The following is a 60948-nucleotide window of genomic DNA, read 5'->3' as shown; positions in this document are numbered from 1 at the left end:
TATGTCTGCTGAAAATGTATATTTTGTTCGGATCATTAGTTGCTTTGGTTGTTTATGAGTCCCATTTAGATGACTGCCGGACCCCAATTTGTGTTGGGCAGACTCCCACAAAAAAACAATTATTACAAGTGTGCCATTGGTTTCAAAAAATCTTTAAAAAAAACAATTATTACAAGTATGCCATTGGTCCCCAAAAAATTGAATTCGAAACCCCAAACTTAAACGACCCGGCTAGGTCGTTTGGACTAAGTCCCAAACGACTTGACCACACCGTTTGGGACTTAGTCCAAACGACCCGGCCACACCGGTTAAGAGCCCAAAAAACAGAACTTTATATTTTTTCAAAGTTCAAATCCCAAATGACATGGCCACATCGTTTTGGACTAAGTCCAAATGGTGTGGCCATATCGTTGGAGACTTAGTCCAAACGGTGTGGCCATATCGTTGGGGATTTTTCTAAGTCCCAAACGGTGTGGCCCATTTTTTCTAAGTCAAATCCCAAACAACATGGCCACATCGTTTTGGACTCGATCAGACGGTATGGCCATGTCGTTTGGGATTTGAACTTTGAAAAAATTTAAAGTTCTGCTTTTGTTTTGGGTTCGTTTGGACTAACAACGGGTGTGCCAAATCGTTTGGGACTTTTGGACTAAGTCTAAAAGGTGTGGCCAAGTCGTTTGTACTAAGTCCCAAAGCGACCCTAGCCGGGGTCGTTTGTTTAAGTTCAAGCGACTTGGGGGTTTTTCTAATTCAACTTTTGGGGACCAATGGCATACGACCTGCGGGTCGTTTAAGTTTTTTTTTAGAATTTTTTGGGAGACCAATGGCAGATTTTTTGAGAATAATACACTTGTAATAATAGTTTTTTGTGGGAGTCTGCCCAACACAAATTGGGGTCCAAATAGTAACAAATACTTTAGATTTTTAGAATGTGGGGACAAGAGTGATGATCCATTTTGTCCATGTTCTTTGAAAATGTCAATTTTGTTAAGGATAATTTCATGAGGATTACATTACTCATTAGGTGCTTTGGTTTTTATGACTATGTAATTATTGGGAGATACTCATGACTTAATGAAGTTAGAATTTATTTTGGATTTGGTACTTCTTGTTGTTATGTTCTCTCTGAAAAGACCTCAAAGAAACCATCTAAAAGTTTTCTCTAACTCTCTCACAAAGGAAAGAAAATGTCATATCTAACTCTCTCTCTCTCTCTCTCTCTCTCTCTCTCTCTCTCTCTTAAATTAGATGCCATTACATGAGATTTCATTGCTTCTCTTTTTCGGATTCCACTCTTTTCTTCGAATTTCCTAAGAATCATATGAAACGAAAATTTGAACCAACTAACAAAATCCATATTCAACCAAATACTATATTTTGGAATTATTTATAGTTATTTATAAGTTCTGAAGTTACACACTTATCCGAAAAGCTAGGTGCCTAAGTATCATCCAAAATAGATCATCATATTTATCCATCATTATCCAAAATGCTATTGTGTTAGCTATTGTATTGGACTCCACCCTACTAGAAAATTTTCCTAACTTTCGTACCATTCATTGTGGCGTGCAACATTCATTCCTCCAAGGCTCCAAAGGAGCCACAAAATCTCAAAACTCACAAAGCATTATCGTAGTAAAGTATGTGATTAAAATTCACTAAAAATTAGTATAGACAAATGTATATATATCATTCTGTTTGACATACATGATAGTATGTCATCGAATAGTCATCAAGAAAGTATGTCATAAGTAACACCTTCGAAGGTACTATGTTTCATAACGTTATATGTGATTATAAAGAACATACAAGTATAGTATGTCATGAAAAATATCTAGCGTGCACCGTCATACATAACAAACTACATACCCAACGAATGCGAATGTATTATGTAAAAATAATTAATGGGCGATAATTAAGAGGATAATTAATTGTTAGATCTTAATTGTTTGTAGTTTATATGGGCTTATAAATAAGAGTAATACTTCGTCACACTCGAACTATGATCAATCATTTGTTCATAGTCAATTGTGATATGAACAAAGAATGTTCATAGCTCATAATATGATTAACTCAAAATGATTAACTCTTAATATCACTGTTCATAGTCCAATTGTGGTAACTCTTAATATGATTAACTCAAAACCAAAACTGAAAACTCTAATCTGGACTACCGGCCTTTTATATAGGTGAAATACCACGATTACCACAAAACTTGAAAATTTTCAAAAATGGAAAGTTTTGGGATAACCACATATTAAGAAACTACTAATCAAAATATAACTAACACGGTGGCCAAATAAAAAGCGGACTCTCCTATCAAAGATATAGCAAAAACAAAACTTTCCTAAAAGCGGCAAAAGCGTGATTTTGAATGCCTAAGCGATGGATTTAAGGCCGAGAGGGTGGTGCCCCGGCAAAGCGATGGGTTATGCTTATTTTGGCGTTTACGATCAAATATGGCGGCGTCCATGTCTTTTCGACTTTGTTGCCCGCTTTTCGGTTTTCAAGTTCATTGACATATGCATTGGCAACTTTATCTTTGCATCACATATGCCAAGTTCAATGACATATGCATTGGCTAATGCATCATCAATGGTTGTTCACATGAACAATGAGTGTTCATAAGTCATGTTAAGATATGAACAATGAGTGTTCATAGCTCATATTGGGGTTTGAGCGGTGATTGTTCATACCCCAAATAGGTATGAACAACCACGGCATAATCACTTTCATATATCAAGTAGAGGTTGAGGAAAAATACCAAAATGCACAAAGCATGTGCACCCTTCTAACATATCATAGATTATGTATTAACCTACAAACCAAGCAACCTAGCAACCAAAAATACTTACATTTCACAAATTACGTCTTATTTTTCTCTTGGACAATTTCTCGAGTCTTATTTTCCACAGTTTCTACACATTCTTCCTGGATTGTTTAGGGCTATTCCTCTGGGGGATTTCCATCTCTCTTCTTTCTTCTTCCACCCTTTTGTTTGAGAAATGTTAGGATTCAAAATCAATATCTGAAATAAAGATTTGGAAGTCAAAATATATATTATATATATATTTTTATCAAATTAAACATTATAATAAATCAAATAACATTAAACACTAAACCTATATCAAATTAAACATTAATATCACAATCATAACCTGTGAGGTATCAAAGAAAGACTCTTTAACTTCATTATCTTCGTCTCCTTCGTTCGAAGCTATATTCAACGTTGAGACATGCTTAGCCATTTCATCCATCTTTTCTATAAAATATGAATAAGCCTCAACACTACTCCCCGCATCGTAAGCCACTTGAGAAGCAACCTTGATACAATGAGCCACTCTCAAAAGTTCATGGTTTTCATGGCGGCCACTAATCGATTATGAAACTCCGCTCTATCGTGTTTGCCTTTTGCATCCACCGCTTCAAAAGAAAATGCCTTGGAATCTCTTCGATTTAGTAGCTTGCTGAAAAATCTTTAACATGTGACCACAAAGTAACCCCATAAACTGAAAATACTTACATTCCACAGTCTCCCTCTAAGGTTCCTCTATTGAAACTCACTTTCCAAAGCGGACTTCTTCGCGGGTCTCTGAATTTCACCATGTAGCTTCCGGTTCCATTGTTGACAATCTCGTCCCCATCAATTTTGTACTCCATCTTTGCCTTCTCTAATTGCTCCTTAAATATATTGAATGCATTAATCATTATAGACCCGCGGCATGCATAAGGAGGAAAGCATCTTTAGCCACAATTCGTGAAATATGCTCAGTGCGGTAATCAGCATCTCTTTCATTCCTAGCAATCAAAGCCAAATATCTCTCATTACCATGTACAAACTCCATCAGCATAGTGCTCGAATTTATGAATTGGTGGTAACGAGAATTCATCGATTCCTCCTCCCATCGTATGCATACCGAGCAAAAATGTGTCGAGATAACAAGGAACCCATTTCTCCCGCATATTATACATTTTTGTCAACCAAGGATTTGCAGACAACTCATTCTTCTCTATTATTGTACACCATCTTCTTTCAAAACCAGCCATCTTATACAAGGAGAGACCCTAGCAAAAGGCCAGAAGCAATGGTGGGAGAATAGACCCAATTTTGTTTATAGGTTAGAGAATCAACACTCTACTTATTTCAGATTTATTTCTTAAAAATTTAGGAAATGTATGTTGGAGTGGTCTACCTAGGGCCCTCACAAAATGTATACTGTTTTTTCTTTGCTATCTAATGCAATTACCCTTTAGCAAAAAAAAAATACGAGGAGAGAAATAGTGTTATTCAGGTCAGTTACCAGTGTCTCAATTTTAGTAAAGGATAGCTTCTCTTGAAATTTCTGCATAATATGCCAAAGGCGATGCGATGGCGAGTATCGGGGAACACTTTTTGCAATGGCTGCGATCATCGCTCTATCACGGTAAGTGATGATTGCGGTTGGTGCACGACCACCCATGGCTGCAAGCCGGGCCTTAAACAACCATATGAATGTATCTTTGTCTCATCAAGTAACAGTAGCGCAACCAAATAACTGAATCGATTTGCATCTTTGATTGACTCCGATAAAAAGGGCAAAAGGCATAGAGTTTGCATTAAATGCGTTATGTGGTATCAAAGAGACAACATCCCGAAATACTCATACTTTTCGAGACCTCCCATCAACCCGAGGAAAAAGTTCTTTGCATTCCCATTTTGATCTAGATCAATAAGCGTAGTAAAAGCGGGGATTCTCGGCACTCTTCTGCATAAAATATTTAAGCCGCGACGGTTGCATCACCTTCTTTAGGCATCTTTCTAGTCAAACCATAATGATGGTTCCAGCAATCCTTATTTGTAATGCTAACCCAACTTCTTCCCCACTAAAAACAGCAACAACTTACCCGGGTAAACCGTGTTCACCAAAAATCCTAGCTCATACGTAGTAAAAGTATGTCATTAAAAGCGCTTCACTAAAATTAGTATAAACAAATAATTGTCTATATCATTATGTTGATGATAGTATGTCATCGAATAGTCCATAGCCAAGAAAGTATGTCATAAGTAACACCTTACGAAGGTACTATGTAAAAATAACGATGTATGTGATTATAAATAACATACATAGTATAGTATGTCATGGAAAATATCATAGCATACCGTCATACATAACAAAGTACATACCAACGCTTGATGCGAATGTATTATGTAAAAATAATTGTAAATCTGCTTTTAATTAACATACATAGTATAGTATGTTATGCAAAATTTCATAGAGTACAGAGTACGTGGTCTACTACCCGGTACATAAGAATTAAGGATAGTTTTATAAACAGAAAGTATATCATACTTTATGCCAAATATATGCAACTAGAAATGGCATTGTGGAAGCATGCGACATATGCAGTGAGATGTCAACGATTGGTGTTTTTACCTTGCGAAAGTATGTCACTTAAAGTAAGTGATATACCGACCTGTTAGTTTTGTAAGAAGTGACATAACATATAAGTATGACAATTATAGTGTCATATCTACTCGCAGAGCTTATATACGACATTATATGGACGACACTGAATAAGCTATGCACAACACTATATAACAAAGAAAGTTTATATCACGACAATGTATAAGCTGTCCAACAAGAGTATGAACATTCGTTGTTCATAGTCCGACAAGAGTATGAACATTCATTGTTCATAGTCCAACAAGAGTATGAACATTCATTGTTCATAATTCAATGGTATGAACACTGAATGTTCATAGTCCAACAAGAGTATGAACATTAGGTGTTCATAGTCCACTAGAGTATGAACACTGAATGTTCATGGGTCAATTGAGATACCCCCTGTTTGAGCCACTAGGAGTATGAACACTTAAAGTCCACTATGTAGTATGGAGGACAATAGAGTAGCATTGAAGATAAGATAAGAGAGTGAAAATAAGATAAGGGTATAAAATATATTTCGACCGGTTATAAAATTTTGGCGAGACCAACAAATTCTAAGAACATTCAACTAGTATCTTGCATGGCAATGGGGAGTGGTGGACTCTTGGGGAGAGAGAGAGTTGGGTGAAGGAGAAAGGGTATTGGGGGCAAGAAAAAAATGAGAGAAGTTGAGGGCGAGGCGAGAAACCAACCAACTTGGTTTTGTCCGCATACCCTTACGCCAAGATCGTTAAGCTCCTCTCACTTTCGACAAGCATGAAAAATGTCATAACTAAATCAAAATGAAAGAGAGATGAACTTACTCTAAGCCTACGATGGTTGGCAATGAAATTTCTAGTGGAGGAGTTGTCAACAATGGGAATTGGTGGCGCCGTTACATTTTCTTTTAAGGGTTTGGGTGCTTGATCTTCCTCGTGTTAGGTGGAGGCATGTTTAAAATGCGATTTAGAACATTGATAGTTAGGGTTTAATGATAATTGTAATCTCCATGAAGTCATTGCTACATATGATATCCCAAACTTTATAAAAATGTTATAAGAGAATGTTTGAAAAACAAAAGTTTGTGCAAAAGCGTGATTAAGAAACATTTGTCGGAGATTAAAATGTGTATTGGACTCACGGGTTGCTTTCGTTCCATTGCCAATTCACTAAATTAATGCAAGTTCAAACAAGTGCCAAAATTAGCTATAAAAACAGGATTCAGAGTACAACTGCAGAGCATCATAAACATACTCGACTTATGTTTACAAGAGAAAAAAATCTCTTTGCATTTCTTGTATGGCGGGAATATCCTTGCTAGTTAGCCGGATCTGAATTCTTATTACAATTAAGATAGCTTGTTTTAGAACCCATCAGTCCCTCGTTCACTTTGTCTTTGTAAAAGGCGGTGGTGTTCTTTTGTCACAACACAAGTGATAAAGCTCACTTTGAAGCTCGATCGCCTTTGGTTCCTACCTTAAACCAACAAAGCACTTACCATATTCTTGCATTTTAATGCTATTTACTGAGCACTTAACAAAAACTAGTTAATACCATTTTCGACATATTCTAATACATTCGCAATTTATGACGGTATATACACATACACAAAATAGATATTAAAGCCAAAAACCCTCGGTACAAGGATAGTTACGAAAGGTCTAAATCCATAACATTTTTGGAACCCTTTTATACCACTTCCACGATCCTTGGTTCCATTATAGTTGCCCAATCCCAAGCTTACGTCCATGCAAATGACTCCCACCCCTGGAGCAAGTGGCGGAATAGGACTATCATCTTCAAAGCACGAGTTTCACAAAATGTGTGCCTCCTCAATGTGGCCTATTGCGCTATCACGGACACGAGTTGGATCGGGGGGCGATCCACAAAGGAAAGTATGACATACATTCTTTCTCTCCAATGGCGACAAGGACACACTTTGAAAAGTATTAGCGGCTAAAAATCCCATTGAAGGAAGTTCAAACCATTCTTTGGGGTTCATCGTATATGGGCGTACATCGTAGATTTGTCTTGATAAAGCTTCTTTTTCGTTCTTCTCCACCCATCATTGAAGTATAATCTGCCTCATGGGAAATCAACTCTGTCAACATAAGAGCCCTCACGGTAATCCATGAATCACCTCCATTAGACCCGAAGCATCGTGCAATCGGCGCTAAATCCACAATGTCCATTCGGTTCAACATCTTGCCAATCCACAATGAAGTCTCAGTATCAATGGATTTAAGTCCGTAGCCCATCATCCCAATTAGACCCAATTTCAGGTAAATCTACAAACACTTGAATATGAGTTCTTCTTGGTTTTCTTTTGCATGGTACCAACTTCTTGGCTTTACTATTCTTGCTTTCTTGAGTTACAATTTGTTCCTCAATTTGTTTTTGTGCATACTTTCGAAAGCTGAAGGCTCTCTCTTTGTGTCCCTTTTATCTTTACAAGTCTTCACACCAATTTTTATTCGGTGGCCTACCCCTCACATTGGTGTTGACCGAGGCTCTCGCCTGAAAGTTGCCTTTGGATCACCTAGTTCTACACACTTTTTCAGCATCAAAACCTTTTGTTCATCGAGGCGGTGAAACTTCTTCGAATCTGTGCAAGCTCGGGCTGAATATCAAAGGACCCATTAGGAAGATCAATGAGTGCTACTAAAAGTTGTCTCCACCTAGGGTGTATCAAAGATAAGGGGATGCTTCCCTACCAATTAGAACAATTTCACATAACTCATGCGCAAGGGAAGCCCATACATACTCTTGTAAACACTGGCGACAACGAATTTCATCTATCCCAACTCTAACGGACCTTATTAGCTCTTTTGCTATCAAATCCAATGCATCTCTAGAAATGTACCCTCTAAGTTGCACATATGTGTTTTGTTTGTAACGATGATCCCGGAGATTCAAGCTCTATTAAAAGAACTTTCAATTTCTATCACTTGGTTTGTTAGGAGATTATTAATCAAATTAAAGTTTATTGTGAAGTTACCATTATTGCTAGAGCATAAATGCCTCTTCAAAGAGGAGTGCATACTTTCAATTAGGTTCTTGCTCGAAGTACCAAAATGCATATGGAGATCTATCAAGCCGAGACAAACCTTTCTTTGTACTTGAAAGCCACCGGTCTTCTATGTATTCCACAACACCATAATGATCTCCGTACTCAAGTTTAAAACAACGTAGGTGTTCCAAGTACTCAACTTGATGATTTTTGTTATCACTTTGTTTGAACATAAACATAAATTGTTCATACTCAACAAATTTCTCAAATGTTTTTTGGCCTTTGTCTCGATGTTCCTCGATGTGAACTCGACACAAGAAGTGTGCAGCTTCAGGAAACACTATAGCTATCGCATTCATAAGTGCCAACTCACAATCAGTCGTAATTATCTTTACAGAAGTAGCTTTGTAGTCCAGAATATCACGCAACCTCTTCAAAACCCATAGGTAAGAACCTTCTTTCTCAATCTCCAAATACCCAAAAGCAATACAGAATGTCTTCATCGTGGATGTGAACCCAACAACTTCAAACAATGGCATCTTGAAGACATTCGTCTTGTACGTGCAATCCATGACAATGACCTCGGGAAAACACTTTGCCAAATGAATTGATTGGGGATGTGCAAACAACAAATCTCTACATTCACCTGTTACTGGATTATCCCTATGAAACTCTGTGTACCCAAATTCTTCTAAATTTATTAGAAATTCTTGCATTTGGTTTCTTCCACTCAACCGAACCAACTGATTCTTGTGACGATAATTGTATAAAGTGCTTTTGTTTGACAAATTATTGTCATCTCTGTTTCAAGAGGGGTAAAATTTCGCAGCGGTTTAACACCACTCAAAGACAAATCTGAACAATCAATTTTTCTTGACTTTTAACCTTCAGACCGAATGCCGCGACCTATAAGATGCTCCCCAATAGTATGATTATGAGTTCCACACATAACACTTTCGGTATCCATCCACCTTCGTTTAAGTAATTCCCCTTTCAATACAAATGGGCGACCACATTTCTTGAATTGGATTGCCTATATTCTTTGGTTTTTGTTCAATATTTTCGGCTTTTACGGATGGTCTAAATTTTCTACTCCTTTCGCTGACTCAAGAAAACTCTAGGTCTTCGTCCAAGTCGAATTATCGGACCTTGATATCACAACCACGACTCAACAAATCATACCCGGTTGTCGAACACTATCGGATCAACGAGTGGCGATCTTGAAGACCTGCGTAAACCCTTGATCTTAGATACTATTGGCGAAAATTGTTTTTGCTAAGTTATTGATAAAATAAATAAAAATACAAGCTTTCAAATTACATTATTACCTCAATTGTTGTAAATGATTCGGTCATATCGGGATAGCTAATTTCAACATTGTTGTAAAGTTCATCATCGAAATAATAATTTGATTGCGGTAGTGTTAAAGTGACTCCATGTCACTTTTAACACTAATCAAAGTTATCATTTTGATTTTGGTGGGAGAATTTATCTTGAAGCGTTGCTTCCAAAGACATGAGTCCATTCTTAAAGTGAAAATTTGGTGGGAATAACAACAATTTTGTGGGTAACTCAAGACTAACCTAAGAGAACAACAAAGGGAGGGGAGAAATTTGGAGAGCATGAGTGGTAGGAGTGTTAGGTGGAGTAGTAAGCACGGTGAAGAGCTTCGTTTGAATTACAATGGGGTGTGGAGAGTTGAGAGTTATTTAAGGTTATAATGGTCATATTAACAAAAATGGGGTGTGGAGAGAAAGCGACACCAGTTTTTTTGGAATAAATTTGTGGTGTGTAGAGAGACAATCGGGGGTGTGGCGAGTATTACTCATAAGTTAATATTTCATAGAGTACTGAGTCGTGACCTACTACCCGGTATTGCATTGTAAAAGCATAGATATATGTTATAAAAAATGTCATATAAGATGTAGTATATCATACTTTATGGTATATCGTACTCATGTTCTATAAACAGAAAGTATATCATACTTTATGGATGGTACAATAAAACAATTGTTTAAGAGGATAGTATGTCAATAAGAGTTTTATACGTTTGGTAGTAATATGTCATAAGCGCTACAATCACGGATATATATGACTATATGTCATACTCAAATGTTATGTCACTTTTTATAAGCTATGTCAATAAGAGTTTTATACGTTGGGTCTCATAAGCGTAGCAATCACAATTAGATATATGTCATACTCGAATATTATGTTACTTTTTATAATATATGCTAGTATGAGTTTTATCTGATTATTGGTAGTATGTCATAAGTCATAAAATTTACAATCAATCGATATATATAATAATATATGTCATACTCAAATGTTATGTGAATCGTTAATAGATATGACACTATATATGTCATACTTTCGAATTGTATGTCACTTTTATAACATATGTCAATAAAATCGTTGGGTAGTATAAGAATCATCGATAGATATGACACTATATATGTCATACTCAAATGTTATGTCACTTTTATAATATATGTCAATTAGAGTTTTTTTTATACGTTCGGTACCACCAACAATCACAGATAGATATGACACTATATATGTCTTCTTCGAATGTTATCTCACTTTTTATACGATGATAATGTTATCTCATATATGACACTATATATGTCATATTAGCACTCGAATCACTGATAGATATGACTCTATATATATCATACTCGAATGTTATGTACTTTTTGTTACTTTTTGGTTGGATTAATTTGTTGACCCAGAATAGTAGTTTATGTGACTTTTTTGTTGCATTGACTTGTTCACCCGGTTTGTTCCAGTTCTACCCTCGCAAATGTGTGGCTAGAAAACGCGCGCACCATTAGTTTCAGTACATCTCACGCACGGTAGATTTAGCCTTCATTGTTTTATAAAATCTGGGAGTGAAAGATAAATGACTGGAAAATTTTCACTGTGCATGCAGTAAGTTACGTTTATTCGTTACCCCAAATCAAATCAAAGAAAGAAAAAGTATTCGCGTGTAATTGCATATATAAAATGAAATTACAAGAAAACCCATAAAAAAGGCTCATCTCGTGAGTCCTGACACAGACTACACCACAGACGAATATTCATTCCCCTTAGGAGATGGTAAAGGGCGAATGGGCAGAGTAAAAGTGGAACACAAAGCCTACTTTTGGAAAGACAAGCGTATCAACTAGACTTTACTCACTGCCAGTGTAAATAATATTCACTGAACAATTCAACAAAAAATACACAAATAAGGCAAATCAATAAGATGTATCTGTTATCTATTCTCCTTGCCATCCTAATTGGCGGGCACGTCGCTCCCAAGCGGAAGTCACTTTCCTCTCCTTGGTTAGTAATGCCTCAGCACGCTCTCTTGCCCCTTCGCAAGTCTCTGTGGCTGCATTGCACTTCTCAGCCTCCTTCTGGTACTGGGAAGCCACCCTTCTTGCTTCTGCGTAAGTGATGTTGATGTGATGGGTGTGTTCTTCAGCAACTGCCTCTTGCAGCTTCAACTCCTCAGTCAAAAGGTCCACAAATTGCTTCTCCATCTCCTTATTTAGATCAGGATCATTTTTACCACAATCTGTGCCATGATCATAAAAAGTCATTACACTGTATCAGAATTCAACCAAGGAAAGTTCATGATAAATTGAAGTACACAAGGGTCAAGAGCATAGCCAGTATTGGAAAGAGAACAATGACATATGCAGGAACATTATAATGGAAATGCATCTCCAACAGTTCCATAATAAAGGACTTTCAACTCTGAACTGCTGAACCAAATTAGAGATAAGTATGCTCTGAAGTTTAAAAGAGTTGAGTTAATTACCCAAGGGAGTAGAATTTATAATTCTTGATATTCTACTATTCTAGCAATATAGCCTCCTTATAGCAATTTTGTATCAAGGTGTGCTGTCGACCTGATGCACTACCATCTATTCAATATGGGAGGTGGTTTGTGCTCTAAAAAGATAACCTTCTAGTAAGATCGACAAGCCATAGTTTCAAAAAGTTTGTGTTGGATATGCCATGGACATTTTTAAGGATATACACCTCCTGTTTTGGTATTTTGCCGTGTTGGATACCAAATTACCTATAAATGCACAGGTGTCAATGTCACTTTCATTATCATCTATACCATATGGAAAGTTGTTTGTGCTCTAAATAGATAACTCGCGACAGTGAGCAATCCTTTCAATAGATGAGTGGTGGCTGAGCTTTGCTTCTCCCACTAACATGCAAAGCAACATCATATGTGCAATAGGATCACGAAAAGAAGAGCTAAATTCTGGTGAAGTTGTGTTGCCTGTGAGGTAGAGGGGAGTTTCTGATTCTTATTATTCATTTTCTTTTTTTGTTGCTCAAAAGCATACATGCCAAAACTTACCCAAGTCAAAACAAATTAAAATGGGATGGTAGCAAAGCTCCCTACGGGATGTTTAAAAAGAGAATAACTTCTTTGAAATAAGAAAGACGTGTGTACAACTTGGGTTGCGAAAATGAGAGTTTCGAAGCCACGTGGAGTGAATTTTGACACCTCCTATTGGACTAAACAGATGACGATGTAGAACCAATTCCTTATGACAAAATCATAAGCCCAGGCATTACAAGGTAAGGACAGGTAAACTTAAGTATCGACACATCAATTTCTTTCATTACTGAAAACTGACTAATCATTATAAACGAATATGATCATAAAAATGTAATGAATTCTAAAGTTGTTTACCCGTAAAGAGAACTTTTGTTTGAACACATACCTGTTACAGAGAGATTGACGAGGCCTGCAAGGAGTAAGAAAAATGACCATATTAGTATCAGAGTCCTCATCTTATTGCGTACTAGCTGGACTATGGTACGAACAAAAAAGCTGAACTACACACACACAACATACAGTGATATATTCAAATTTATAACAGAGGAAGTAGAATGGCCCATTGCAATTCATGTACATAGTCTTTCAAAGTTTAGGAGATAAGGAGTTGAGTCAAAGTATACTCAATGGGCGGAAATAAGAAAGTTGAAGGTAATAATAAAAGTACCAGGAGAAATGTTGAGGAGGGACAAAGGAGGTGGGCAATCACAGAGGCAAGGCGAGCAGGAAGAAGAATTAACATCTTCTCCAATTTCCAAATCTAGTCCCTGCTTGAATCTCCAATATAAAGCAGGCCCACAAACAAAGAGAGCAGAAGTAATTGCAAATACTACCAGACAACCCTTCCACATCTCTCTCTCTCTCTCTCTCTCTCTATTTATTTAATTTTTTTTTCTTCGTCTCTTTACTTGTTCATCAGATCTGTGATACTGGAGTGGACTCTATATTCTTCTTTCATTTATTATTATTATTATTTAACACCGACTTGTCACATTTTACAAGCTTTCACTTTCCTCTGTTTTACTTTTACAGTCTAATAAGTTCTTTCTTTGATGGTGAATTGGTGACAATGACAAGTTAATTTAATTGAAATCTTCCTATCAAAAAATAATAATAATAATAAATAAATTATTGAAATCTCACGATAAGTTGGAAATGATCTGGACCGTTGATAAATTAATTAATTACGATGTCATCAGTAGACAGACAATTATTACGTCATCAAAGACGTTATTGGGCATGGTGTATCAAAGATTTTAAAATAAATGCAGGTGTTTGGATCTGCCTATTTATTTTTAAAAAGTGTTTATTAAAAAAAGCGAAAAAATAAATTTGGGTTTTTATTTAAAAAAAAAAATAAAACAAAAACTTTTAAACCTTGTTTTATGATAATTTACTAAAAACTATTTTTTCTCCAAAATTCCTGGGAAACTTTTTAGTGATTTAGCCAAAATTTTCCCAGTTTTGATAAAATATATCTGTAGATTTGAAAAATTTTTTTCTACTTTTTACTTTTTTAAGAAAAAAACTTTTTGAAAAACTGAAAAACAAATAAACAGTTAAATACTAGCCACAGAATCATACTTACCAAAAACAAAACAAAAACTTTATCTCTTTAACTGGTATATTACTCCCACTCTTTTCTTTTCTCCCAACTCTCTTTCCTCCTTTAGTTACCTCCTTCCGTGAATTATATATGTTTTTTCTTCTTCTTTTATACTTCGAACTCAAACAGGTTTCATAGTAGAAGGGTGAACTGAAAGTGGATTGTTGGAAGTTGAATAGGTTGTCAATGTTGGATTTTCGTGCAATATCTTTAATTAGGTTTTAAATGTTGGATTTTGCTAGTAGAAATAAAAGCTTGTGTACTGTGCGTCCGCACCACCTGTATAATCGAATGTGTAAAATTAAAATTGTGGTGGAATATGATTGCAGAGTTCGTTTAGATGTCAAACATGTGCCTAAATGAGGTCTTGGTTCCATCATTTATATAACCACACTTGGTAATTTTGTTGTGATCTTCCTCCATGTTCCATCTGGAAATATTTTGAGGAGTGTTTGTTGATCTCAGCTACAAGTTCTCTGTTATATATGCTTAGTTCTTATATCTTCCCATGACAGTAATACTTACTGAAGCCCCATATTTCTAAAATTTGTGGAGTTCATTTCACTGACATGATGCATCTTATTACCCATAATAGGCTCCTGACTACCAGAACATGGAGCCAAAGACAGACCCATGCGTGGCTGACTCATAGGATTTTAACTGCCCTAAATTTAGACTAATTAAACCCTAATTGTAATAACCGCAAGTGCACAGCTATCGTTGAAAATAGTTATGGCAAACGGGTTGATCCCACAAGGATAATTTCTTAGGACAATTGATTTTTAAAATACTACTTAACCTAATCCGAACAATATTGTTTTATGAATATTTGAATTGACTATTACTAATCATAATTAATTTAACTACGAAAGCAATTAACTAAAGAATCGGGTACTATCAATTGGAGAGAATTCTAGGGCTGTCGAATCCACTTTAAACCTTCGTTTATATTTTGAGTCAAATTCAATGTTCCAGATTTTATACGAGTAATATTATTGATGAGAATCAATTGCTTTCTCGATGATTTGATCGTGATAATTCTTATCAAACATGTATCTTCTAAAGGCTCAACACTATGATCAAATTCAAATAATTACTAGTCTTCTTATAGCACGAATAATAAACAAACCTAACATCAATAGTTTAAACAGGCTTAATTAATAACAACAACTATCGAACTATATCGCATGCACCACATACAATATGAAAGATAAGATTTTGCTATTAAAATACAAACTTAGAAGAATATATTAAACATAAAGCTCACTGGAAATCATTGATATCAATCCCAAAACACAAACATCGGTTTAAGACTTTATCTGCCCTAGACTTAGAGTTTAGTTACACATAACAATGAGGAACGGAAAAACAAAATTAGAAGAAGAATTAATCATTGCAAAACCATAGTCTAACAGTAGTGTCATCTTATCCAATTCGTGTGTTCCACTCCGTGTGATAGCTCCAACAGTTGTGCTTCTCTCTGCCTCCAAGGATCTAACTTGAGCTCTTCGGATATGACCCCCATTTCTCTTGGACTCCCCTGTTTATATATCCTCCCCTTAGGTTTTGTGAGTGTTGAAATCCCTTTTGGAAAGTTATGTGCGGTGGGGAGTCTTAACCTAGTAATTCGGCTTGAAATCTGATCACAAAAAGAACTTATTGTTCGCGTATTAAGAATTGAAGGGGCAAAATAGAGGGCGCGTGCCCTCTAACTTTGACTGCAGAACTTTAGACTTTTACAGTAGCTTTAGGATATCTTTCATATGCTATTTGCATATTCGTATCGAGCATTCTTTCTGTAATCAAACCACGAGGATTTTACAATCATTTTAAAAGCTCAGGTCTCAACCAGTTTTGTTGCATTCATATTGATTTCTGTAAAACCAATGAAACAAACTTTTCAAAGGAATATATATCAATTAATTTGACAACTTAATATAAATGTGGGCATAAATATGTAGCATTTATGTGCTTATCAAATACCCCCAAACTTACATTTTACTAGTCTTCGAGCAAAACTAAATCTAAACTAATAACAAAAATCTTAACTCACTTTTGTAGGAATCACAATTACACTTAGCATGTTTAACAAGCCTTTTAAACCCCATAGGTTTACCTTAGTGGATGAGTTTAGTCTCGTGAGAGTTTCCAGAGAAGGTACTCACAAACTTTATCTATACTATGACGGCTAAGAAATAAAAACAATGTTTCCTTCATTTAGTCTCAGATATCTATACATCTCACTAGCAAGGAATAAAGAATAATTATTTGCAAAACCTAAGTTAATATATGCATATATAATAATCAAATCATCTAAAAATAAAGATGCATACAATGAAATGTAGTGACAAGTCCGTTTATGAAACTTTTGGAATAGTGTTCTTAAGTAGGTTCTCACAATGAATGTGTCAAGACACAAATCACTCTGATTTTTCCACTCAAGTTCCGCTCACTCCAGTGTGTAGTGTGTATACTTTTCCTTGCAATATCAATGGCGTCCAAAGGAGCCGAGGTTGATTAAACACAACTACCACTTACTATCACGTACACCAACATATTCCTAATTGAGCTAGATGTCTTTATTAGGTGTTATGTAAGGCTTAGGTGATAGTTTAAGAATAAATGGAATGGATAAACAAAATAGACAAGTCTGAGAAAATAGAGTCTTCAAATTACATTACTAGAGAAAACATTTGTTCTTGCTTTGCTTCTGTACTTTTGTTCCATACTTAACCCTTTTGTTTTGGCTTTTGACTCATTTTGATTATATTTTTGGAGTTCTAACTTCGATTTTCTTATTTTGGAAATTTTCTTTTCTTTTCTATTTCTTTTGAAGCAACTAACTAATATTTGTTTCTGCACAAGTTTTTCTCCACTTCATCTTATTTCTCAAACTTATCAGATAGGTAGGTTATTTTTTTTTTTTTTTTGGTTTTATAGAGGGTAAGGAATTTGTGGTTTATGAAAAGGCTAATGAAAGGTGATAAGCACCCAAAACTACAATATAAAAAAACCCTGTAGAGATATGACATTTTGGTTAATTATGTGTGTAATAATAACGAATTAATTGTATTTTCGTGCTTTTACAGGTTTTTGTAGTAAAACATAAAAATGAGGATAAAGCTAGTATGTAAGCACAGAATAGTGTCTACATGAAGTATTCTGAGTTAGCCCATGTGAAGCTCCACGAAGCCTGACCAAAGCTCGCGACTCAAACAAGACATTTCTAGGTTAGAATAGGGTTAATGTGCCAAAACGCATCAAACTTCCGACAAACATATCTTCTGAACTTGGACTCCAATTTCGACAAGTGAACCATCAAAACGTTCAGTGCGACGAGCTCTAGCCAATGCCAGATTTTGCAGAAAATCAACTGTTAGACTCGCCACCGGTCAAAGTACATGGGCCCATTATGCAGCCCACAGAATTTGGTTATTCAAGCTCACACGTCAAGCTTCATTATTGATTTAGCACAAGTCAAGTTGCATTAAGATGATCGATGAAGGACTTTTGTGCACACTTTTGCATAAAAGTTTTGATTAGGTGGCAAGTAAAAGTTTTTATCAAGAAAACCAAATGGAGCATTTAATCATGTAAAGTCTTGATCAAGAAAATCAAAATTGAAAAATTAATGAGATGGTTGGTTTAATAGAGAGTTGATTCACGTGGGTGGAGGAAGAAAATGAAACATTCCCTTATGCTTAAAAAGGGAGAGCCTTCAAGGCACTCACACTACCTTCTAGTTAGTTTTGTTTTCCTTTACTCTATTAGACAATTTTTCACTTTCTTTCCTAGTTCTATGTTCTAGTTTTTTTTATTTGTAATAAAACTTTGTACTAGTTTTCATACTAGCAATCCAAATAAAATCTTTTTGTGAAAGCAGGATTTTTCTCATTCTTCTCTTCTATCTCTACTCTTATAATTATAATTAAAATTCACAAAATTAGGAACATGAGCTAAAATCCTCCCTGGTGGAGGGTTAATAACGCTCATGTGAAGATCAGGCTCTGTTTTAGGAGGCCTGAATCATTACTTAGGAACATATGTTATATTTTACATATTGTCACAAAATGACAGTGATCGACAAAGTTTGGAGTTTGGAGCTCTAGAGAAGGTCCCATGCACGACCCAGGTGACACTGGGGATAGTTGCGCGCGCGACCCTCTGGCAAAACCAAGCTTTGAAAATTGAGTGACTGTTGTAGAATGGAACCAGAAATTGAAATGGTATTTCAAAGATGAAATATCAGTTCAATTTCTCATGCATGCTAGCAAGGTGGGCTTAGAGATAGGTGCATGTTGTTAGGGATTGACGCTCTAATCCGTTTTGGGTTTGTCTATGAACCCAAAACAGGTTAGAGACAACATGATGCAGTCTTCTTAACTATGGAACTAGTTTAACATAAATAGATTTAACTCTCCACCCTTCTTTCTCTCTATCTCTCTTGTATTAAGTTAATTTCATTTTTGTTAAGTTTTAGTAACTTGAACTTCAAGCAACGTAGTAGGGTAGTAAAAATAATCACAAATCAAATCCTTCCATAAGTACCCTAGTGTCGTAATTCTAGTGAAGTTCACAAGGGTTCTAGTCTTTAGGTTTGGGACAATTCCCTTGCTCGAGGTGTATTACAACGTGCACGTGAGCGAGGTAACTTGAATTAGCTGTGTTTGTGTGTGTGTGTGTGTGAATGAAATCATATATATACGCAAAGAATCACAATCAAAAGGCTCAATGGGGCGACTAGTAGAAAATATTCATTAGGTTGGAATTTCTAGCTATATCGATCCAAAGAGGGCCTAAATTCTCGCTCAGGATATTGTGTGGTGATCAAGCAAGTGGATGTGTGATTTCTCTATTGGGATTTGACTACTCCTTTGTGTCATCACTCAGACATTTCACTCAAATGAGGCTTTTGGCTAGATTCTCATAGGATATGTAAAATTAAATAGTCTAACCTAGGTCTCAGAAAAATATTACCAAATATAATCATGATGTTCATGCAAGACATTTATGTATGAAAAGATGCAATGACTATTACCTACATATTAACCTAAGTTCCTAAAAACATTTAGGAGACATTTTTTCTTTACAAACATTAATGGGGACTAATTGTGGGAGAATGGGAGTAACTTAGGGTAATCTATTTTGTTGATCCTGTGCACCCAAAGTTTACCTTTAGTAGTAATTGTTAGTAGGTAGATAAATCTTATCTACAGGTTTTTACCTTTTTTAGTATCTTTTATCCCGAAAGAGCGCTCAACTGGTGAAGCTGGAACTCGATATCTTGTTAGCTTATCTTCTCTTTTCTTTTCTTTTTTATCTCTCTGGTAAAATCCTCTAGTCGGAGTTCAGAGAGAAAGTAGTTGCCTTTCCTATCTGGTAAAATCCTACACTGAGAAACAGTGTGAGTTCAGTTAAGGTAGCTCAACACTCATGTTTCCATTCTTATCGAGTAAAATCCTTCACTGATAATAGTGAGTGTTCTAATAAGGGTACAAACATGGATCTTTATGAGTTTGAGAATCCCAGTAACTCGTATACTGAGCCCCAACCACATACCGCTCAAACTACCACCAATGAAAGCAGTGCTGAAGAACCAACGCAAACTGGCAATCCAGGACCAAGTTCTAGCATTCCAACCCAGGATAGTGCTCGTGTTAACTCGTGGAGTTCTCTGTTTAGTAGAACCGGAGCCCATTCTCCCCCATAACCGTTGATGGAGTAGCGCAAGTTCCTGTTGAACTAGTTGAACAAGGGATTAAGTACTGGGATGAGCATCTGGTGGGGTATTTTATGGATAAAAGGTTGTCTTTCCTCACGGTAAAGGATGTACTGGAGAAACGGTGGAAATTGAAAGGGTCGGTGGATATTACTACAGATAAAGATCTGTTTTACATGAGTTATACGAGCTCTGAAGACCGACAAATGGTCTTGGAAAGTGGACCATTGTTCATCACGGGTAGGGTGTTTGTAATAAAGCCATGGTCAGTGGAGGTTGATAACTATAGAAAAGAGGTAGCCACTATTCCGGTGTGGGTTAAGCCGGTTGGACGTACCAAAGGAAATGTGGACCTTTGAAGGACTATCGTATCTAGCAAGTTTGATTGGAGGAACTCCAAAGTTCATGGATGAAGCGACAGCAAAATGCAAACGATTATCATTTGCTCGATTTTGTATCGAATTCCCTATAAACCACAGTTACAAAAAAAGTATTAAGATAAAAGCGGGAGCTCGAGAGATTGTCATTCCGCTAGAGTACCCTTGGAAGCCGATATCCTATGAAAAGTGTAACTGCTTTGGGCATGTAACAAATCAGTGTGGAGTAAGGACCACTAGGGTGTGGGCATGAAGGCAAAATGGGCAAAATAATGGCACACAGAGGGACATAGTGAGAAGAGAAACAGGGCGGCAAGTAGTAGGAAACACAAGTATACAAGGGGCAGATGTAGGAGAGCTACAGATTGTCACTGTGGTAGGTAGTAGTAACCAACCAGTAGGCAACAGTGCTCAGTACGGGACATCTCAGAGAAATAGGGCTGAGATAACAAGTACAGTGAACTCAGGGAACCAAAATGAGAATGTTACAGCTGAAGAACAAGAAGTCCATGAGGTCCAGGAGGAAGGGGCAGGATCGATGGCGCTAGTTGGGGCAAACCCTAAGCTACCTTTGAGTATAAGGACTGGAAACACAAATGTGCTGGTGGTCTTTAATGTGGAAGAAAACACAACAGCAAGCAGTATGAGTTTAGTATCCCCGGGAAGAGTCGAATGTACCTATGATGTGCAAGACATGTCAGAACAGCCAATAGCAGTAATGCAAACACCTCTGCAGCAAGTGCACCCTGGTGTAGAGATGTTTTGTGCAGAAAGAAACATTTTCGAGGAATTAGCGGAACTGGAACTGGATCAGATGCTGAGCTAGAATTGTTTGGAGATAAGAATGGTACGCCTAGCCTGTCACAAGTAGCTGTAGAAAGTACCCCAGTACAAACAAGGGCCCAAAAGAACAAGACAACACATCAATAACAGCAGTCTCAAACTGGGAAGAGAGGGAGGGGGAGACCAAAAGGGAGTGGAAAGAAGAAAGGTCGTAATCATATAAATGATTAAGATTAGTAGCTGGAATGTTAGGGGGTTGAATGATTATATAAAAGCTAAGAAGATGAACAAGTTTCTAACGGAGAATAGGATAAAATGTATAGGGTTACTAGAAACTAAGGTACGTATGGAACGCTTTCTCACTATTAAGAATATGGTATGTCCATTGTGGGTAACAGTACATAACTACTCTAGTGATGAGTATGGGAGGATATGGCTCAGTTGGGACCAAAGTGTTATAGAAATAGAAAAGGAAGTGGAAGGGGATCAGTTTTTGCACTCTAAGGCAACAATTTTGTAGAATGGAATTAGATTCACTCTTACTATGATTTATGCCAGTAATAATGTTCGGAAGAGACAGATTTTATGGGAAGAATTAGAAGCACTTAGTGTCGGCATCCAGGGGCCATGGTGTGTAATGGGAGACTTTAACAATGTGTTATACTCCCATGAAAGGATTGGAGATAGGGCTGTGCACCCAAAAGAAACCCAACCGTTTGCAAGATGTTTGAATGAAGCAGGGCTGCATCAGGGAGTTTCTTCACTTGGAATAGTTGCGGAGATAATATCAGGAAGTGGTCGAAGATTGACCGGTGTCTTGTCAACGCTGGCTGGTCTACTCTATCATTGGCAACAAAGGTGGAAGTGTTACCTCAAGGTGTATCCGATCACTGCCCTTTGGTTATTACTTTCCTTGATTCCTTCAGGAGTCAGCCACCGTTCAGGTTCTGTAATGCCTGGCTACTACATAATGATTTTGAGAATACACTTAAAGAGTGTTGGGATGTAGCAGACTATGGAAGCCCATCTTTTATGTTGGCAAAAAAGTTGAAGAATTTAAAGGGAGTGCTGAAAGGGTAGACCAAACCTTTTTGCAATGACATACAAAGAGTGGTAGCAGTAACAAGACAACAACTCCTGACAACTCAAGAAATGCTACATCAGAACCCTTTGGACAGTTTCCTTAGTGCCCAAGAGTTTGAGTTGAGAGATAAGCTATGTAGCTTGCTAAAAATGGAGGAAGCAGACTTGTTTCAAAAAACAGATATTGACTGGATGCGTTTTGGAGACAAATGTAGTGCATAGTTCTTTAATGTACTGAAGGAGAAGAAGACAAGGAATTATGTATGGGAAATCAATGATGCTCAAGGAACTAAAAGGGAAAGGAAGGAACTTGTAGCTAATGTGTTTCTACAGTTTTACATTGACCTTCTAGGTGTCCATTCAGAGGCTTACTGTGATCCTGGGATACTAAGCAATATTCAGGTGATGGAAATAGATTCAGTTACTAGCTGTTTTCTTGTATCCCTTGTTTCTGACGAGGAAATCAAGGACGCCTTATTTGATATGGAGGATAATAAGGCACCTGGGCCCGATGGTTTCAATGCTTGTTTTTTCAAGAAAAGTTGGGCTACTATTGGAGATGATTTTATCAGAGCTATCAAGTACACATTTCTCCACAAAAAATTGGCCAGAGGTACAAATTCCACGTTTCTTTGTCTCATCCCAAAATGAGAAATGCTTCTTCTGTTACTTCTTTTAAACCTATTGCTTGTTGTAATATCATCTATAAATGTGTGTCTAAAGTACTAACCAACAGAATGAAGTCTTGTATCTCTTCCTTGATATCCTGCTCCCAATCAGCTTTTATTCGGGGGAGGTCTATCCAAGACAATCTGCTTATGGCTCATGAGTTACTAAGGGGTTACTCAAGAAAGCATGGTCAGAAAAGATGTGCCATAAAGCTGGATATAAAGAAGGCCTATGATTCTATTTCTTGGCAGGCTATGGAGACTATATTGCACAGGTTCAAGTTCCCTCTTCTATTCATTGAATGGCTCCAAATGTGATATGCCTCTCCTCTATACTCAGTGATGGTTAACGGGACACCAGAAGGTTATTTCGAAGGTAAAAGAGGACTCAGGCAGGGTGATGCAGTCTCCCCTTACTTGTTTGTTTTTGTCATGGAAGTTCTGAGTGCTTTCCTCTATCGAGATCTCCAGGCGAATAGAATAAATGCTCACTCAAAGTGCAGGAAGCTGGCAATATCCCATTTATGTTTTGCAGATGATGTGTTACTTTTTTGCGAAGGTAATATTGACTCTATGATGGCAATAAAGGATACTCTGCACACCTTCTCCCAGGTAACAGGGCTCCATTTTAGCAATGAAAAAACTACCCTCCTTACGAGTAGTATGACTGAAGTGGAAGGGCAAGAACTAGCTGCAGTACTTAATATATCCATTGTTACTCCACCGGTGACCTACCTCAGTCTACCCCTAACTGCATCAAGAGTAGGAATTCGAGAAAGCCTGCCGCTTATTGAACAGATTACTACGAAGATCTCAAACTGGAAGAACAAAGACCTTAACAGAGCAGGAAGAGTGCAACTGGTTAAGTAGGTGTTGTCATCTTTCCAAACTTATTAGGCTCGAACTTTTGTCTTGCCTAAGACAGTGATTGACAAGGTGGGAAAACTGTGCAATAAATTCATATGGGCAGGGACAAAAATGGAAAAGAAGATGCATCACGCAAGCCATGCCACCCTTAGACTGGATAAAGAACAAGGTGGGTTTGGTATTATTGATCCTAGAACCTGGAATCAAGCGGCCTACTGTGGCTTGGTTTTTAAGCTTACTCAGAGATCAAATAGCCTGTGTGTCAAATGGTCATGGTAACACCAAATAAAGCAGAAGCATTTATGGACAATGAAGGCTCTGAAAGACTGTTCATGGGTGTGGAGAGGCATATTGAAACATAGAGAAATCTCATGGAGGTTTACAAGGCATTGTATTGCAAATGGGAAACGTACGAGCTTCTGGCATGACCCTTGGTGCTCGAGACCCCTAATCTTAAATGGTCACGCCAGGGAGCTACTAGCTCATGTTGTTCCAGAGGATGCAAAAGTTTCAGAAGTAATAACCGATAGGCAGCTGGTCAAGAAGCATCAGGGACTTACAAGAAAGTGAGATCAAGAAATGGATTTTAGGAACTGAAATAAATTCCTATATTCGGAGGATCAGGTAACATGGACACCGAGCAGTTCAGGAGTGTTTTCTACAGCGTCGGCCTATGCCGTCTTAAAAAATGTGAGAAGCAAAGTAAAGTGGTACAAGATAGTGTGGGGGAAGTTAGCTGTTTTGAAGCACTCATTTACCAGATGGTAGCTATTCTCGGGTTGTTTACCAACACAAAACCAGCTGATGCAAAAGAAAGTGATAGGTCAATCCAAATGTTGTTTATGCGACAATCATGAGGAGAGTTCTGCACACCTGTTTTTTTATTGTTCCTACTCCAAAATCATATGGCAAGATTTTAAGAAGGCTTTGGGACTACCAGAAATGGTCAGAGACTCCCATCGTGAGTGGTACTACCTGATGCGACTGTGCATGCATAACACATCGAGTTCTGAGATATTTCGAGCTTTCATATGTGCAGCAGTCCAAGCCATTTGGACTGAAAGGAACTGGAGATTAAAGAAGCAGAGGTTTAGAACAATAGATGTTGTCAGCCAAAAGGTAATCAATAGCATGAAAGTGTACATGGGTAAATCGATAGATTCGGTGAAAGTGGATGTGGCAACAAAACTGTAGCTGGCTAAATTGGGTATCGGGGTAACATTCAAGCAGAAAGAAGAACAGTGGATCAACTGGAACAAACCGAAAATAGGTACAATTGCTTTAAATTATGATGGTTCAGTACAGAATGGAAATGCTTCTTATGGGGTGCGCTAAGGGACTGGAAATGTGATGTGTTGATGGCGTATTGTGGCAGTTCTCTTAAACTGTCCGTGTTGTATCAGGAGCTCTTGGGAATTCAAAAGGGGCTAGTAGGTGCGATAGAAATGAACATAAGAAAGGTCCAAGTGCAATCGAATTCTCTACAGGGAGTCCAAATTTTAAATAGGAAGGAGAAACCACCATGGCATTGCAGGAACATAGTAGCTCACATTCACGATGAAATGTTGAAGTTTGAGGTAGTAACAGTTAAACATGTATTAAGGGAGAGTAATGTAGTGGCAGATTATCTGTCAAGAGTGAGTAGTGAACTATGTAATGGTATTTTGTACTTTATTCCCCCATTGGATCACAAACTTAATGATATGATCAAGGGGGATAAAGAAGGAAAAATGTACCTTAGAACTTGCTTTAAATAAAAGGTTGGGGCAGCCTGAACCCCTAGTTATTTCAAAAAAAAAAAAAAAAAAAAAAAACTAATCTTATTTATAATGTTAAAGTGAGACTTCTAGACTATTATCATCACAGAAAAGGAAACAACACCATTATCACTAAGTGCACAATATAAATTAATTTTATTTTTCGCTAACCAAAACATTTTGTTCCCACCCCCAAACTTATCATAGACATTGTCCTCAATGTTGACATATATCCGCAAATGAAAAAGAAAACAACATTGACAAGTAAAGAATAAGGAAAAAGGTTATCAATAGCTCTATGAACGAAAAATAAAAGCTCGATTGAGTCACCTATAGAAATTAGTACCATACAAAAGATATAAGAGTAACAATTAATATATACAAGGAACCAAATTACTACAACGACTAAAATGTGTCATGTATCTCATTCATAAAGTTACACGTCTCCAAAAAGGTGGAGAAAATGTGCTAGAGTGGAATGCATGAGATATGTGCACAAAAGACTCAACAAAAACAAAAACATTGGTTGCCTCCCATAAGCACTACAATTAACGTCTCTAGCAGATGAATGCTTCTCACACCCAATCCTTGTATTAGCGTTATGTCTAGCCAATGTAGACTAGGGACTGGAATAGAATATATGGGAACAATGCAGAGCAACTCTAGAAAAAGAAAAATCAAAACCTAAAAAGAAACAAAAAACAAAACATAAACTACTAAAGTATAACAAACATACTCAATCATGATAAACATGTTCAGTAAAATCCACTTCCTCCACAACCTTATCAGCAAAACCTTCAAGTTATGGTTTCAAGCGATGACCATTGACCTTAAACACACGATCATCCTTAGGATCTTCTATCTCAACAACACCATGAGGAAAGACAATTTTAACAATTAAAGGACCAGTCCACCTAAAACGAAACTTACCAAGAAAAACACACAAACGAGAATTAAATAACAAGATTTTTACGATCTTCAGATTTTTACGGTCTGAAAAACACACAAACGAGAATTAAACAATAAGAATTAATAGATTTGTCATGAAAAATCCTAGTATGCTCTTTGTAAATCTTAACATTCTCATATGCCTCATTCTTTAACTTAGCTAACTCATTCAACTAAAATTTACGGTCTGAACCTACCATTTGCATATCAAAGTTAAAAATTTTAATGGCCCAAAAGGCACACAATGTTCCAATTCCACAAGCAAATGACATGCCTTCCCAAACACAAGCCTATAAGGAGACATACCGATGGGAGTCTTATAAGCAGTTCTATAAGCCCAAAGAGAATCATTAAGACGTTGAGACCAATCCTTACGGTTAAATCGTATCGTCTTTTTTTAAATCTGCTTAATTTCGCTATTATAAACTTCAACTTTGCCACTCGTTTGGGGATGGTAAGGGGTAGCAAGTTTATACGTGATAGAATATTTTTTTCCATTAAAGTCTCACATGCTCGATGTGTAAAATGAGTACCATTATCACTTATAATTACATGAGGAGTACCAAAACGAGAAAATATATTATATTTCAAAAAGTTAACGACAACCTTATAATCATTCAATTCATTTTACATGGCACCGCCTAAACCCACTTGGAAACATAACCCAACCGCGACAAAGATATAAAGATAATCCAAAGGAAGGTGGAAAAGAACCCATGAAGTCTATACCCCACACATCAAAAAGCTCAACAACCAAAATAGGGGAAATAGACATCATGTTCCTATGGGAAATATTACCTGTACGTTGGCATCTATCACAATTCAAACAAAACTCATGTGAATCCTTAAAGAGAGTAAGACAATAGAAACCACACTGCAAAACCTTTGCAGCTGTCTTCTTAGGACCAAAGTGACCACCACATACATAGTCATGGCAAAAAAAAAATAATACTACGAAACTCACTCTCAGGAACACATCTCCTAACAATTTGATCAAGGTATGACTTAAACACGTATGGATCATCCCAGGAAAAATTCCTAACCTCAGCAAGAAAGTTAGATTTATCCTGTTGTCTCCAATGAGAAGGAAACTAACCAGTAACATAAGATAATTAACAATATCCGCATAACAAGGCAATTGGGAGACAACAAAGAGTTATTCATCAGGGAAAAACTCATTCAATTCAAAGGCAAAAAATCAGTAGAAGACTCTATTACAAGCCTAGACAAGTGGTCAGCTACCACGTTCTCCTTGCCCTTCTTATCTCTAATCTCAATATCAAACTCTTGCAACAAGAGGACCCAACGAATAAGATGTGCCTTAGCATCCTTTTTAGAAAGAAGATACTTTAAAGTTGAATGATCAGTAAACACAACAACCTTAGACCCTATGAGATAATACCTAAACTTGTCTAAAGCAAACACAATAGCTAATAACTCTTTCTTGGTTGTAGTGTAATTCATCTGTGCATCATTAAGAGTTCAACTAGCATAATAAATCACATGGGGCAACTTATCAAACCGTTGACCTAAAACAGCCCCAATTGCATAGTCAGACGCAACACACATTAACTCAAAAGGTACACTCCAATTAGGTGGTTGTATGATAGTAGCGGAAGTCAACAAATGCTTAAGTTTCTCAAAATCTTTCAAACAATCATCATCAAAGACAAAAGCAACATCCTTAGCAAGTAAATTGGATAGGGGACGAGAAATCTTACTAAAATCTTTAATGAATCGCCTATAAAATCCAGCATGACCTAGAAATGACCTAACATCTTTCACAGTCTTAGGTGGGGGAAGACTAGAAATTACATCAATCTTGGCCTTATCAACCTCGATGCCTTTACTAGAAACGATATGACCAAGAACAATACCCTGTTGAACCATAAAATGACACTTCTCCCAATTCAACACAAGATTCTTCTCTTTGCACCTAATTAACATTAATTGCAAATGGTGCAAACCCTCATTAAAAGAATCACTAAATACGGAAAAGTCATCTATAAACACCTCAAGAAGCCTCTCTACCATATCAGAAAAAATGCTAAGCATGCATCTCTGGAAGGTACCAGGTGCATTACATAACTCAAATGGCATACGACGGTAGATAAAAGTTCCAAAAAGGTAAGTAAAGGTAATCTTTTTTTTATCCTTCGGTGTAATGCATATTTAGTAATAACCGGAATAGCTATCGAGAAAATAATTGTAATAATACAGAACTTTCTCAAGGACATTTCGGTAATATCGCCATGTCATGTAATTTATATGGTGTAATGATTAGTATTTACTGTTTAATTTATTTGGTTAGTTACACAAATACTTTAGGCTATATTACTGTTTGAATTATGTACCACCTGTTACGTTAGTGGGCCTATTTAATTGTTTAATTTGGGTATGTTATATATATTAGGCTTGTTATTTATATTGGGTATGTTAGTTGTTTGGGCCTGTTTAATTAATACTTGCTGGACACTTAGGATTCTTTGGAAAAAGGAGATGTCTTTGTTTTAGCTTTGGTACGAGAGGGAGCAACACCTCCTACTGAGAGTATGGGATGGCATGGAGGTACAAAGGGGAAGCTGACGATTTTTGGAAAAAAAAAAAGAAAAAGAAAGGGGAGAGACGAAAATAAATGGGAGGCTTGGCGAGTCATTAAAGATATAGGGGGGATTCACATGATATTGATTGGGCGATTCTACTGGAAGTGTAGTTTGGTAGATTTCTTATATAGTAATTGAATAATTAGAGTTGAATTACTTGATTGTATTATCTTGTCATGGAACAAAGAAATGGAAAGAAAGAGGTATGGTCACTATTTACTTTCCTTGATTGTCTCTTTTTCTTATTTTATCTTTTATTTACTTTATGTGTTTCATTAATGTACTTGTACAAGTGCTCTTTGTTTTAACTGTTGATATTGACATTTATGAGAAGGTCGGTGTAAAGGCTCGATATGGTGTGAATCTTTACAGGCCTTGATTGGAAAGGGAATGTGTGTAGTATTTGATTTTCGGTTAGATGCGAACTGCCTACGTATCAAGTTCTTCAGCCAAACTTGAATCACGTCAGACGTAGTTTCTTTTCTCTTTATATAGGCAAGATGCCCATGCTTCATCCTCTCTCGCGTCAGGTCAAGTTCGGGACTTGATGTCATTTAATGAGCCGTGATGGCGAGTCGTGGTGAAGTAATGGCATGCGCATTTGAAGCTCCGGTCTTGATGACGCCAGCTGGGGCATACATTACTATCCGTTGAAGTATGAGCTAGTGTGGACCATCTGGAGGTTGTTGCCTGATAATGGTAAAATAAATAGTTTACCTACGAAATGAACGATGAACTCAAAACGTAAGTAAACTAAACTATTCTTATGATGCTCATATTTATCAAAGTTTCTACTCTCAAGTCTATGAGATATAGTGGAGTAGAGTGATTCGTTCCACTCTTAGTCCTTCCACATTCTATGTTCTCACGTGTTCGTACTATCTACTTAAAGTCTAATAAGAGATTTACGAAAAAGGCAACTAGACTACGATGCAACTACCCACGAAATGCAACTAGTCGACGATGGAAATAACTAAGGGAATGCTATGTTGATTCTATGATAAGGAGTTAGAGGGGGATTGATTCCACCTTAACTTGACCTAATCCTATTAACGACGAATAATTTAATAATCGAAATGAATTGCCCGTGAGAACAATTGGTTCTTCCTAATCCCTAATTACACATGGCATTCCTACCAATTCATAACTAGCATGTGAGCGATTAAACCCATTCTCATGGTGAACTAATCGTTTTCTAGAGTGGAAAGGAAATTACGACGATTCTAACGATATTCGAATCAAGCTTTCATCAAGGCTTCTCAACCCCCTCTAATGGAGGTTTAGCCGAGAATCATTACTTAATCATTTCGATTACATTTAAACTAAACATGATATAAAGAATTGAAATTTACTTAATTAAACAATAATGAAATCTAATTTAATGACTAAAATGAAATAAGGACAGGAATTAAAATTAGATCTAGAAATGGAAATGACAAAATCGAAATTGATAAAAATACTACTTTATTGATCTAATCAAAATGAAGAACAAGATTCAAAGGTTTAATCTAATACAATAATTGAAATGGAACTAAACTTAATTAATCTACATGAAAAACTAGATCTAGAATTCATTAATGGAGGCTAACTAATCTAATTCTAATCTAGGTCTAACTATCTACCATTAACAATCTACTAAGCTTTTGTTTTTATACTTTCAGATCCAAAAATCGTGCATGGGCTTGGAGCTATGTTTTGGGCCTGATTCTCCCAAAACCCAATTCTTTCAGTCCAAAAAGGCCTATTCAGCTGCAGTTGGCTTCCACAGACTTTTCGTCCACTTTTGATCCTCTTATTGGGTCAAGGCTTAGACCATTGGAAAGCTCTTTCCGAGCCGGTCGTTTTGACATAAGGTAGGCCCCATTCCGAGGTCTGAGTCCAAAGATATGTCCTTTGGAAGTTCTGCTAACTTTGTCTTTGTGCCGCCCGTCGACTTTTTGACTTTTGACGGGCTTTTAGAAAGGCTTTGTCTTCTCGAAACTTGGCCTTTAATCACGGAACTCCTTAGTAACCGACCTTTGCTCCTTTATCTCGCTAAAGTGGCACATTTCTGCACATAATGGACTTTGAAGCCTGAAATGCATAAAAACACGTAATCAGTGTTAACCCTTAATTATTACTCACATAATTGGTCTAAAAGTATGACTATTAAAGGGTTAAAACTACAGTTTTGGGCTCTTATCAAACCACCCCCAAACAGCATTTTGCTTGTCCTCAAGCAAAGATGAGAAATTAACATAAGTGACCAAAAATAGAGTTCTATCTACTTCTCGTTTCGCCGAGTGCGATTGCATTGACCATATGCAACAAGGCCTTAAACCACTAGGAATTCCCTAGTGGGACGAGTTATACCTCGTGAGAGTTTTCGATGAAGGTACTCACAAACTTCATCTATACTACCACGACTAAGAAATAAAACTATTGTTTCCTTATTCATGCTCCAAACTATCTATACATCTCACTAGATATGAACAAGAATAACCAAGTCAAAAACCTAAACTAATATATGCATAATAATCAATCATCTATAATAAACATATATACAATGAGTAATACTATGAAATGTCTAGCAGGTCCGTTTCTGAAACTCAGAATAGCGTCCTTAAGTAGGTTCTCACAATAGTAGTCAAGATACAACACTCTGATTTTTCCACTCAAGTTTAGCTACTCTAGTCTTGTGATGGGCACACTTTACCTTACAATCTCATTGACAACAAGGAAGCCGAGTCGATCAAACACATCCGCCACTTACTATCACACTAGCCTATTCCTAATTGAGCTAGAGGTCTTTATTAGGTGTTCTTGGGGATTAGGAGATGGTTTAAGAAGGAAGGAAATGGATATTCAAAAAGGACAAGTCTAAGATAATAGAGTCTTCATATTATGTAACTAGAGAAAACCTTGTTATTTACTTTTGCTTTTACACTTTGTTTCCATCCTTAGCCATATTTTTTTTTTTCCTTTTCTTTTTTTTTTTCTTTGGCTTTTGACTCCCTTTTATTTTATTTTTTGGAGTTTTTATTTTATTTCTATTTTTATTTTTCTTTTCCTTGGATGGAAACTTCTTTTCTTTATTTTCCGAAACAATTAACTAACTTTTTTTGTTTACAATGGGTTTTCTCTTCTTCTTTCTTCCTCATTCTATTCTCGGACTTATTCTAAATTGGGTAGGTTGATTTATATATATATATATATATATATATATATATATATATATATATATATATATATTTTTTATTTTGTTTTAGTTTTTGTAACGGGGGTAAAGGATTTGTGGTTTATGGATGGCTAAAGAAAGGCTCAGAGGGGCGACTAGCGGAAAATAATTCATAGGTTTGAATTTCTGGCTATATCGATCCAAAGAGGGCCTAAATTCTCGCTTAGGATATGGTTTAGTGATCAAGCAAGTGGACGTGTGATATCTCTATCCGGATTTTTACTTCTCCCTTGTGTCATTTCTCAAATGTTTAGCTTCATATAAGGCTTTAGGCTATATTCTCACAGGATTTGTAGAATAAGTACTCTAGCCTAGATTTCAAAACTTATCTGCTAACAATCATAGATACTCATGTAATATATTTATAGATAGATGCAAAGATTATTACCTATATATTAACCTAAATTTCTAACAATTATTCGATGCAAAAGCTAGGTGAGACTTCTAGATTGTTAAGAGCAGAGAAAGAAAACAATACCAATATTCCTAAGTGTATAGCATAACTTATTTATTTATATTTTTGAATTTTTTTTAAAATTTTAACTAGAAAACAAATGCATATTATATCTATCTAATCCTAACAGATGCCTTAATTACACGTGTTTCTATGCCCCCAAACAAAAGCATGCTTTGTCCTCAAAGCATTTAAATAAAGAGGGTAGGAAAAATACCATTGAAGCGCGTGAAATTCAGAAACATCTGTAAAACAAGGTTAGAACGTACTAATATAGGAAATAAAAACTAACACAACTCTTATATGAGTTCTACCCATTATGGGGTTAACAAAAATGAAATTGCTTGGGACATAAGCAGACACTAACTAGAATGAAAACTTACCTTATCCCCCCGCATTACTCATCATCTTACTCATCCTCTTCTTCCATAAAGAAGTGAGGTTCCTTCGCGTCCTGCCATGCCATGATAATTTGCCAGGCTTTCCGCCATTTATCATCTATGATTGCTAACCTATTAAGAGCCACTTGGTCTGACGGGGTGTAAGGTGCAACCAGATGAGGTTGTATCCTCCACCCTTGCCAAGTCATTGCACGGAAAGATCGAATAATACTATTGGTGGGGTCGTGCGACAAAGGTCGGCCGTAATCCAATCCGTGAAGCGTGTACAAAAAAGAGAAAGAAACATAGCATAATACGAGAAACTAGAATGGGCATAAGAAGGTACTTATGCCTCATGCTATGGGATCGAGCTAAACTAGACATCAAGGTTCGGGAAAGTCATGACACATACGTCCCCGTGGCTAAAGCAAGGAAGACGCCGCAAGTGGCATCATTCACGTAAGAAAACGCCATTCCCCCTAAAATGTTTAGCATGATCCAAAACATAATAGTTCCTATGTTCATGGACAGGCTACCAAAGGCGACGTTATATTCCCCTTGGTCCTCAATACGGAAAATGCCCGCGCCATACGACTCATGCAAAAACTCGTAAGTGTAGACATACATATTATCGACCCAATAGCACCATGAGTCTTGTATTTCAGCGGGCATAGCAAGTCCAAGAACAAATGCTAGCAAGTCTTGTAATTTCCATTGGTTCATTATCACTGTTGATGGAGAACACTTGTTCTCCATCTAGTCTTTAAAAGAAAATGCAGTTATCGTAAAAATAAGATGCTAGTGTTGGGGAATAAAGTGCATCCGGTCTTACCATAAGCGGCCCCCTACCGAATAATGTGATCGCCATAGAAAACCAAGCACCATAAGTAGTGCTTTGGAACAAATCTTCGAAAGACTGTTCGGTATCAATGTTGGAGATGTCATCTCAAAATTACGCTTTGGAATAGCTGCGAATGATCCGGATACTACGTGAAAACCGGAAATTTTCTGGTCTCACGGAAGTCGGCGCCGAAAGCGCTCGATAGAAGGCTGTGATCGCTCGAAGAAATTGAAATTTCCAGTGTTTGAGCTGGTCACACTTCAGCTTGCGGGCCTCGACAAAAACTCAGAAAAAATATACAGATGAAAGAAAAGGCCTCAGAGGGCGCGAAAGTCTTTTCGAGTTGCGTAAACTTCGAAAATGAGCGAAACGAGGGAATCGCGGGAGTGAAAAGGTGAGTGATGGAGTTTAGGTGTAGTGTGAGTTGTGAGGATAGATTGTATCAAGTTTATATAAGTTTAAAGTTGCTAAAATGGATCGGGAATTTGCCAAAACTAATTACGGCAGTTTCCGAAAATCCTAAAATTTCCAAACCCGAAAACGGAAACAACTCATATCCTTGATTCTAATTCAAACCCAGTATCTTTTAGGTTGATTTTATGATAGAATGTATCTATTTAATCTAGATTTCATCCTACAATGATACTCAATCATAGATATGCCTAAACGGCCATATTTTCACCTTGACTCCGCAATAAATTCTAACACGAGGGTTATAAAAATAATGCTTGAATTGATAAAACCACCCCCAAACAAGTTGGGAAGGTGGGATCAATATGAAACAACCACGCATACTGAAAATAACCCCTTATATTAAAATTTCCATTCGGAGTACATTACACTACAAAATTCAAATTACGGAAATAAAACTTACATAAAAATAAATGACAGTAATGAAACTACAAATAAAACATAAAACATTAAACTATACTATCCCTAGCTACTCCGGAACTGGTGGCAGAGGGAACATGCTCCGGAGATCGCTCCCGAAGCTCCCGAAGAGCTAGCACCATTCGCCCTTCGGCGACGACGCTTTCGGTGTTCGGATGGTGTGTCCTCGGAAGGAGAGTCCCCATGAGGTGGGAATCGAAGTCGAGAACTCGTCTCGAATCGGGTGAGCTTCTAGCTTCGGCTCATCTGTTCCCACCTCCCGCCCTCTCGGGTACGGAGCTCGAAGTTGTGATGCATCGTTGCTTCGCCGAAGTCCGGAGGTCTTCACAGATAGTGTTAAGCTTAACCCATGCCTTGATGGATCACAGCCATGCGTTACAGATCATCGTCCAAAGACCTCTCCAAGGCATCCGCGTCAAAACAGTCAAGTCCTCCTCATCCTCGGAGGCATCCCGATGTCCATGACCTCCTCGACATTCTCAACTCCTCCATCCTCTTCTTCTTCTTCTCTATCCTCAGCCAATCTCCAAACCCGTTGGACACACTCCTTATAGATCGAGGGTTAAGGTGGAGAGTGATGTATGTCCGATCGATCGCTGAGCGCTCTCAACTTGAGCATGATCTTTGTTATCAACAGGGGGAGAGGGGGCGATCCTCCCTACTCCCCTAATCATGCTCGGTAAAAACTCTAAGATGCAGAAGTCATACTTCCGCTCCTGGAGTATCCATAAGATATGGAGGCAGTTCAGGCCGATATCGCTGACCTTCCCCTTCCCCTGGATGTTCCGACCAATCCACTGGGCTGTAGCCAGCTGGTTGGTCCTAAGGGAAGCCTGTCGGACACAATGCGATCTTGCATTGTAGTCCCCTCCAATAACTGTCTCGTGCATCAATGGCTCTACCCCATTATCTTTGGGACTCCGCAGTGGTGACATCCGGATGGATTCTAGGTGGAATGCCTAGAATCTCGACCAACAACCAGTCGTCACTTCCTTCCGCCTCTTACAACAACAACAAAAATCCTAGTCCCTTCCAACTCCCTCATATCATAGAACCGTCGGACTAAGTCCTCGTGGTAATAGGCTTCAGTCGAGTACCACAAGCTATTCCAGTCTCGACTGATCATTTCGTCACCGTAAAACGGCACGAAGTGGTTGGCGGTAAAAGCTTGCTCCGGCAAAATTCGACGTTGTTGAGCCATTGGAAGTTTGGATATGATTTGGTGTTTGTAGAAGGTGTAGGAGTAATGAGGAACGACTCACTGATCAAAAACAATAGTGGTGGTGGTGTGGTGGTGCGGCAGCACCAAAATTTGGTATTTTGGTGGATTTTTTGGTGATGTAATTCGGTAGTGGTGGTGGTCGGTGGTGTTTGGAATCGATTTGGGTTGGGATTTGATTTGGGGCGTGGGTTAATTTTAGTTTTCTTTTTATTTTGTTTTTTTAGGTTTTGGAGCTTGGCCGTTAATGGCGGATGGAGAAGAAAACGATGAGTGCTGCTGAAGGTAAGGGCGTCGCTGGTCGTCGGTGCTGGTTGGTTGGCCCAAGCCCAAAATCGAAATTTGTGATTTTTTCGATTTTTCGCTTAAACTTCAAATCAAAATTGCCGCCGTTACCGGTCCGATTTTTGCGAATGAGATATGGAAATGATCATGAGAGAATTTCCAATCCAATGATCCATAAAACACTCCATTCCGACCGTGGATGACATATAAGATAGTGGAAAACGCCAAAGTGCGTGCATGACGACGTTATGCGAACAATTGAACTCTAAATTCATGGATTATGTCGACCGAATCGTAATACTATAAAAGCGGCCTAAGCAACTCTAATGGGACATAAATATTTAGTAATGCGGAAACACTAACACCCTGACCCCCCAAACAAATTTTTACAACGGCTTAGAAAATTTGTTTTTAGCAATAGGTCTTTTAAAGTCGATTTCGAGACTTCCTAGGTTACTATGCTTATTCTTTAATATATATATATATATATATATATATATATATATATATATATATATATATATATATATATATATATATATTTATTTTAATTTTACAAAGAAAACAATAAACAAGAAGGACATAATTCACCTCATAGAGAAACATGACTCAAAAATCGAGAAAACATGCAAGAGTGGAAAAACGGAATTATGTTTAAACATGGACTTAGGTTCGGTACTTACAGCCACACACTCCATAGAGAGGGGCCGGTTACCTTAATGGTAATGCCCCAATATATGGAAATGAAAGGAAATGCACCAACCACAAAAGTTGAGTCGTTTATAGTCAGATACTCGAGACTTTATCTAGACGTATGTATGAACATGCAGTTTATCATATATCAACAACCGAAATAATTGTGGATCATTCCATAAATAAATGTCATAGAAAACATATCCAAACACAATCAAGCACCAAGATTTCCTATGACTCAACCTATTGAAATGAAAGCGAAGTCGGATAACCTTATTATGTAACCTATCATGCACCTTATTTTTCATTTTGAATGAGTGGGTGTTCTAGTAAATAAGTGTGGAAAAGTGAATGGTTGTGGAGAATATGGTGGATATGGATAAGTTGTAGAAAGACGACCGTAAAACAATGAGGATGTGGTTTTAGCACAAAACTCATTCATTTGTGTGTGTAGGAACTGTCTCAATTCTCAACATGAAGGTGTCAAATGGTTTGTCCTTCCAAGTAGTTGTTTACTAGGTGGATTTAAAAAATTATGGAGCACGGGAGAAACAAAAGGGTCGAGTGCAAACTCGGGATTCCTTTGAAAGGGTGGAAGGAGGGGAATCGAGGTGGATGTTGTGCAAAGTAGTTCTTGATAGGGTGATTCATCACCTTCTCGAAGAAACTCATCGAATTGCTCATCTAGATTGGTCATATCCTCGTTACTATGATAGTCCTCTATATCTTTGAGAAAGTCATCTATCTCCTCCTCATCCGTAATATGTGTATCGACTAGTGTAGGGATGGAAATATTGGAGTCTGATCTTCCAAAGGAAAGAAATTTGGGCATATGATTATCAGGGAACGTGTTGTTGAAATAATCTCAAGCAACGCTCTCGATCATGCTAACCTCTCCATCCATAGGCTAATCGGGTAACTATGTCTTTGTTTTAAAAACATTGACTTCAACAAAGACAAGATGGCCAAAAGACATGGACATTGAACCATCGCGCAATTAATGAGCGCATTGGCAGTTGCCAAAAAAGGACGCCCTAAGATGATCGGGACAGAGTCGTTAACGACTTCCGTGGTCGAGGATGACAAAATCAGCCGGATAGTAAAAATCCTGAATTTTTACCAGAACATTTTCGACGACACCCTTAGGATACTTAATAGACCGATCAGCTAATTGCAACGTCATTCTAGTGGGTTGCATCTCGTCTAGACCTATTTGTCTATACAAATAAAACGGGAGTAAGTTGACACTAGCCCCCAAGTCTAATAACGCGGTCGTCGTATAAGAATCTCCTAAGGTGCATTGTACAGTAGGACGACCAGGGTCCTTGTACTTAACAATTCCATTATGTTCAGATAGAGTTGGGAATTGTTCTGTTAAAAAGGCGTCTTTTGGTATATTGGTCTTACGCCTAGTAGTACACAATTCCTTAAGAAACTTAGCATGGTGTGGGAGCTTTTTTATAGCTTCAAGGAAGGGAAGGTTTATAGTTAGATTCTTGAAAACATCCCTAATCTCCTCGTAATTTGTATCCCTAGTTAACATGGCTAATTTTTGTGGAAACGGTGGTTTCTGTCTATATTTAGCAATGGTATTACCTGGGTGTTTAACCGTGGCTTCCTGTTTCTTAGGTTGTGTTGTAACTGGTACCTCTACAGTGGTAGGCTCTTCAGTTTCTATTTCGGTATCTAGTAAAATAGTAGGTGTAGGGGCTACTGGTGGGGTAACTATAGGCATAGTTACTTTGTTATCAACCATTCTGCCGAGCGGAGGGTGGTGATGGCATTTATCTCACCTACATTTTCAAATTCATTACTAGTATTATCGGTTACCTCAAAGGCTGTATTTGTTGTTTTAGGATTAGGTATTTCGTGACTGAAAACACACCTTTGGTTTGGGCTTTATCTTGAGCCAACCTGTTTAGTTAAATTATTAACGGATTGTAGAGTTTTTGTTGGTTAGATTGAGCCATGGTTTGGAAAAGTTTTTGGCTCACTTGTATGAAGGTGTCAAGGCGATCCGGTTGTGTGGGTGTAGTAGTCACGGGTGGTGGATTTGGAACTATTTCACGTGAATTATTTATGGGTGGATTTTGGTAATTATTATTGACCGGAACGATACCTCTATTAGCATTATAATTATTATAACTACCTTGACTTTGTGCTTGACCTTGTCGAGGTTGCACTTGGTTGTTATAATTATTAAAATTCCCCGATCCTTGTCCTTGTTGTAGTGGGGCTTGGTTAAAGCCGTGCGTTGGCCTAACATATTGGTTATTGTACCCTCGAGGTGTGACTTTTTGGTTATTTCTCCAAACGAAGTTGGGATTTTGTCTCCAAGAGGCGTTAGGTTCACTATTAATGGAACAAGCCCGTTCATAGGCTATAGGACCGATGGGAGTCGGGATGCTTTCGGGGCTCCAATGAGAAACTACATGGATTTGAATTTACATTCATGACGGGATTGGCTTTTTTTCTTTGTACAGAAATGGCCTCTACCTTTTTGTGAGGGATTCAATTAGAGTTTTAAGCTCAACATCTGATTTAACCTCAAACATACTTGGTAGCTTTAGCTGTTGAAGAAGAACTAGCGGAGCGGAGTAATCGTCACTACCCCCTAGTTGTTATTTCGCTTTAGTTTGGTCCTCTAAAAATTTATAAGCCTCCGAAGCTCCTTTGCTTAAGAAACTACCCCTATTCATTATATCAAGGACTTCTTTATGGTGGTGTAGAAGTCCTTTGAAAAAACACGAACTAACGTGTCTTTTGCTAAGTTATGATGTGGACACTCTATAAGGAGATCGGTGAACGATTCCAAGCCTCGAAAATGTTTCATGAGGATTTTGTCAAAAGAAATGAATCTTGGAAAGCATCTCATCCGTCTTTAGGGGTGGGTAAAAATGTTCCATAAACAATTTGAACAAGTTTAGCCCACGAGTCCACGCAATTAGGCGTTTGGGCGAGTTAACCAAGGCGCCTTTATCGGCTAAGGTGAAAGGGAATACCCTTAATTTAATTTGTTCCGCACCAACCGTAGGATGGTGGAATGTTGTTAGGACTTGTTCAATCATCGCGATATGCCGATAAGGTTTTTCATGGTCTAATCCATGAAAAACGGGTAACAAATTAAAAATATTTGGGGGGATTCGGAAATCCCCCGGTGGGTCTACTAGAACGATGCACGATTTGGGGCTATCGCTCAAGGCTTTGTAGAAGTCAGAGAGAGGCCTCTCTTCTTCGTCGGGCATTGTGTCAGGTCGTGATGATGTGTGTGAAATAGTAGCTAGAGGTGTAGTGGGTGGTATACTAGATAGACTTGTTTGTTGACGTTGTTGTGTAATTACGTTCGGTGTTTTTGTTCGGCCAGACCTTAATCTCATACAAGGCTAAAACCAAACTTAGCTAAACACATCAGCACTCCAAACAATTCTGATATACTAGTATAAACCTCTAACAGAGAGCGAGGTGTGGAAGAAAGGAATACCTGATTCGTCCTTGCTTCGCTTTATGAATAGCGTCTTGTTTACGCTTTGTTAGGTGTATATAGCGAGGTTAGAACACTGAAAAATATGAAAGATCAAAATTGAATCAAACCGCCGAAAACCGAAAAATTTTGTTAAGGCGTGGTGCGCTCGGATAGAAGCGCTTGGTCGGATCCGGTAATTTTCAAATTACAGTGTTTTTAGGAATGGTCGCGCTCTTGCTCCGTGCTATAGTATGGTCGCTTCGGTGTAATTTTTACCCGGAATTTTTCAACTCTAAAATGGACAACCACAGTATGAATCAAACAAGGGTGGGTGGGTGTAATGGGACTTTAAGAACAGTACTAACACTACGAAAACAATACGAAAGTGAAACTAAGATGACAGCGGCGCCATTTGATAATGGTAAAATAAATAGTGTACCTACGAAATGAACGATGAAATCAAAACGTAAGTAAACTAAAACTAATTTTTATGATGCTCATATTTATCAAAGTTTCTACTCTCAAGTCTATGAGATATAGTGGAGTAGAGCGATTCGTTCCACTCTTAGTCCTTCCGCATTCTATGTTCTCACGTGTTCGTACTATCTACTTAAAGTCTAATGAGAGATTTACGAAAAAGGCAACTAGACTACGATGCAACTACCCACGAAATGCAACTAGTCGATGATGGGAATAACTAAGGGAATGCTACGTTGATTCTATGATAAGGAGTTAAAGGGGGATTGATTCCACCTTAACTCAACTTAATCCTATTAACGACGAATCGTCATAATCCGAATTGAACTGCTTCGCAGAACAATTGGTTCTTCCTAATCCCTAATTACACATGGCATTCCTACCAATTCATAACTAGCATGTGAACGATTAAACCCATTCTTATGGTGAACTAATCGTTTCTAGAGTGGAAAGGAAATTACGACGATTCTACGATATTCGGAATCAAACTTTCATCAAGGCTTCTCAACCCCCTCTAATGGAGGTTTAGCCGAGAATCATTACGCAATCATTTCCGATTACATTTAAACTAAACATGATATAAAGAATTGAAATTTACTTAATTAAACAATAATGAAATCTAATTTAATGACTAAAATGAAATAAGGACAGGAATTGAAATTAGATCTAGAAATGGAAATGACAAAATTGAAATTGATAAAAATACTACTTTATTGATCTAATCAAAATGAAGAACAAGATTCAAAGGTTTAATCTAATACAATAATTGAAATGGAACTAAACTTAATTAATATACATGAAAAACTAGATCTAGAATTCATTAATGGAGGCTAACTAATCTAATTCTAATCTAGGTCTAACTATCTACCATTAACAATCTACTAAGCTTTTGTTTTTATACTTTCAGATCCAAAAATCGTGCATGGGCTTGGAGCTATGTTTTGGGCCATAGAATCAGGCCCAAAACCCAATTTTTTCAGTCCAAAAAGGCCTCTTCAGCTGCAGTTGGCTTCCACAGACTTTTCGTCCACTTTTGCTCCTTTGATTGGGTCAAGGCTTAGACCATTGGAAAGCTCTTTCTGAGCCGATTGTTTTGACATAAGGTAGGCCCCATTCCGAGGTCTGAGTCCAAAGATATGTCGCCGGAAGTTCTCACGACTTTGTGTCTTTCATTTTCGCCTGCGTCGACTTTTCAGCTTTTGACCGGGCTTTTAGAAAGGCTTTGTCTTCTCGAAACTTGGCCTTTAATCACAGAACTCCTTAGTAACCGACCTTTGCTCCTTTATCTCGCTAAAGTGGCACATTTCTGCACATAATGGACTTTGAAGCCTGAAATGCATAAAAACACGTAATCAGTGTTAACTCTTAATTATTACTCACATAATTGGTCTAAAAGTATGACTATTAAAGGGTTAAAACTACAGTTTTGGGCTTTTATCATTGCCTAAGTCGAATTAGTGAGGTGATCTCTACGGAGAGATCGAGCCATTAGTTCGAGTTGCTATCAGGCGATCTGGGATCGCGGGTCTAGTCCACGCGACCTGGAGATGTAAGCGAATGAGATCGACTAATAGTTCTGTATGTGCTGGACACATGTCTGATATCCATTGGATGTGGATATTACTCCCTCACAATCGGCTAGAAGAAATGGGTAAGGAATTATTCCCTCCTTTTCATTTTAAACATGCTCACTAGTCCTTTCCTTCTAAATTTAGAGAATGTTAGCTTTGGATTCTCTCATCTAACTATGCATATCTTAAGTTGACACATGAAGGAATTTCTTTACAAAGTAGCTCAACCTTAGTTTGATAATTATAAGAATAGGTGGTATTTTGGGAATGTAGAAAATGCGTAGTACCGTTAAATGGTTGAAAGAGCGGAGTATGCTTAAGTGGAATTGCTTAACTATGCATGGGAATGCCAAGGCAAGCTTGAACCGAGGTGAGTAGCATTAATCCCGACCAATAATTGAACTGAATTTATATACTAATTAATAATCTATATTATTATAAGTTGCACAATAGAAATGGTCAGTTGATTTATTAGAGTGATTATCCTTAATAGGTCATGTTACTCTATTGATATTGATGTCTCTATTAATGGAGTGATGATCTTTTATTCAAGTGATAGTTGAGTTTACTCAAATTCTATTGTTATTGTTATTATTTTACATTGAAGCTTGTTTGTAATATTTGAGATATATGATGCCTTTGAAATATCGTACACCAATATGATTAAGAAATTTTGCTAAGTAATTGGTAAGGTTCATTTGCAGAGGAATGTAAGTAATTCTTGTGTTTGGTAATATTTTTATGTGATGTATTATTTATAATTTTTATCAATCAATTTGATTAACAACAAGGACGAGCAGGTTCCCCTATATTCAGGGTATAATAAAGAATCAAGGTGAAACCTTAAAAGAAGCATCTCGGAAGTATATGGGTTGTTAAGTGACTTTAATATCTGTTACAAGTAGTGGTTTCTTATTTCCGTATATTATATTAATTCTTTTTCTTTGAACATAAATTATTGCAGCTTATATTGCATGACTTTAATTTTATATCAAATATGATATATATAGTTGTTTCCTAATTTAATTATGATGTCATGTAGTGACGTGCAAGTGTGAAATACCGATTTTGGTCAAGGAGCCGATTAGTGGACGTTACAACAATAGTACTTATGACGGGTTAACCTTTCAAGCATGTGGTCAATAAAAGAAAGAGGAAAGTGATCATTCATAGTGGCTAAATTCAACTTACGATAATCAATGTAAAAATGCCACCAGGTAGTCATCCGGGTAGGAACTAACTTGCCATTCGCATTCTTAACTACCATAATCTCAGACTTCTTAGGGACAACCTGAACAGGACTCACCCATGAACTATCGGAGATGTGATAAATGATACCCGCATCCAACAACTTGAGTACCTCGGCTCGCACTACATCTCTGATGTTAGGATTAAGCCGTCTTAGGGAACTCCCAGGTTGGTTTAGTACCCTTCTCAAGATGAGTATGATGCATACAATCTGTGGTACTTATCCCATTAATATCAATAATAGTCCACCCTAAAGCTGCCTTATGCTCTCTAAGGACTCTAATCAATTTACCCTCCTATTCACTATCAAGATTAGAAGCAATAAGAACAGGCAAGGTTCATCAGGTCCCAAAAAGACATACTTAAGAGTATCAGGTAATAGTTTCAACTCAAGCTTAGGAGGACTCTATATGGAAGGAACTGGTTTAGACTTAGAAAAAGAAAGATGTTCTACTTTGGTTTTCCACTTAACAATATCTAAGATTGGGGAAGCATCAAACAAAACATTAATTTCACATATAGAACTATCCTTATCATAATTACCGCCAAAATGAGTCAAACAAGACTTAAGAGGATCATCAGAATAAGTCTCCAAGAAAGTCTCATGGACCACACTATCAATACGATTAACATCACATATATCATCAGGCTCAAGAGGTTGTTGACCCACATTAAACACATTAAGTTCTATAATCATATTACCAAAAGAAAGCTTCAACACTCCATTACGATATTTAGTGATAGCATTAGTTGTGGCAAAAAATGGGCAACCTAAGATGATAGGAATATGGTGCTTAGGATCTTGAACAGGTTGTGTATCTAGAACAATAAAATCAATAGGGAAAAAAAATTTATTAACCTGAATCAAAATATCCTCAATAACACCACGTGGAATCCTAACAACATATCTACCAATTGAAGAGTAATTAATTGGTGTAGGTTTCAACTTACCAAGACCAAACTGTAAATAAACCAAATAAGGCAACAAATTAACACTAGCTCCCAAATCACGTAATGTCTTCTCAATCATATGATCGCCAATAATATAAGAAATAGTAGGGCATCCTGAATCTCTAAACTTAGTTGCTTTTAAAAAAAAAAAAAAAAAAAAAAACTAAAGTTTCTAACATAAAAGAAAATTAAAGTTAGAACTCTAAAAATAGAGTCAAAAGGAGTCAAAAGCCAAAAAAAAAAAAAAAAAAAAAAAAAATGACAAAGTATGGAACAAAAGTGTAAAAGCAAAAGAACAAATGTTTTCTCTAGTTACATGTTTTGAAGACCCTATTTTCTCAGACTTGTTTATTTGAATATACATTTCCTTCATTCTTAAACCATCACCTAAGCCCCATAACACATAATAAAGACTTCTAGCTCAATTAGGAATAGGTTGGTGTAATAGCAAGTGGTAGTTGTATTTGATCGACCTTGACTCTTTTGGATTGTCATTGAGATTGTGAGGAAGAGTATGCCCACTACACACTGGAGTGACCAAACTTGAGTGAAAAAATCATAGTGATTTGTGTCTTGACACATTCCTTGTGAGAACCTACTTAAGTACACTATTCCAAATGTTTCAGGAATGGACCTGCCATTGCATTTCATAGCATAGTTCATTGCATGTATGTTTATCTTTAGATGATTTGATTATTATGCATGTATTAACTTAGGTTTTAAAATGATTATTCTTTATTTCATTGCTAGTGAGATGTATAGATGTTTAAGATTAATCAAGGGAACATTACTTTTATTTCGTAGTTATTGTAATATAAATAAAGTTTGTGAGTATCTTCTCTATAAAACTCTCACGAGGCTATAACTCGTCTACTAGGGAATTCTTAGTGGTTTAAGACCTTATTGCATATGGTCAATGCAATCGCACTCCGCGAAACGAAATTAGTTAGGATTACATTTTTGGCTACTTATTTGTTTTAAATTCTCATCTTTGCTAGAGGATAAGAAAATGTTGTTTGGGGGGTGGTGTGATAAACACCCAAAACTGTAGTTTAAAGCCATTAACTGTATTCCATTTAGGCGAATTATGTTTATAATAATGAGTTTATTATTGTTTACTTGATTTTGTGTATTTCAGGTCTTAGAGTTAAATATGTGCATAAAAACATCACTTTTGCAAGAGAAATGAGTCAAATTGATTACTAGAGAAGTTTATGGTTAAAACCTAAGTTTCAAGGAGAAAAAGCCTTTAAAACCTAGTCAAAACTGGAAAGTCAAAGTCAACTCGGGCAAAAAAAGAACAAAAAGTCAATTGAACTTCAACAAGTTGTATCTTTAGACATAGACCTCGGAATTGGGCCTATTTTATGTCAAAACGACTGGCTCAGAAAGAGCTTTCTAATGGTCTAAACCTCAACCTAATCAAAATAGTAAAAGTGGACGAAAAGAGTGTTGTAGTAAATTCCAATAGTATGACCCTTTTGGGACTTAAGTATTTAGGTTTTGGGCTTGATTTTGTGCTCCAAAACATAGCTCTCAAGCCCATGAACGAAATTGTAACTTAAACTTCTATTATAAAGAGGTTTAGAGCAAATCAAAGAGATCTCTCTCTTCCTCCAATAGTTTAATATAATTTAGGGTTCTTATTGTAGCCTCCAACCTCCATTAAAATACCTTCAAGTTATATATTATTCAATTCAATTTCTTCTTTACATTATGTCTTGTTATTATTTTTTTGTTCATGATAGTCCAATGAATCAAAGGTACACTTCCATTATAGGGAGTTTGAATGAAGCTTTAAGAGGACTTGATTTGTTAGTATAGAATTGTTGGTTAGAACTTCGTTCAAGTTTAGGTTTTTCTTGACTTAGAAATAATGAGAGTTTAATCTAAACTAGAGAATGGTTAGCTTTGCTATGAGAATGGAAAACAAACTTTTTCTCATGCTAATTAGTTTATGACTAGAGATAGTATAAAGTAATTAAGGATCATTAAAAATCTAGGGTTTATATATTCAAACAAGAATATACACTACACCATAATAGCTATTTTGTAAAAGTGCAAATTTTCAATAAGTAACGGATATAACTGTTACTGAGGTAGTAACAGTTATACCCGTTACTTACTATAACAAGTGTTACTTAAAATCTTGAATTAATATTTAATAATGTTTTCATGGTTATTTTGGGATATGCTAACATTTATATCCGTTAGAAAAGGAAACAAATATGCATAATAAATTGGAAAATAAAAAAATATCACAAGCAGGCAAATTTGGTAACGCGGTCACATTTCCCCCCTTCTTTTTTCTTATTTTTTTTTCGGCTATCACTTATTTTTTCAGTTAACACTTAGAAAAGGAATTCTAATCTCGCCTCTTTTTTCGTACGGTAGAAAAAAAAAAGAAACTCTCTGAAGAACCTTAGCTTCGCTTGGCATCTTATCCAATTTCTCTTCACTAGATTCTCGATGAACCAGGTCAATCTCTTCGCAGATTCTCGATTAAAAAAGGTTACTTTTTTGCTGACTCTCTCTCTCTCTCTCTTTCTCTCTCTCCTCTTGGTTGTTTGTAAACATGTTTTTGTACTAATGAGAAACTATAATGAAATCCTTGTTTTTCTTTTTCTAATAGAGATCCTTGTTACTGTTTCGAGCTAATTTCAGTATTAAATAGAAATTAATACTAAAATACTCAACATACTTCATGTTTAGAGAATACCGTTTAGTTGACTGTTGATTGTTTCTCAAATTAGTAGCATGTATGCATGATTTGATTGAGAATTCACTGGAAAGTACTGATTGATTGTATGTTAATCTATTCATAGCATCCTCAATTTGTTGTTGTCTGTGATTTGTAAGTGGGAGTAGTGCATACTAGTTTTCTTTATGACTTGATGATTTACAATAAATATATTCTTCCATTATGTGATCATGTTCTCTACTCAGTTTTATCTGGACCTTGTCTTCGAGTAAGTCTTATGTAAACTGATAAATGTAAAAATGAATAATTTTACTAATGAATAAAGCGATGAAACTCTAAACGAAAGTAAAACTAAAACTGTTTTGTTACTAGATTTATCAAAGATATTCTACTCTCAATCAAATTAAGATATAGTGGAGTAGGAAGTTCGTTCCACTCCTAGTTCTTTAACATACGATGGTTTCGTGTCAACTAATCAGTCCTAAGTCTAATGAGAGATTTACGAGGGGAATTCTACACTACAAGGTGAATTCAATTAACAAGTTACAAATAACGAAATGATAGAATGCTAAGGGTTTGAATCTAGATAAAGAATTAAAGGGAATTGAATCCACCTTAACTCGACTTAATCAACTAACAAAGACTCGTCGTGATCCAAATTGAATGTTTCGCATATCAAAATAGTAATTCTAGTCCCTAATTATACATGACATCTCTACCAATCATAACTAGCATGTGAGGTCGTCCACCCATTCTCGTGGCGAATCAACGACCTTCTAGAGTGGAATAAACTCTCACGACGATTTCTAAGTTAACAAAGATCAAGCTTCATCAAGGCTTCTTCAACCCCTCTAATGGAGGTTTAGCCTTGATTCATACAACTATCTTTTCCCATTGAATTAAAACTAGACATCATATAAAAATTCTATCTTTATGCAATTTGTCTAAACAATAATTGAAATCTTAGGTAATAACTGGAAAATGAATAACAAGTAATAAAGGAATTTAGATCTAAACAATTGTAAATGACAAAATTGAAATGAACAAGAATCTACTATTTTATTTATCTAATCGATGAAGAACAATGATTTAAGAGTTTAATCTAAAACAAGAATTGAATTGAAACTAAACTTAATTAAAAACAATTAAAACTAGATCTAGAATTATCTATAGTTTAGCTCTAATTAGCTACCATTAACAAAGAGCTAAGCTTTTGTTTTTATATGCTTCAGATCCAAAAATCGTGCATGGGCTTGGAGCCATGTTTTGGGCCGGAAAATCGGGCCCAAAACCCAATTCTTTCAGTCTGAAAAGGGCTCTTCAGCTAGATTTGGCTTCAACAGACTTTTTATCCACTTTGCTCCTCTGATTTGGCCAAGGCTTAGACCATTGGAAAGCTCTTTCCGAGCCGGTCGTTTTGGCATAAGGTAGGCCCAATTCCGAGGTCTGAGTCCAAAGATATGGTCTTTGAAAGTTCTGCTGACTTTGTGCACTGTTTCTGCCCGCGTGAACTTTGAATTTTCATCTTTTGACCGGGCTTTACAGAGGCTTTGTCTTCTTGAAAATTGGCCTTTAATCACAGAACTCCTTAGCAACCGACCTTTGCTCCTTTATCTCGCTAAAGTGGCACATTTCTGCACATAATGGACTTTGAAGCCTGAATGCATAAAAACACGTAATCAGTATTAACTCTTAGGGTTTATTCGTAAAAACCCCCCATTTTATGGCATGTTTTTGTGTTTACCCTCCAAATTTTGAATCATCACAAAGTCCCCCACTCCGTCCGGCGCCCGTTCGAAATCATCTATATTTGTTCTATTGCCTAAAATACCCTTGGGGGTAAACACAAACTAAAATAAATCTGCCCAAGCCCAACTAACTAAACTAAACAACAACCGGGTGTATAGGATCACCCTCACCCTCATCTTCTTCCTCAACCCCGAACCAGCACCCTCGAGGAAAAATCATCTTTGAAGGTGGGATTGGGTACCAACAAAGTGCTTAGGGTTTCTTTGGTTCCAATTTTATGGCCTCAAGTGTCACTATATTTTTCAACGGAAAGCTTTTGATTGAGAATGTCATGTAGCAAAGAGGAGCTATCTTTCTTTTCCAATTTTATGTACTAGAGTTCTATCAAGTCGCTTAGTGTACTTTTAAACAGATGTCCAAGCGTCAACGCACGGGAACATCATCATTTGGTGACTCGCATGGCGACGTATACAAATATAGAAGTTAACATTTAGATCCACGGCAGGGGTATCTAATGATCAGGTTGGATCTCCTTTGGGATTGGTATGATGAAATACAATGGAAATTGATATACTGAAAAACTTCTTTCTGATTTTGGTGACTTCTTTGAAAGTGATTCTCTCCCATTCGGTGAGCTTCAGATTCACGGTCTCGTGTCTATTCCGTTCTTGATTGTGGTGATGTCAATGGCAGTCCTTTCACTGGAACTATGGTGTGATGGATCGGATGCTTTTATGCTTTTGCATGTTTTGATTTCCCATCCTTTGATAGCCTTAATCTGCTTCCTTTGGAAGTCACACGAGTCTCTTAGTAAACAACAAGAGCTTACAAAGGATACTTGGTCGGTTGGTCATCGTGTCCGAGGCGATATTCTTTCGCTATGTCATGGCGAAGTTCAAGTTCAACGCCAAAAGCTAAAGCTATGGCGACATTTACTCCAGAGAGTAGCGGTGCGAAATTTAGGCATCGCAATTTTGGGGTGATGTGAATTACTAGGTGGATTGATTTGTTTGTTCCACTTGGGTGAAATGAATGGGGATTAAAGGGAATTTTTAGCATCAGATATTCAATTTAATTTCAAGCCAATGGGCTCTCTATGAGTCTCCATATATTTTTCAAGTGATTTCCTCGCCCTTTGTTGGTACCCAACCCCATCTTCAACATGATTTCCTCGCCTCATCATTTTTCTCCTTGTTGAAATTTGGTTCCTTCTTCAAGTATTCACTCGAGGGTGCATGCACTCGGGTATTTCCTCCATGTCCTCCAGCTAGTAAGAAAATGATGCCTCCTATTAGCTCAATGATGTCTCTTAGTCTTTCGGTCCGTGCTCTTTCAATTCCTTCTTGGGCTCCACTTCAATAAGAAACAAATCCAACTTCTCCATAATGGACTGGTTGATAGGAATCAAGCCCACTGGCATAACCCCATCATTAGATCCAATTGATCCAACAGAACTACATAGATCTGAAAAGACCAGCTGACCAATTGATCGATTACCGACAAGGTTATCAAGAATTTTAGAGGAAGAAGGGTTTGCTGGTTCGGTGGATGAGGAAGAAGATGAGGGCGAGGGTGATCCTATACACCCGGTCGTTGTTTAGTTTAGTTAGTTGGGCTTGGGCAGATTTCTTTTAGTTTGTGATTACCCCCAAGGGTATTTTAGGCAATAGAACAAATATGGATGATTTCTGAACGGGGCCAGGACAGAGTGGGGGGACTTTTGTGATGATTCAAAATTTGGGGGGTAAACACAAAAACATGCCATAAAATGAGGGGTTTTTACGAGTAAACCTTAACTCTTACTTATTATTCACATAATTGGTCTAAAAGTACGATTGTTAAGGGGTTAAAACTACAATTTTGAGCTCTTATCATAAACATTTAGTAGCTATTAATTTGCAATCTGGTTTCATAAGCTATTAATTTGCAATCTGACTTAATTTCGTCCTTCAGTATAAGACCATAGATTAGGTACGGTATTGGTATTTGTTGTATAAGACCATAGATGGTAATTAATGGAACAGAGGGGATAGCCAAGAAAGTGAATTGTCCTTTCTCTTGGGGAGTTTGAAGGCTGTTCATTGGTTTATCTGTACCTGATTTTTGTGAAGACCCTTAGTGAATAGGTTGGTTGTCTGATGATCTGATTAGCAGATGGAACAAACTGAACTTAGTGAGTGAGAGGAATCAAGGCTGCATTGAAGAGGAGGCGACAACTGTTTGAGGAGGTTCTTTGGCATCTTGAGAAAAAGCGAACCTTTGGCAATATAAAATCAACATGTGATAATAATACTAGCTAATTGTGGGAAGACAACTCATGGTTCTACAGTTTCTATTTGCTGTTTTGAGCATTTATGCTCCTTAATGCATTTTTTATTAATTCTTTTCTACCTCTTCTATATGTAATCTTTGTATTTGGTACTTTGGTAGGACACCTCATCCTACTGTTGATGTGTATATTAATAAAATTGATTTACCTATCCAAAAAAAAATAAAAATAATAATAATAATTGAAAATTGAAAATGAAAATTGATTTACCAGAAGATGAAGCACAAGGGTGAAAGAGGGGAAAAAGAGGATGAAAATGATCATTCATCTTTGTAGAGACCTAGTATTTATAGCCCCAAAATTTGGTGGGGAATTTCCGTCAGGGTCATCATGTAGGGTACAATGTACACGTGACGTTTGAATGCGATATTTTATGGCTTGAATATTTCAAACGGATTGTGTCGTATCTCATTGTCCTTATAGTGTTGAAAGATGTGGCTTCCATGTTATGAGTAATAGGGGTCTTAACCATTATACTTGAACTGTCCTGCGTAGCTGGAAAGTGATTACTTAGCGTGCCGAAAGTCCCCAGTTTAGGCAGTTGGCTTAGAGAAACAACTGTAAGATAGAATTTCTTTTAGTTAGCGATTCCGTATTTTTTTTTTATTCATTGAGAAAGAGAGATATGTTAGTGGAGTCGTGGATACAATTTTCTGAAAATGTTGGTGTATGACACTTATCCATTGTGTATCTGTTTTTTCTCATACTTGATATGTTTCCTTTTTGAAGGGTTGACTGATTTTCTCAAAAGTTTCATTTGTTGCAACTAAGTCTAATTTTGAGGTAATATATTAATCTTTATTGGTTTAATAGATGTGGTTATAAAAGTTTGCTTCTTTGTTGGTTATGTACATAGCTCCTGGATTACATATATACTACTTGAAATGTGATAGTTAGTTGTTGAGGATATAAGAATATAACTAGGCTAGACCTTTTCTTTTAGGTCGGTGCATATTTAATTACATTAGTTGCCTTGCACTAGAATAAAGCAAATAAATAGGTAGTGCTAAAGTAGCATTTGTATAACTACAAGAAAAAATGTTTTATATCACTGTTAAAAACAGTTACAAAAAGTCTTTTGTCACTGTTTTTTTTTTTCCAAAACTGTGGCGGAGTGAGAGTCATTTATTTTTTTCCCAAAACCATCACAAATATTTGTTCTAGACTAGCCTCTCTCTACCATAAAAATGGTAACAAGCTCAAAAGCCGTCACAACAAATCATATAATTTGTGACGATTTTAAATAAACGGTTATACATTCATCCTTTTTAACGGTCATAAACCATAAAAAAAAATGGTAACAACTGCTCAAAAACCATCACAACAAATCATATAATTTGTGACGGTTTTAAATAAACTGTTATGCATTCATCATTTTTAACGGTCATAGAAAGTATCATTAGTCATGACGGTTTGGGTAAAACAGTGACATGTATATATTGTTTTTTTTTTATTATTAAAAAAAGAAAAAAATGTGAAATATATATAAAAACCCCAAAATTGGGGATCTGCAATAAACTACACACCTGAATAAACTACATATCTGAATATATCCATTAAATTTCAAGTAACACTCATATATATTGCTAATTTCATTGAAACATTCCAATCCCATTGGATGACCAATATATATTTGTACTTAATCGTAAAACGTAATGAAATAAATAACACATTTCCAATCTAATTCATATAAATATAATTAGCCTAATCCAAATCCAAATGAAAAAATAACCTAATCTCGTCAAATTCGATCACCCACATATATGTCTTCAGCCTTATGGTTAATCTTCATCTGGAGGATAGTTCATAATACATTCTTGGATGAACATAACAAAATCCATTCGAACTTCATATATCTCCTTGTCGGTGAAGGCCTTTTTATGGCTAAGATCTTTTAGCTAGAATATAAGAAACAAGTTTAATATTTTGCAAAATAGAAAAAAAAATGTTAAAAACACAATTACTAAAGATATCAAGCATAAATTAAGTTAAAATGTGAAAGGTATTTTATTTACTTTCAATGGAAAAGGAGAAGAGTCGCTCATTATGTCTCGCATGAAGTGCATTGCATGAATACTACATTGTTTACCATCTGGTTGCCTAGGGCCCTGCAAAAATATGAAATTGATGCTTATCAACTACAGAACAATGCAAAACTACAAGTTGAGTCTAAAACTACATTGCACATCCTTTTGGGCATAAATAACATCATATGTAAATGCATATAAATAAGAAGTAAACCATTTCGATCTTTAAAATCATAGTTATAAAAGTTCCACCAAATGTCTTACCTCGTCGACCTCTTTCAGGGAAATGATAAATGGATGAGACATCATTATGTTATTGTCACACCCCAAATTTCATAATGACTGAATACCAAAGGCACGTGACATCTACAATAATTACAAAACTTGGGACGTGATACAAACCAACAAAGCAAAAGCCAAACTATACAGAGACAGGAAAATCCTACAAAAATTTCGGCAGAACTCCCTCTATATTTTCAATATTTCATAAATTTTAATCATGTCATAACCTAAAAATCATAACAATATATATTTCATTGCTCAACCCAAGTACTTAACCGCCTCAACGAATGCTAGAACAGTTAAGTAACCCTTACTCTTCGAGACAATTTAGTTTTTTCCCTTGGAGGACATTAGTTTCTCTAGCGCGTCTAAAATCTACTAAAAACATTGTAAAATTTACATCATGACTGTTAGTTCCTCTATACAGTGTGAGATGTCTTTTTATCAAAGTTAACCAACAAATAAAATAAATTTACCTTGTTCAAAATCGTTATATGATAATCCACACCTGTAAGAATGTTAGTATGTTTACCTATATCGTTATATGACAATACCATCCTGCAAAGCATATTTTAAACGAGTAAAACTAGCTAACATATATATTAATTCAAACTTAACTACATCGTCTAAAATCATTATAATATAACACACAAATATCCCTAGCCACAACCACGATAGTCACACAAATATCTAATCTTTCAATATTAGAATCAAGCCTTACGTAGCTCTTAACCAAAAACATAATTGCCATACATAAACGTGCTCAAAATAATCACTATTCTCACTTTCGATAACGTTTATATTCAAAACATCATATATAAAGTTTCAACTCTACTGATGCACAATAAACCTATAAGTATGAATTACTCAAAAAGGGATTTTTACTATATTGTCGGGTCTCCAAAACTATCTTAAGATTCATGTCAGTTCCAAACAAAACCACTATCGAAACGTAGGCTACAAACACTATACAAAACACCCAAGAAAAGTTTAAGAAACTCTTTGTTCATTACTAGAAATATTTCCCAAAATAGGTTCTTGCATATAAAAAGAGAACACGGTAGGTTTTCTAGCCAACTTACCAATACAATAACGTTTCCTACAGTCATCCAAATAATACACCACTTGATTATTTGAAAACTAGGATATATATACTTACCTTTTCATGTAGAACTTGAAGTCCCAATGGCAGCCTATCGAGAGTAATTATAGCGCGAACTTGGTAAAAATCCTAATTTTCAGCAAGCAAGAATTCTGACGGACTATCTTCGGGATAGTACAACTCTTTCCACAGTTATCCAAAACCAACGAGGCATTTTGCATTGTAAAGATAACACACAGAACTTACTTTCTTACACTTTACAAAAAATTCTCAATCTCATTCTAAATATGTGAAAACTGGGCTCAAACACAGTACACAAAAACTGATTTTTGACACACTATTTTCTGCCGACCAAACTTCTAAACACAAAATCTTTTTCCACAAGGCTCAGAACACGCCAATTGGGCTAGAAAGTAGATACACAGAAATTACTTTTTCATGTTTCAACAAGGGTTTGAATCACAGCCTAACTATGTTAAAAGGCGGATCCAAAACTGGTGCAGAACCTGATTTCTGACGGGTTAACTTCTCGACCGAGTTACAACTAATGAACACCACCTTAACAACAACACAAACACACCAAAATTTATATGAAGAATAGAATGAGGTGAAAGATCAACAGTATAACCCAATTACTAAGCAAACCAGATAATGAGATTATCATTACCGCATAAAAGAAAGTTCAATAGATGAGCGATAATCGCTCACTCATTATCTCTAGCCAAGACTCTGAAACAGCAATTAGCAAAGACATATAATTAAAGTGCAGACACCATCTATATACGTATGGACCCAAACAATTAAATCAACTGTGAATATAAATTGATTTGAATATTCCTCTCCACTTCTGTTATGATTTACTAACAAGTTATACAAAGTTTCTAATGGTAAATATCATGCCAAAACTCCAATCAAAAGTCCATCAGAAATTGGTGTTAAAAATAGAAAGACTACTCTCTATCAAATAACATAATTCATTGAATATTAGTCAAGCATATATAGAATTAAACCTTGGGTAAATGATTACTCACTAGTTGAAAGCAAATCCGGAATTCCCACCGGAAACTTCGGTTTCAAAAACATCCCGTGCAAATTAACACTAACAAATCCCATATTAACTACTAAAGGAATGGCTTTTTGTGTCACTTAAAAAGTGACACAAGTGACATATAAGCCCCTGACACATAAAATTCTACCAAAAGTGACACAAAAGCCTTACTTAAGAATAGCCTCTTGTGTCACTTTTAAGAAAGAGTGTCACAGTGCTTGTCAAAAGTGACACTAGTTGTATCAGATTTGGACCAAAAGTGACACTAGTTGTATCAGATTTGGACCAGAGTGAGATATAAGTACGTTAAAAGTGACACATTAAGTATACTAGTTGTGTCACTTTTGGACCAGAGTGAGACACAAGTACGTCAAAAGCAACACAAAAGCCCCTTACTTCTTGTCTCACTTTTGGGAATCAACTTCATGTAACTTATATGAAAAAGAAAGCGACACATAAGAGTGGTCAGTTGTGTCACTTTTAATAGATATTATGTCACTTTTTCCAAAAGCGAGACAAATGAAAATAATTTTTTTTTTACACTTTTTCTTATTTTTGTATTCGATCGTATTCATTTCTCAACCTGCATCATATACGTCATAACCAAAATCCTATTAACCTGCTTTATGACAGAAACAACATCCACATACATTTATCAAAACACCACAACCAAAATCACTTTAACCTGCTTTATGATATGGAAACAGCATCCACTTGAGAAAAAAGAAACAACATTCAAAACAATTAACTTCTATTGATTTCATCGATCAAACCAAGTATTTATCATCTAGTTTGACTCCCAAACAAAAAGTCTTTCCAATACCAAAAGAACCACAATAAAAAAAAAATAAAAATAAATAAAAAAATAAAAATAAAAAATAAAACCCTACATAGCGCCAATACTATCCTAGCAATATCCTAGCTTGTTGTGCGCACTTCCAACACCAAAAAACCTAGCTGCCATCTATTCATCTGTTAATCAATCCATGCGCCTGCATCATATCATGAAGTCGTCATTCCACTATAACTAGTATATAAAATTAAAAAGCAAGTGAATCAAGAAGGGTATATTGTACAAGTAAGAAAAAAAAATCGATAAGAAAAGTATATATACATAAAGAAAAGGAAAATATGGAAGCCCACTTACCCAAATTAGCTACTCAGATAAATTATTGGATAAAGTCGATGAATTCAAGACAAAGTTCATCTATTTCAGTGGTGTAACTCTTCTTGCTAGAGAACTCCAATACCTGTTCGAAAAAATATATTATAAATATCATGAAAATGAATAATGCAGGCAATGCATTGCCTACCATATTTACACATGCACCAATTTATAAGCTAGCTAAGACTATATGAAAAATAATGCTACTTTACAGTCACCTTCTTTTTGAGTGGTGGACCAGGATTCTTTACTAAATCTCGCATAAAGCGCAATACATAATATCCGCATACAATCCCCCTTTGTTGTTATGGGCACTATACATAATTAATACTTGCATTAACACATACACAAATTAGAAAATACTTTGTATTGTATTCCAAAGAAACTAAGCTTACTGTCACATAGTTCCAATTTTGAATAGCATTTTGTAGCTTCAGAGAACATGTTGTATCCTAAGTTTTTTGTTACATGTGGGGCACATTCAAATTGGTTAAGGTATTATGTTTAATAATGTTAATGTCAATACATTGACATTGATCAACAACTTCATGTTCATATAGCAATAGCTAGCTAAAAAAAAAAAAAAAAAAAAAAAAAAAAAAAATCAAATTATTCAACTAAAAGATAGTTGGAGCTGTAAAGCAAAGAGAACTTCATAGGCACCGATGGATAAACATGCCAAACAGTGCGCAATGTGATTGATTGAACAAGAACATAATTAGCAATACCGGAAAAGCAAAGTCAAGAAGAGCTGTTGGGTTGCTCCCAAACTTCGTAAACAAATTGAAATACAAATTGACTGCAAATTCAGTATTAAAAATATAATTAAGCAAAACATGAAATACAATGAAACATACTATAGACGGCTCATAATAAGATTCAGTTTTACCAAATTGCATTTAACTATTTAAGCAATAAGTCACAAGCTCCTCACCTTGTCCTTACGGTCAATCTGGGTACTTGAGAGAATAGCAACTACATCCTCTGGGAGATTTTCAAGCTTAGCCTTCAATAAAGTATATGCCTCTTTGCTCCCTAACATAGACTTCTCTATCTCTTTCACAAAAAGAATTAATGGGCCAGTTTTGCTTTCAAGCAACCTGCACAAAAAAAAACATCAGGAGAACTGTCCAACTTTCCAGCTACGATTCTGCTTGTGCACCTGTAAATCTTTTTAGATAGTTTTTTACTAAAACAAGATATGATGCAAATAAATAATTGGCGGTGTTTCCACCACTAAAAAGTCAAGCAGAATCACCTATTAACACCTTGAAACATCTCTATACAACTCCATCCCCTACTCTAGCTCAAATATACAAAAAAACCATTACTAGTAAAGAAGCACAGCCTACTTATCCTTTCAGATAATTAAAAAAGCAAGTGTTCACCTCAAATAGTTCGTCGATGGCAAGATTGTCAACGTCATCTACCACAGGATTTTCCAAGCCAAGCAAACCATCTATGGAAAGAATTTATGACATCATGTCAAAACTTTGGGAATGTAATACGGATAGCAATTAGAAAGTAGTATACCCACAGCCTTAAGTTGACTTAGTCAATGGAAATAACAATGCAAAACAAAACATGATCTTATTCACATTGACTCAAAAGATTGTTATGCTTTGTCGAATCTAACTCCAAATTTAGAGGATCCATGTTTTTTCAAAGCAAGAATTACTTTGGCCTTATGACCATGAGGCAGTCCTGCCCTGCATATACACAAAGTAATAAAACATAATTCAGAGTGCCAAAGTAGAACACCAAACACAGTATATAAGCTCATAATCCCATCTTGACATGACCAGAACAGATAAAGTAGTGCAAGGCGGCTCCGGTCTTCTTTTCTTAATCTGTAAAAATAAATTTTATGAAGGTAAACATGAGGGAGCCTATAACATCTGGATGGAAGACAAAACATACGAACTAGATTGGTGCTCCTTATTCCAATCAGCATTTGTCACCAGGCACGTGCTTCCTTAGTAAGGTTACTAAGGTAAGTGACACCACCCCGAAATCATCATCCAAATTTACAATACAAGTGCACCCAATTAAAAATAAGTGCAAGGAGGCTGGGTGCTAAGCTATATATGACGATGATCAAATACAACCTACGTTCGACTAAAAATACTGTGTTAAACACTTCAGCAACCATTTTCCCATTTTGGTACTCACAAAAAGAGAACATTAGATTGGAGATTGGAGAACAGTAGATACCTTGAAGTAGGCTGAAGAGGAAGGAACCCACATGGGTGTATATTACCCATATATTTTACTCGGTCACCTATGAATTTCAAAGAAGCTTAAGCAGCTCAGGAAATCTACAATCCAAGAACATACAAAATTATAAAACAACACTAAAATATATACAAAAGTCTAAACAATATACCTGTTTTGGGTGTGTGATTATTGGATGATGCAGTTGAGGTTTCTTGCTTGGGCAGACCTTGTGGATTAAGCGTAGATGAGCCAACTATATCAACTTCAACACTTGAGGCTTGCTTCTTTTGCTGTGATGCAAATCGTTGCTTGGAAAATGATCCATACTTTTCTAAGTTTAAATCTTCTTTGCTTGACACAAAATCTTTTGTAAGGAACTCCTAAATCATTTTCATGCGTCAAAATCTCAACATGAAACAAAAATGAATACTTAACGTTATTTAATATGGTTCAAGATGTTAATGTCTTTCTCAAGGCTAAAATGGCATGTAGCATCAAAAACATGATATCATTCGACACATTGAGGAGCAAGAGGGAGAGTCGAACTCAAAAACTACAAACCTTTGTGGAGGCGTATGGTAGAGAGAGAGAGAAACGAGCTTCTCAGCCATCTTCACTCTTATATATAAACTAAAGCAATAAGAAATAGCGGTGAATTAGATTACTAAAAAGAATCATACTAACTTTGACTTCACGTAAACTAAGTTAGGATCAGTTTGATCATCTTATTCTTGCACGTGAAAGAGAGAGGGTTGGGAGGGAGAACGAGGGAAGGAGATAGCTCTGCCAGGGAGAAAGAGAGAGCGCTGGGAGAAAGACAGCCACCGGTGAGAAAAGTGACAGAGTTAGTTGGGAGGGTGAACGGCAGTCAGGTCTTTTTTTTTCTCTCTTTCTAACCCTAAGTCCAGCGGACTTCAATCAGTTTATTTCCTTTTCTTTTCTTTTTAATTTTTTTTATCTTTCTCACATAGTTGATTCTTTTGGAGGGCTAAAAGAACATAGCGCCCAAATCATCACTTTGAGTTTGAGTTTGAGTACATTTTGTGTTTTGTAGGTACACTTGCGTCATTTTTGTAAATTTGACCTAGTTCTCTTTTGTTTTTGTTTTCTCGTAGTAAAAAGTGACACAACAAGGCAAACCACTAGTGTCACTTTCAAATAATGTGGTGCTAAAAATTAAGTTAGTTGTGTCACTTTTCCTAGAAGCAACACGTCAACTCTCATTCCATAAAAAAAAAAAAAAAAAAAAATGACACATCAAACTTCTGTGTGTCACCTTTTTGTAGAAAGTGACACGATGCCTAAAAAATAAGTGACACAAAAAGCCCTTCTTTTAGTAGTCTCTTTCTCTTGGACATCTCCCCACACATGATAATTGCTTCTAATTAGTTGATCTAGGTGAGGTGCTTGCTGGAAAATTTTAATAGAGAGTTTGACAGTTCATTGAAGCCATCAAAACAC

The 60948-nt window shown here is 36.5% G+C and overlaps 1 protein-coding gene and 2 long non-coding RNA genes across 3 annotated transcripts; all 3 read right to left on the bottom strand.

The window, feature by feature from the left end:
* Positions 1-11384: 11384 nt before the first annotated feature.
* On the bottom strand, positions 11385-13896 carry NKS1 (ubiquitin-associated protein (DUF1068)). The gene is made up of 3 exons (XM_086602165.1): positions 13434-13896; positions 13152-13175; positions 11385-11977 (listed from the first exon to the last, which is right to left on the bottom strand). The coding sequence occupies exons 1-3, from the start codon at positions 13615-13617 to the stop codon at positions 11676-11678; spliced, it is 510 nt and encodes a 169-aa protein (XP_086458291.1). The 5' UTR covers positions 13618-13896; the 3' UTR covers positions 11385-11675.
* A 43101-nt stretch (positions 13897-56997) lies between these two features.
* Positions 56998-58053, bottom strand: LOC147510124 (uncharacterized). Its single transcript, XR_015216722.1, has 3 exons — positions 57999-58053; positions 57253-57355; positions 56998-57097 (listed from the first exon to the last, which is right to left on the bottom strand). It is a non-coding gene; the product is annotated as an uncharacterized LOC147510124 (long non-coding RNA).
* Positions 58054-58889: 836 nt separating this feature from the next.
* LOC147510123 (uncharacterized) lies at positions 58890-59861 on the bottom strand. The gene is made up of 3 exons (XR_015216721.1): positions 59657-59861; positions 59485-59551; positions 58890-58979 (listed from the first exon to the last, which is right to left on the bottom strand). It is a non-coding gene; the product is annotated as an uncharacterized LOC147510123 (long non-coding RNA).
* Positions 59862-60948: the final 1087 nt, after the last annotated feature.

The sequence above is a fragment of the Coptis chinensis genome, chromosome 3 (assembly GCF_015680905.1).
Source record: "Coptis chinensis isolate HL-2020 chromosome 3, ASM1568090v1, whole genome shotgun sequence".
Lineage (NCBI taxonomy): Eukaryota > Viridiplantae > Streptophyta > Magnoliopsida > Ranunculales > Ranunculaceae > Coptis > Coptis chinensis.
The sequence above is the reverse complement of the archived record's forward strand: the minus strand, read 5'-3'. Positions and strand labels throughout refer to the sequence as shown.

What these genes read in the sequence shown, in the direction of transcription:
- NKS1 (XM_086602165.1), bottom strand. Translation starts at nt 13,617, where the DNA reads ATGTGGAAGGGTTGTCTGGTAGTATTTGCAATTACTTCTGCTCTCTTT. An exon ending in CCTCCTCAACATTTCTCCTG is followed by an intron (nt 13,176 to 13,433) that starts GTACTTTTATTA and finishes TACTCCTTGCAG; the next exon opens with GCCTCGTCAATCTCTCTGTA. An exon ending in CGTCAATCTCTCTGTAACAG is followed by an intron (nt 11,978 to 13,151) that starts GTATGTGTTCAA and finishes ATCATGGCACAG; the next exon opens with ATTGTGGTAAAAATGATCCT.